The sequence below is a fragment of the Triturus cristatus genome, chromosome 8 (genome assembly GCF_964204655.1).
Source record: "Triturus cristatus chromosome 8, aTriCri1.1, whole genome shotgun sequence".
In the NCBI taxonomy this organism is placed as follows: domain Eukaryota; kingdom Metazoa; phylum Chordata; class Amphibia; order Caudata; family Salamandridae; genus Triturus; species Triturus cristatus.
In genome coordinates, this window is record NC_140591.1 from 709,651,229 (window position 1) to 709,723,317 (window position 72,089).

Sequence of the window (72,089 nt, forward strand, 5' to 3'; positions counted from 1 at the left end):
TTTTTAAAATTAAGATAAACAATTTTCTTTTCAATTCAAACACTTTTTCAATTACACTTAGAATCTCCTTTTTTTCTCTAAAATGCTGATCTCCTTTTATATATTTTACATTTAGTTAGTACATTTTGGAGTACTTACTTTTATAGATTCTTTTTTGAATTTCTGAAAATTGTTTCTTCCTGCTTCCAACATAATTCTTTTTCCGATAATCCAATTTTCCACTTTTTTGTGCGTTTTTCTTTTCCTTTTGTTTCACTGTCCTTGTTGTATCTGTCTGTTCTTTATTTTTAAAATTGGAAACTTTTCTTCTCTTACCAGAACACTTTTTCTTTAAAGATCCATGTTCCTCTTATCCTTTATTTTTAAAATAAACCTCTTTTCTTTGTTCTATTTTTCTTTGCTCTTTTCTTGTCATTTTTACTCTTTCTTAATAATTATGCAAAATATCTGTAAAATAAGAAAAGTTTTGAAAACAATTTAATATAATTAAAATAATTATATATAAATATTCACATGTATATCTATAAAAATACATACAAAGAAACTAGATCAATAATTTCAGCAATGGAACAGTGCTACCTGCATAACTGTAGTAGTGTATGAGTAGTGTGAAAGATACTAGAGCACAGCATTGAAAGTACACATCTAATTGTAGAACTGCATGGTTACAACCTGTATCATTCCATGAATACATGGCTAGTGACTAAAAGATTACAATGCTACAAGGAGAGTGCCTGAGTGCATTTATAAGTGCTTAAATATTGGTGGAGTGATAGGATAAGTAGATAGTGCTGGATGGGTGTTTGGAGAAGTGCATAGGACTGACAGGAGGATTCCTATACTGCATAGGTACTAACTGGATATTTAGAGACATTTGCCAGTACTATGTAGCTGGTTAAAGGTCTGCATGGATAGTGCGCAGAATATTGTAGTTCTACTTGTGTCAGTGGCTAGTCCATTCCATAAGTTCATAACTAGTAACTGGAAGGATTACAGTGCTGCTAACAGAGTGCATGGTGAATTTATAAGTGCTTAGGTATTGGCAGAGTAATAGGGTAAGCTGATCATGCTGGAAGGATGATTGGAGAAGTGCAAGACACTGACAGCAGGATTGCTAAACTACATGGCATGCAGAGGGACACCTGCGGGTCGGCTAGCAGAGGAACAGCTGCGGGCCAAATACTATAGTAAAAAGTACGTGCCGTCACCTTGCAAAGAGATAGCTATGACCGGTAATGTCGGAAGAGGGAACATGAAAGGTATATCGGGCAGAGAGAACTGCAGTATATTTTCAGTGTTGGCTTGCAGAGGTACAACTGCGGGCCTGACAGCTCGCAGACAAAGGGCTGTGAGCCAAATGATGGTTTGCAGAGGGAGAGCTGCAAGCTGGTGGGCTGGCTCATAGAGGAAGACCTGCGATCCGACTGACTGGCTCATAGAGGGAGAGCTGCAGCCTGTGGGCTCGCAGAAGGAGAGCTGCGGGCCGGCTCACACAGGAAGAGCTGCAGGCCAACAGCTATAGGGAAAGTTGCAGGTCGTCGGCTTGCAAATCATTGGTGCGGGACGATGATGTGGGGAGAGGAAGCGTGAAGGGGTATCTCGTAGACAGATATCTCGTAGACTGAGACCTGTGGTATGTTTCCAGTGTTGGCTTGCAGATCTACAACTGTGGGCCCGACGACTCACAGACGAAGAACTGCGAGCCGACTGGTGGTTCTCAGAGGGAGAGTTGGGAGCTAGCGGGCTGGCTCATAGAGGAAGAGCTGCGAGCGGAGTGGCTGGCTCGTACAGGAACAGCTGCGGCCCATCAGCTCGAAGAGGGAGAGCAGCGGGCCGGCTCGCACAGTAGCAGCTCTGGGCCGACTGCAATAGGGAAAGGTGCGGGCCGTCGGCTTGCAAAGGCATAGGTGTGGGACAGTGATGTGGGGAGAGGGACCGTGAAGGGGGTATCTCGTAGAGAAAGAACTGCTTTATATTTCCAGTGTGGCTTGCAGAAGTACAAATGCTAGCTAGCAAGCGGAGGAAGAGCTGCTAGCCAAACGATAGTTTGCAGAAGGAGAGGTGCGGGCCGGCTGGCTGGCTCATAGAGGAAGAGCTGTAAGCCGACTGACTGCCTCGTAGAGGAACAGATCCGGCCTGTGGGCTCATAGAAGGAGAGCTGTGGGCCGGCTCACACTGGAGCAGCAGCGGGCCAACTGCTATAGAAAAAGGTGGGGGCCGTCGGCTTGCCACTCATAGGTGCGGGACAATGATGTGAAAAGAGGGAGCGTGAAGAGGGTATCTCGTACTGAGACAACTGTGATATATTTCCAGTGTTGGTTTGCAGAGATACAACTACAGGCTGCCTCGCAGACAAAGAGCTGCGAGCCCACCAGTGGTTTGCAGAGGGAGAGCTGCGAGCCAGCGGGCTGGCTCGTAGAGGAAGACCTGCGAGCCGACTTGCTGGCTTGTAGAGAGAGAGCTACGGGCTGCCTCACAGAGGAACAGTTACGGGCCAGCGGGCTGGCTCGTAGAGGAAGACCTGCCAGCCGACTGAGCGAGAACTTATTCCTAAAACCATGTAATCTTTCAAACATATGTCACGTCCGTTTTCTACCATTGAAACTGATAACCACCTTCTCTATACACTACAGATCCCACAAACATGCCAATAAAAGTATAAGTGCTATGTTTATACTAGATAAAGCTCTATTTCTTAATTTTTATAAACAGTACTGTAGGGTGCGCAAAATAAAGAATATGAGATGAGGAGAGTAAACTGAGGTGTAATTCCTAAACTTTAATTATACCATTCCTTTAATATACGTATATTCAAGGGTTTCAGTGGGATAAAAAAATGACGGTTGTGTAAAAGCGGTAGCAGTGTTCAGAACCAGTAAGATCCGGCCCACTTAAAGGCCTGCGTATATTCAGCACAGAGACACAACCTAACAATTTTCCTCACTTATAATAACAGTTACTTTACTAGTGTGAAAAAACCGTACAGAAAATTTATTAAAACATTTGTTTTCCTTTTTATCTCTCACTCATTAATAAAATATCTCTTTTAAAGAAACGCACCTCTCCACCTTTATTTCGTAAGAACGAGAAATAAATAATCCCTTTAGCAACATCTAGTCACTCACTACTAACATGGTGCAGTATACCCAATTGTAAAGCGCAAACACTATTTAGATTATATCTTAAAACATCATCAAATGATTCTAACCATGCATACATACAGAAAGCAACATGTACGTTTACTTTGTCTATTTACTCTCCATGTTATCTGTGCACATTTTCAACAGGTTCGCAGTATAACACCTGTCTTCACTTATATTCAAATATACCTCACAGTGTAAAATATAACATCACAACCAATGCATATGTAATATTTCCAACATAACACAGTGCAGTTTTATACCAATGAAACGGATTGCACCATTGTCTATATAGTACATACCCTACCAATATGGAAATAAAATTAGAAGTGCTATTTTTATAATACAAAGAGCTAAATTAGATTATTTTTATAAACAGTACCGCTGGGGGCACAAAATGGTGGTGAGAGCTGGACAGAGTAAATAAAGGTGTAATTCCCAAACGTTTTATGTATCGTCCCTTTACTATACATATATTACCAGGTTTAAGTGGAATGAAAAATTTGGCAACTGTCTTAAACGGGTGGCGGAGCTCAGTACCAACAAGACCCGGACCACTGAAAGGCCTGCGCATATTCAGCAGACAAACACACTCTGACAATTACCTTCACTAATAATCACATTTATTTAGCACTGTGAACAAAATTGTACAGAAAATTTACACACAACAGTTTCATTTATTTTTTATCTCGCACATGTTTATAAAAAATGTCTTCTGAAGAAACGCTCCCCAACAACTTCCATTTGATAACAACACCAAAATCCAAAGCCTCCCAGTAACACACCAGTCTTGACTGATATTGAAATCTACCTCTCACTATAAAAAATACCATAAATTGTCCACATAACATTTCTGGGTATTGTTCCATCTCTGTTAAGTTAGTAACACATGATTTTCTTCTCTTACCCCTTCCCCACAATTTCCACACTAAGCATATTTTAACTTACGTTCGTAGTTGGTATGCAGATTCCAAATGTCACAAACGCATAGAATTCTTTATTTGTCACACAGTACATGTAATGCACCGCTCTCATCAAGAATGGAACCAGTAATGGCACAATTTCCCTGTTGCTTCACACATAAATACATGTAGAGAACACATCAGAATAGTTCCTTGATTTTTTCAAATTGCAAAACTTCTCTCTATTGGTTATTTTTGAACTTAACATATAAACAGTTTTAAAAAAATTTAAGAACACATACAGGTGAGAAGTTCAACGTATTCTATCAACACACTTTCTCTAGAACATTCTACGACACGTGCAGGTTAAAAGTTCATATTTTTTTAAAACCTAACAATGTTTTTTTGCAACATTTTCTCGAACATTAAATGCACCTGCAGGTTAAAAGTTCACCATTGTTTTAAGTTCGAACAGTGCCTTCCAAATGCAAGTAGCAGGTGTGGTTGAACTGAGCAAATTTTATCCTATCATATGCACTCCACGTTTAAACTGATTTTTATTAACCAATGACAAAGATGCTTTTCGACAAACTAATATGCATCCTACTTTTAAGTAAACAATGCTTTTCATCTCCCAATCAGTTATCGTTTTGCATGAGAAAAAAAAGTAGTTACCCATCTTTAAACATATCTCTTATTCTATGAACAGACTGAATGAGATACAGACATCTATCCATATCGTCCAGCTATACCTTCAAAATGCTAGTGTGGATCGTAGGACATAGCTATGTTTTCTGGTGCAAGAGGTATGCAGAACAGAGACGTAATGACTTAGACCTAGGTTTACAAAATATGGACATTAAATGGTTTGGACAGAGAGGATTGAAGTGGCACCAATTGCTCCCTTTGGTTAAAACCTGTTTGCATCTCCAACACCCTGACCTCATGATTGTGCACTGTGGTGGTAACGACCTAGGCACATTGACTGGGGTAGGTTTGGAAATGCTAATGAAGGACGCCTTTAGACAATTGATGTTGCTTTTGCCTTAAACTGTCTTTGTATATGCCGATATTTTCCAAAGACAGAAGTGGAAATGGTCAAACCAATTTTGTCCTCAGATTGAAAAATCTAGGAAAAATGTCAACAAAGCTGTGTCTGCATACCTCAGAGACCATAGAATGGGGTTGATCTACAACAAAAACATACGTTTTGATATGGCTGATATCTAAAGAAGTGATGGAGTACACTTCACAGATCAGGGAAGTCGAGTTATTCTGAATAACCTGAAGCTGTGCATCCGCACTTATATGTAACTCCAACTAATAAACACAAATGCTCTTTTTAGAGCCGCCTTATATTCCCAATAACGGTTCGCAGAGTGACAGCTGCGATCCGGCTAGCACAGGGAGACCTGCAAGCCATCTAGCAGCTTTACAGAGGGAGGGCTGCGGCCCGTGGGCTCGGTTCGCACAGAGAGAGCTACGGGCCGTCGGCTCGCAAATGCAGAGCTGCGAGCCAACGGACTGGTAGAGTTTTATGGTTTAGGGTAGTACAGTGGTGTTTGGGTAGTGTAGGGGGTCATGCTGGGGGTAGCCTTTTACGGTTTAGGGTAGTGTAGTGGTGTTTGGGTAGTGTAGGGGGTCATGCTGGGGTAGTGTTTTAGGGTTTTGGGTAGTGCAGTGGTGTTTGGGTACTGTAGGGAGTCGTGCTGGCGGTATTGTTTTAGGGTATAGATTAGTGCAGTGGTGTTTGGATAGTATAGGGGTCATGCTGGGGGTAGATTTAGGGTTTACAATAGTGTAGTGATATTAGGATAGTGTAGGGAATCATGCTGGGGTAGATTTAGAGTTTAGGGTAGTGCAGTGGTGTTTGTGTTGTGTAGGGGGTCATGCTGGGGGTAGTGTTGTAGGGTTTAGGGTAGTGCAGTGGTGTTTGGGTAGTGTAGGGGGTTGTGCTGGGAAAGTGTTTTAGGGTTTAGGGTAGTGCAGTGGTGTTTAGGTGGTGTAGGGAGTCATGCTGGCGGTAGTGTTTTAGGGTCTAGGGTAGTGCAGTGGTGTTATGATAGTATAGGCGGTCGTGCTGGGGTTAGAGTTAGGGTTTATGATAGTGTAGTGATGTTTGGGTAGTGTAGGGAGTCATGCTGGGGGTAGATTTAGGGTTTAGGGTAGTGCAGTAGTGTTTGTGTACTGTAGGTGGTTGTGCTGGAGGTAGTGTTTTAGGGTTTAGGGTAGCGCAGTGGTGTTTCGGTAGTGAAGGAGGTCGTGCTGGGGGTAGTGTTTTAGGTTTTAGGGTAGTGCAGTTGTGTTTGGGTAGTGTAGGGGGTTGTGCTGGGGGTAGTGCTTTAGGGTTTAGGGCAGTGCAGGGGTGATTGTGTGGTGTAGGGGGTCATGCTCAGGGTAGTATTTTAGGGTTTAAGGTAGTGCAGTGGTGTTTCTGTAGTGTAGGAGGTCGTGCTGGTGTGGAAATATGGATTTTTCTGGTCAGTTATGTCCCCTATCTTGGACCCCAACGGTTCTATGTGCATGTTACAAGTACATGTATCTTCCCTCCAGTTCCAGTTATGAAGACGCAAATACATGTGCGTCCACCGTTAACCTGTCCTCTGTTGATCCGCCATGAATGGGCCGGATATTCCATTCCTAAGTACGAAAGGCCACCGCCTTTATATGGTTCACTTATGCCATTTACAGTCCAGGCAAGTAGGCCCTGATTCTGTCATCAAGCTTTTCTTGCCTTCTGCCTCTGAAAGCTCCAGTCCGAGCCTGCATCTGTGACCATGAACTTTGTCTCATTCTCTGCGCGGCTCACGAAGCCTGACATCAGCTTGCTGCCTGCCAAGAACTGTATTTCACCTTCGAAAATTATCTGCTCCGCTCCCTGCCCAATGCATTCCTGTCTAGTAGCTTAAGTAAACATTCTGCCAGTTACCGAGCAAAAGCCCGGCTTCTCTGTCTTCATGCAAATAACTCATAGCCCTGTTACTATGGAAGATTCCGCCTCCGCATCTAGTGTAGACACTTAGACGCTTGTACACGCACTAATAGTCAGTATAGTCAGTATAGAATAAGATTCTACTCCAAGAAGGTCTCTCTTTTGGATAACATAGTTCTTTAAACATAGGATGTTAGATATGATTTGGGATTAGGTTGACTTGACCCTCCAGACTTCTGTCGCCACATGTAGAGCTAAATGTCAAGTCCCCTTCACCCCCTAGTTGCACGTCAATCACACGTCATGCTGCTGCGCGCGCATTTCTGCCAAGTATTTCTGCTGACATTGCGAAATTCTTTCATGTAACCACCCTCTTATGACATCACATCTGATGACGTTCTGTAAACACACCCAGTTACGCCTATCCTTGCCACGTATGAATGTATTATCTCCACTATCAATTGTTACGCCTCTTGTATTAACTTCACTGTAATGCTTATTGTATAAAAGTAATTGATCATCAATAACGTATGTACTTCACTTCCTGAACCTTCGTGGTGATGGAACCTGGAGCAACCGATTATAATCGACCTCTGGAATAAAGCCCATACCGAACCTCTAATACCACGGATTCTGCCTCTTATTTACTGAGCTATTTCATTATGTTTCTGTACCAAATTAAGTCCCGGTAATTAAATTATTTACCACATGAATGGCGCTGAACAGGGACACATTTTCTCATCTCACGCGCCGGCGGTGCGTTGCAGGCCCGGTCTCCTGCCACAGCTGGACGGACAACAACGCGTACCAGCAGGATTTCCTGTATCTCCCTCCGGTCAAGCGGGGGCGACTGAGGCTGCGATCAACACCCAGACGAGGCGGTGAGAAGTGCGAAGTATCCCGGCCAGAGCCTAGCTGAGAGAGCAAGATCCGAGGTATACAGAGGCCCACCAGTTTCCGAAGTCCCAAGTCGAGTCCAGTCTCCGCAGTGTTCGAGTCGAGTCCAGTCCGGTTCAAGTTCAGTCGAGTTTCTGAGGCCTTCCGTTTCCGAGCTACCCGGTGAGTACCATTGCTGGGGAGGCGTTCTGGCGTGCACATAAGTTGTGCCGGTCCAGACGGGTTTGGGTACACAAATCCGGTCTGCACTGTTTCAGCAGTGTATCTGTACTGTTTAGCAGTATATCTAGTATATCAGGTATAAAAATTCAGAATAATTCAGTTTAAGTCGAGTATCATGTTTAATGATTAAGTTTTTCTTAGATCATCGTCATCATCACTGTTGCTCAGTTAAATGTTAAATGTTAAATGTTTATAGTACGTTCTGCATATTGTGGTATGAATGACTGTTCATTATTGTGATTACTGTATTAAGTTTGTTCAAGATCAAGTATCAGATCAGTTCTCAATATGCCGCTCTTTTCGAAACTAAGACAGATCACAACTAGAAAAGGGGTACTCGAAGAAGCTGTTCCCATTCCTCCTAGGGACACTCCAGGGTACTTCATGTATCATAAACATGGCCTAGACGCCATATTATTTCTCGATCTATGGGTAGACTACACTAAGGAATTACCAGACAGTCAGAGGTGGCCCGCAGCGGGGACCTGGGATGCAGAGTGCATCGTGAAAGTAGAGGAAGAATTATGGAAAAAGAAAGCTAGACAATCGCAGAAAGACGCCATTGAATTATGGCGTAAAGAATCGTATAGACGTACAGAAAAAGCACGTAGACAGGAAGAGAAGAGTAAAGAAAATTCAAATGAAGTCCGAGAAAATCTATTAATTAAAGAAGGTGCACGAGTGAAATCAGAACAAGTAGACAGACAAAGAAATGCCCTTATGAATGGTATGTATCCCCTTCTGGCTGAAGGATTACCTAAGGCTACTCCAGGGATACCAAAAGACTTGCCAACCCCATTATTTCCGATAAAGGTACATCCTAAGGGGCATCCTAGAACCGCAGAAGATGTTTTTCTTTCCTCATATTTAGATGACGCAGCTCCCGAGTATGCTAATCCCGCCCCACATAGATCGCCTGCCAGGGAGGTTCAGCGCCAAGATCCAGTACCCGTATCCTTACAGCAACAGGTTCTGACACAAGTTCCGGCAAGCACATCTGTTTCTGCATCTGTCCCTACAGCTACTTCTATAGCTGTATCCACACCTATAGTTGCTGTATCACGTTCAACGAATCCTTTCGCACCCGATACCCCAGACGGGGCTACCGGAGGTGCTACCAATATCTTTTCTACGCCACCTAGAATAAATAAACTTACTTTTCAAGAGTCAGCACATTCACGTACCCCCAAACTCATAAATGCCCGTACGCTTAAGGAACTTCTTATAGATTGTACATATGACCCAGTGCCCGGAAAAGAGGACGAAATGACCCTAGCATCATTACGTATCAGACGAGCCGCAGTGTATTTAGGGAAATTACCGGGAATGACTGCACATCTAGATAATATATATCATTTTGTCCAAACCGGGCGAGATTCTGAATGTATTAACAGAGCTATGGAATACCAGAAAGTGGAAATACAGGGGGAACTGTTGCGTTTCCTCATAAATTGTGTGATCAGAAATCAAGACCGACCGGGGGTAGACCCGGAAGCAATGCAAACTCTTATCAGATGGAGCCAGAATATATCAGAAGGGAGACATGATAAGCAAAAATGTATAATAGCCATGTGCAGAAAGATCCGTAAAGAAATAGAACGCCTACACGAAGAAAGATTAGCGGTAGACCAGTTCGAACAAAGCGAGGAAGAAGCATCAGGACTGCCCACAGGACAGTCAGAAACTATAGCCTATGTAGGTAGAAGAAAATATTGTAATAGTACTAGATGTCTTACTGATCCGATACGTCCGATGTGTCTAGAAAATAACAGGAAATTTCAAACACCAATAATAAATATAAGGTCTAACGAGCATTCATTCCAAGCAGCAGATAAACTACTCCGAGAACGAAGGGGTTATCATTTTCTCGATTCTATGGATGAACAAGAATTAGCCAGGTCAGCCGTTCATTGGGTTGACAGTCCCGGGAAGTATAGTGATGACACAGTAGCACACACATTTTTGAATCTCACCTCAGATGAACAGCGTTTAGCTGGGATTTATATGATTCAACAACTTCTTATACTATATAAAAGCCAACATTCAGATCCTGGTCCCTTACCTGATATATTGACCGAATTACTCACGAATAGATGGAAAGGTTCAGGTACTAAGTTAATTAAGGAAATACTAGAATCAAGAAAGCAGTACATTCTTTTTATATGCCCAGAACATGTCTCACTGCCCATCAAGGAAGGAACCATGTATTACATGGACAGACAGAATCCCTTACGAGAAGTGCACCCAATAAAGGGCGAGGACAATCAGTTTAAACGGGTATATGTGTATACGCCCATATCAAAAATAGAACTGTTAGAAATGAAGAAAGTGGTACCCAGTCATGACAAAGACCCAGCGGGTTTCCACCGAGAAATTAAAGACATGTTACTCATGGGAGAGTATACCTATCCCGACATTATGACAATATTAAAGGTATTGATGCCTGCTGGCATTTATGAAAAACTCAAAGAAAAAGAGTGGGAGGTGGGAGACCAAAAGATAGATTGGACAGCACTAGAAGCAGAAGAAAAGGCCCGAGGTCCAGGTTCAGGGCTTGGGGACAAAACTAAAGCACTACCAGGTTTACTAGTACAGGTACTGCCACGTTTATTAACCACGAAAAAGGAAGACTGGGGTGCAATTTCAGCCTGTAAACAAAAGCAAGATGAAGACACTAGTGATTTCTATGCACGATTTGAAAAATGTTTTGGTATAAATAGTGGTATAAAAGCAAGTAGCGAATCATACCCCCATCTGTTTGTGACAAAATTAGTTGAAAATTCCTTGCCCCAAGTGAAGAATAGAGTATTAAAATTCGAGAGTACATGGCAAGGTAACACTCCATCGCAAATGTTACAAATGTTACAGTATCATCACAATAGAATTAGAGAGGAACAAGATCATGAACAAAGACGCATGAAAGACACGAAAATGAAAATGCTAATCTCCCAGACAGTTCCAGCTGAAGGACATAAAAAGGGTACGACACATTCTGGCGATTTAGCAGGACCTGTAAAAGGGACATGCAACTATTGTAAACAACTAGGTCATCATGTACACGATTGCCCAGTCCTGAAGCGTAATATCGCCACGGGTATTACAAAAGAAAAATCCATATTTGTTGACCTACCCCTTATCGAGGTCCCTGTAGACCAAGAAGGACCTTATGTACATAGTGAATTATTGGGCCAAGACAGAAAATTTTTACTCGATACAGGGGCAAGTCGAACAACCATAAAACGTAGTGAAGTTCCAGGGGCACCCCTCTCAGGCTCACAGAATATTTCCCTTGGTTTTTCAGGAAAACCTATTGTTAATGAAGTGTCACAACCTCTTCCACTTACGATAGGACCTTTGACCCGAACTACAGATTTATTGCTTACTAAATCATGTCCAGAAAACCTGTTAGGAATAAAGACACTGAAGGCTCTAGGAGCTATAATATGTTGTTCTCCGGAAGGAGTAAGATTGTTTTTACGTGATTTTAAAGGTCATTATGTGTCTAGAGACATGGATCCCCGATTGCAGACTTTACCTACGCATCTATGGGCACAAGGCCCTACTGATGTTGGTTGCATGAATATTACACCATATCGAGTTACACTAAAGGCAGGAGTGGTACTACCACGAATGCGACAATACAAGTTACCACCAGATGCTGTAGTGGCTTTACTACAAATCATTGACGAGCTTATTGCCCAAGGAGTGGTTGTAGAAACAGACTCCAATGTATGTAATTCACCGATAATTCCGATTCTCAAACGAACAGATCCGAAGGCCCCGCCAGTATATCGATTGATTATTGATCTGCGCGAATTAAACAAGTGTATTGTGCCACAATTCCCTGTGGTCCCCGATATCTCATCATTACTGACAGCTATTGATTCCGAAGCAACATTCTTTACTGTAATTGACCTCAAAAATGCCTTTTTCAGCGTCCCAATAGATCCGGAAAGCCAATATTTGTTCGGATTTAGTTTAAATGGACGTAGCTTTAAATTCTCACGCGCACCTCAAGGATTTACAGAAAGCCCCAGCATCTATAGCCAAGCACTGAAACGAGAACTTGACAGTATCCACATGCCAGTTAACACAGCTTTGCTTCAATATGTCGATGATCTGCTGATCACCGCCCGAAGCGAACCTGAATGTGAAAAAGCATCACTGACGGTTTTACAATTTCTAGCCGAAAAGGGGCACAAGGTGTCCCCTTCTAAGCTGCAATTCTGTGTCCAGCGAGTTATTTATCTTGGTCACTCGCTGTCCAAGGAGGGAAGGCAGCTTACACCCGACCGCAGTCAGTTAATAGCTAACATGCCAATACCCAAGACGCAAAAGGAGGTGCGGGCTTTCATAGGCCTCACTTCATATTGTAGACAGTGGATCCCTCAGTATGCATTTCTGGCAAAACCACTCATTCAGTTGACAACACAGGAGGCAGCCACATCGACTGTTCTCCCTTGGACTCAGGAACACACACACGCTTTTGAAAGCTTAAAGAAAGCTTTATGTCAAGCACCTGTTTTAGCAACACCATGTTACAGAAAACAGTTTACACTCTTTATTACAGAACGAGAAGGTACTGCCTTGTCAGTACTCACACAGGAACAAGCAGGAGCACACAAACAATGTGCTTATTTTTCTAGTACATTAGATCCCGTAGCTCAGGCTCTGCCTGCGTGCCTAAAATCAGTGGCAGCGACAGCTTTAGCAATCAGACAAAGCGATGCCATAGTGTTAGGACATCCATTGACAGTACAAGTACCACACGCAGTAGAGGTTCTTGTGAACCGCACACAAACACAACACTTGACTATAGCAAGACTTACAGGGTACGAACTAACACTGTTTCAGCCACATATAGAAATCAGACGTTGTAACACATTGAATCCTGCCACACTTTTACCTGTAAATGGAACAGACCCATTAGCCCACGACTGTATTGATGTTATTACAATCACGACGAAACCCAGACAAGACTTGACAGATGTTCCATTGTCAGATCCAGACCTGACGTTGTATGTAGATGGTTCATGTATGAGAACAAGTACAGGAGAGTTAGTGGCCGCTTACGCAGTCACCACAGACACTGAAATTATTGAAACCAAGTGTATAAATACCTTGTCCGCTCAAGCAGCAGAGCTCGTCGCTCTGACACAAGCCTGTATTCAAGCCACAAATAAAAAAGTCAACATATACACTGATTCACGTTATGCATTCGGAGTCGTACATGACTTCGGCGTGCTGTGGCGAGAGAGAGGTTATTTAACTTCTCACGGTGCCCACATTCAGCACGGACCCCTCATTCATGCCTTATTAGATGCAATACATTTACCCACTGCAATATCGATTATGAAATGCAAAGCACATACGAAAGTTACTGATATCATTTCTCAAGGCAATGATCTAGCTGACAGAACAGCTAAACAGACTGCTCAAACTCAAACATCCGATATGACAAAGACAATAGTCCCGACGCCAACACATTGTATGATGGTTAAAGATCCTACTCTTGACGTAATTGATATACAGACACATGCTACACCAGAAGAAATAAAGAAATGGACGGAATTAGGAGGGATCCAAACGGATCAAGGATGGTTGATGAAGGAAAAGTCTGTGTGGTTCCTTCCTGATTCAATGGTCCAAGTCATTATTAACACTATCCATAGTCCAGCGCATCTAGGAGAGAAAGCAATGCTAGACAGCATTCAACATATTTGGTTCAACAAGCATTTACGAGCTGCAGCCAAACAAAAGGTTCGTACCTGTCTGATCTGTTGCCAGTTCAACCCAGGAAAAAGCGTTCCCGTAGAACAGGGTGGATTTCAGCCTCCTGATCACCCTTTTGAAGTCCTCCAGATGGATTATATCCAGATGGAACGATGCAGAGGATTCAAATATGTTCTCGTAGTTGTGTGTGCTCTTTCCCGTTGGACGGAGGCATACCCGGTTTCAGATTACACTGCCCCGACTACTGCCAAACAGTTGGTTCGAGAATTCTTCCCACGATACGGTTTACCACGTGTTGTTCACTCAGATAACGGCCAGCCGTTCTCATCCGAATTAATGAAACACGTTTCACTTTTGTTAGGCTATCAGTGGAAATTCCACTGTGTCCGACACCCCGAAGCAGCAGGTCTCGTAGAAAGACATAATCAGACCCTGAAAATAAGATTATCCAAAATATGCAGAGAGAAAGGTGTCGACTGGGTAGTAGCATTACCAGTTGCACTCTTTTACACAAGAATGGTAGCACACTCTCGAACAGGGCTATCCCCGTATGAAGTGATCTTCGGGAGACCACCAAATATGTGGGGGACGCCTATACCACGCAAAATAACTGATATTGACTGTAATATGCTGACAGATTACTTGGCTTCCTTGATGTCTGCACTACAATCTTGTCGTTCACAGGTAGCTGCAGCTTTTCCTGACAACACTGAGGTGAAACCCCATGACGTGGTTCCGGGGGACCTGGTCCTCGTGAGGAACTTTGACCGCAAAACTCAGCTGGAACCTAGGTGGAGGTCACCTCAGCTGGTGTTGCTCACCACAAGAACAGCCGTGAAGATCGAAGGCAGAAAGGGATGGATTCATTCAAGTCATATCAAGAAATTTTATGGACTAAAATCAGATGTGAATACCTCACCTTGTGTGTCTTCACCCATTGACTCGAAACTTCCTTTTGTGGAAAAAAGTGACTCTGAACACTATAAACTAAAGCTTAGGCCCAATCAGTCGAGCAATTTGATTGTTTAAGTCCTCTCCAAGGTGAAGCGGTTGAATTGTCTCTGACATGTATCCCTTGGACCTGAATAGAGAAAACACCCGGAAAATGTTGAAACGACAGGCGTACTGTAAATCACTGCGTAGTCACTGCATAGTGACATTATTAATCTTGTTTTTCTTAAGTCTTTTAATAATTACTGCAAGTATATTGTTGCACATATATTATCCTATTTCTAGACATGTTTACAATGTTACTGCTGAACATTCTTTTAGTAAATTACCTCCGCTTGAGTTGTCATACAGATTTGCGCTGCGCAATAACACTTTTATTAATATGTTACATCATTCCCATCAGGTTAGCAATGCTACAAATTGTTGGATATGTGGCCGACTCCCTCCCTATCAGAATTATAAAGGAATTCTACCTCTTTTTCCATATCCGTTCACACACAACGGCTCCTGTGGAGCATGGTTTAGTTTACTTAATTTCCAAGATTCGAAATCTGCAGTTTATCAAGACTATGGGGTATGGGGAAATCTGAACTTAGTTTTACTTAAGGTCTGCCACCCCAACAAGGAGGGACTTCCCAAAGGAACAGGAACTGATCTAGAAAATGAAGTATATGGATTAGGTAACTTTACGCTTAATCTCCTGATCTTGAATGTCGAATCCGAAGCTACTTCAATTTTGCCCGCTATGTCAATACTTCCAGTAAAAGGTGAATTATGTATAAGAAAGAATGGTTCCATACACATGGGCCATAGTAAATGCACCACTGTAGTAGAATTTAGTGATCAAGGCAAGTCTACATTTAGAGCTTCCCGCCATTCCTATTTCATATGTGGTCAGACGGCATATGTACGTTTGCCTCTAGATTGGGATGGTACTTGCTACATTGGATTCCTTTTGCCACCTGTTTTTCTAGCTCCTCCTGATTATCACAGAAATATTCGTTTAGTATATAATAGAGTAAGGAGAGATCTCCCAATAGTCGACTACACTGAAACGGCATGGGAAAAATACACAGATTTCAATAAAGGTCTCTTTCCTTATATAGGTACCGTTACTAATAGTAAGCTGATACGTAGATTAACTAGAACCCTTGAAGCAGTAGTGAACGAAACTATTTCCGCCTTAGGCAATTTAACAGAAGAGCAGTCTGCTATGCGGATTGTTGTGCTTCAAAATCGTCTTGTCCTTGACGTTATCCTGGCTGATAGGGGCGGAGCTTGTAGGGTCATCGGATCAAGCTGTTGCATATTCATACCAGAAAATTCGCCATCTGTATATAAGGCCATAACCCGCCTTCATAAGATTGTAAGCCAGATACACCAGAATCCAGGCACCTGGACTTGGTCCGGTTGGTTTTGGAGCGTGATATCAGCCTGGGGATGGAGAGTTCTATCCTTCCTAGGTATTGGCCTTCTCATACTATTCAGTTGCTGCTTATGCCTGCAATGTGGACCAGCGATTTGTGGTTTGTGTGCCACATCGTGCATTCCACATCAAGATTTTCATTCAAGATCCCGGAAGAAGAAAGAAGAACAAATGATGCTATATGAACAGATCAATGGATTAATGAAGATTGATATCTCTTGAAGGGCAAGTAGGGGACAAGGAGGGAATGTGGAAATATGGATTTTTCTGGTCAGTTATGTCCCCTATCTTGGACCCCAACGGTTCTATGTGCATGTTACAAGTACATGTATGTTCCCTCCAGTTCCAGTTATGAAGACGCAAATACATGTGCGTCCACCGTTAACCTGTCCTCTGTTGATCCGCCATGAATGGGCCGGATATTCCATTCCTAAGTACGAAAGGCCACCGCCTTTATATGGTTCACTTATGCCATTTACAGTCCAGGCAAGTAGGCCCTGATTCTGTCATCAAGCTTTTCTTGCCTTCTGCCTCTGAAAGCTCCAGTCCGAGCCTGCATCTGTGACCATGAACTTTGTCTCATTCTCTGCGCGGCTCACGAAGCCTGACATCAGCTTGCTGCCTGCCAAGAACTGTATTTCACCTTCGAAAATTATCTGCTCCGCTCCCTGCCCAATGCATTCCTGTCTAGTAGCTTAAGTAAACATTCTGCCAGTTACCGAGCAAAAGCCCGGCTTCTCTGTCTTCATGCAAATAACTCATAGCCCTGTTACTATGGAAGATTCCGCCTCCGCATCTAGTATAGACACTTAGACGCTTGTACACGCACTAATAGTCAGTATAGTCAGTATAGAATAAGATTCTACTCCAAGAAGGTCTCTCTTTTGGATAACATAGTTCTTTAAACATAGGATGTTAGATATGATTTGGGATTAGGTTGACTTGACCCTCCAGACTTCTGTCGCCACATGTAGAGCTAAATGTCAAGTCCCCTTCACCCCCTAGTTGCACGTCAATCACACGTCATGCTGCTGCGCGCGCATTTCTGCCAAGTATTTCTGCTGACATTGCGAAATTCTTTCATGTAACCACCCTCTTATGACATCACATCTGATGACGTTCTGTAAACACACCCAGTTACGCCTATCCTTGCCACGTATGAATGTATTATCTCCACTATCAATTGTTACGCCTCTTGTATTAACTTCACTGTAATGCTTATTGTATAAAAGTAATTGATCATCAATAACGTATGTACTTCACTTCCTGAACCTTCGTGGTGATGGAACCTGGAGCAACCGATTATAATCGACCTCTGGAATAAAGCCCATTCCGAACCTCTAATACCACGGATTCTGCCTCTTATTTACTGAGCTATTTCATTATGTTTCTGTACCAAATTAAGTCTCGGTAATTAAATTATTTACCACACTGGCAGTAGTGGTTTAGTGTTTAGTTAGGTAGTGCAGTGGTGTTTGGGTAGTGTAGAGGGTCATGCCGACAGACTGACTCACAGAGCTCCGAGCCAACTGACTGGCTTCTAAAAGCATGCCGCGACCTGGTGATGTCAGTAGAGGCAGCGTGAAATGGGTATCTCACACAGACACAGATGCCAGTGTTGCCTCGCAGAGGTAAAACTACACACCCGATGGCTTCTACATGGAGAGATGCGAGCTGACGGACTAAGTCACAAAATGCCTGCCAATACTTCCTAGTTTCAACCGTTCACAGCCAATGAGCCACGAGCTCGTGCTCGTAACTCCTCAGCCAATCAGATGTCAGAATTCTCAAATATAGATATCTGTAAAATTTGATATTTCTCAAAAACGACTGAATGGATGTACACCATTTCAAAGAAGCGTGCTTTCTGAACCACAACCTTTCTCCCTGCCAAATTTGGCATAATTCCGGTCAGCAGTTTGACCTGTAGCCTTCTCTAAAGTTTCCTATGGAAAATGCATTGAAAAAACACATTTTGGGACTTCCCTTTTTTCTCAGCCCCCCCTTGACCAATCACCCCCAAACTTTCAAGTTAGGAGCTGATTGAAAAACAGAAACTTTTTGGAAAATTTCCTAAGATTCGTCAAACTACGCCAAAGTTATAAGCACATGGAGGGCTCCAGGAGAGGGGCCGCGCAACCCCCCTCCAAACATGAGTGAAGCACCGGGGCTGCGGGGACCCCAGTGGGCCCCCGCATCCCCAGCGAGCACCGCCATTATTTTTTAAGAAATGCCCCCGGGACCTAGCCCATCCGGGGGCCTCATTAAAATAAAACACGGGAACCCGCGGCCCCAAGGCGAATTGCGCAGATTTTTATTTTGTATTTTAAAAAAATGCTTTTTTGGGCCCTGCGGTCCTTCTGGAACCCCCTGAGCAGGCATAGGGGGTCAGGATGTTTCTACCCTGCCCCCTTATCTTGTTTTATACTATTGTTTTTCTGTTTTCTAGTGACTCGCTTCTACTGAGCCACAAGATGGCTGCCAACACTTCCTGGTTTGGAGTGTTGGTAGCCAATCACAGTGAAGATCGTGCACGGGACTTAGGCTCCGCCCAGATATTGAAACTTTCATTTTTCTAATTTCTCAGCAACTACTGAACGGGGTAATTCCGTTCAGTATTTTCGTCTGTAGCCTTGCACAAAGTTTCCTATGGGAAATTGATTTTTTGACTCTTATTTTTTAAATTTCTCAAAAACTACAGAATGGATTTACACCATTTAAAAGAAAGGTCGCTTTCTGAACCAAGTTGTACCTTTCTGCCAAATTTGGGGTAATTCCATTCAGCAGTTCAGGCTGTAGCTCGTCGCAAAGTTTCCTACAGAAAATTAACATGGAGAAAATGCATTTTGGGACCCCCCTTTTTTCTCAGCCCCCGCTGGACGAATCACCCCCAAACTTTCAGGATAGGAGCTGACCTCGATATACTTTGTTTGGGAAGAATTTCACGAAGATTCGTCAAATGACGCCAAAGTTATAAGCAACTCAAAAAATGCTTTTCCTTTGGAAACTAGGTTGTAACTATAACTACCTACTGGCGACTGCCAGTAGGTAATATATATTTAGAAATACACATATCTAAATACATACATACATTTTTTTGGTAAATGTTTACATACAAAGGCTTATAATGTACATTTGTGTTTTGAGTATGGTGGTCATATAGGAAAGAGCCAACTCTCGAGTAGTGTTCTGAAGATAAGATATGTATCCACAGATTTTGTGTTTGCTGTAATAAATTCCACAGTTTTGCTGCTTGAACAAAGAAGAATGTACCACATATATATTTTTTCTTCTATGCTGGAGTTTTGAGGCGAGGGGCCCATATGGAGCAGAGGTTTCTTTGTTCGTTGTATTTGGTGATTATGTTCTTGATGAAAATTGGTCCTGTTCCATTTATTGCTTTGTGGGTAATATAAAGCAGCTTGAAGGCAAATCTTTTGGTAGCCGGTAACCAATGTAGGGCCCACTAGTCAGGGGAGATGTGGGCTTGTGGCTTTACAGGGAAACATCCATTATAACGCAGGCATTACAATGCAATGCCTTTACAATGCAGTCAATACAATGCAAATTCCATTACAACGCATGCCATTACAACGCATATCCCTCACTGACCAGTACCTTCCCTGAGGTAAGCACCCAGAGGCATTAGAATAGTAATTTTGTTGTAATGGAACATGTGTTGAAATGGCTTGCGTTGTAATGGCATGTGTTGTAATGGAAGTTGTGTTGTAAAAACCATGTTGTAAAGGTATGCGTTGTAATAGTTTGCATTGTAACATCATACATCCGGCTTTACATGCAGGAGTAGTCTGGCAGCAGAGTTATGAATTTGTTGTAGTCTTTCCATAGTTGTTAAAGATGATCCATGATAGAGGCCATTGGCTTAAAGAAGTTTAGACAGTACAAGAGAAATAGCAGCTGGAACCATGTATGGAATCCTAGGTGGGGAAAAATCTATCACAGAGGTTTCATAGTAATGAAGCTTGATCTTGCTAACTTATCCACTTGGGAATTTATTGATAGCTTGCATTCCATGGGAATTCCAAGGTTTCTTACTTCCTTGGATACTTTAGGGAGTGGTCCCAGGTCGTCAGACCAGGTGACGAGTGGGTCATAATTTTTCCAATCGCCAATGTAAGTATTTCAGTTTTGGGTGCTTTCAATTAGAGATGGCTCCATTTCATCCACTGATCAATGACTCTGAGACAATTGAAGACTTTTCAGTTTTCATTTTCTTTGAGGCTTTCCAGTTTAAGAAGAATGTGTGTGTCATATGTGTAGTTATAGCATGTGAGCTCAAATTCATTGAGTACCATTGAGTTGGGTAACAATAAACAACTGTTATTCAGTGCCAATATACCCTTGAGTGTTCATGTGCTTTACAAATACTCATTATGTTCTGGTATGTTAAGTTATGTTGTGTTATGTTATGTTAACTTCATTGATCATTGCCAGTAATGACTTCACATAGATGTTGAAAAACATGGGTGAGATGTTAGATCCTTGAAGGACGCCTGAGCTTGTGGAGTACTGTTTGGATGAGAAAGGAGGGAGTATGGATGGCATTTGTTCTGTTTTAAAGGTAGGATGCGATCCAGTCTAGTGCAGTCCCCTCAATGCTGGCTTCATAGTGTCTTTAGATTAGAGTGTCATGATGTACTGTGTCAAAGGAAGCTGAAAAGTCAAAGAAAAATAATGCAGTGACCCCGTTCCAGTCTACTGTGTTTTTAAGGTCATCCCAGATGGCAATGAGGGCAGATTCTGTGTCTCTTACTGGATGCAATCCTGTTTGGAAGTCAGAAAGTATGAAGATATTTTCAATTAATTGTGACATCTGGGTGAATGCTGCTCTTTCTCCCAGTTTGCCCAGAAAAGGTGTGTTGTTGTTTGGGTCAAGTGGGTCCAGGTATGTTTTCTATACGAATTGACATATGTATGCCTTTTTTAAGGCTTCTGTAATTTTTCTGTAGTTAAAGAATTATTGATGATTATTCTGACTGGTGTAGCATTAGAGGGAGTTGTTTGAAGGAATGTAGAGGCTGGGTTAGGGTACCCTTGAAGGGGACTGTTGAAAATTGGTCAGTGAGGGTGGTTTTCCTTTGTTTTAAATAGGAGTCTAACATGTCTCCTTGTTGTGCAATGATTTGCCAGTTTATGAGTAAATTCTTGAGAAATTGAATGAGTTACTTTTGTGCATTTAGGTTTTTTAAATTCAGTGAGAATTTTATAAAAAAAATTATTTGCACATATAGCATATTGAACTGTTTGAATAGTACCTTTTTTAGTTTTTGAGATTGTTGACTTGTATACTTTTTTACACTTGTGCAGGTGGAGTTTGTCTTGATTGTTATCAGACATGTGCGTTGCAGATTAGAAATTTGTTGTTTTATCTTTTTTAGTTCTGTATTCATCCAAGGTGCTTGTTTTCATTTGTCCTGTTTTGTTGTTCATAGTGGTATTAGGATATCAGAAACTTCCTAATGCCACTCACATTGTTTTTTACTGACATTATTGTGTCTAGATCCATGTTGGATGTTAGTTGTGTTTCCAAGTATTCAAAATGGAGTTTATTCCACTGTTGACATTTGGTGGCATGTAAGGTGGCCTTAGGAGTGGTGAGGTGTTTTGTGTTGGAAATATACCAGATGGTGGTATGACCATGTGACTGAAGTAAGCCTTTGAAAGGTAATGAGCTCTGAATTTGTAAAAATGACATCTAGGATGTGCCCAGAGATGTGTGTGGGTCTGTGGATAATCTGATGTAGGTTCAGTTTGTTTAGGGCAGCGATGATAGTTCTTGGATGGGGCATATTGGATTTGTCAAACGATATTTTTATGGCACCAAGGAGACATAGGTTGAAGTGCAATGTCATAAGGTTTGAAACTGCATCTTGAAACTTGTCGTGGTAATGTTGCATTGCTAGGTGGTAGTCTGTAAAGAACGTTGGTGTAGGGTTGCATCTGGTGATAAGGGCCTCACAACTTTGTATGGAAATGTTTTTAACTTTAGTGAGATTTATTGTTTCCTTAAATATAACAGCTAGTTCACCTCCTCTTTTGCCTATGCAATTTTGTGTGTCATTTTGATAGCATGAAGGAATTGCTTCATGCAAAACTGGAGCCATGCATCTGCCAACCAATATTCAGGTATGAAGAGTAAGTAAGGTTGTGTGTCAGTGCTTGTTTTTAGAGAGTGATTGAGAAATTATTATTAGGCAGTCTAGAGATTGTGTTTTGGTCTGACTTTGTTTTCTTAAAGAGTGAGTAGTATTCTTTGAACTTGTATCAGGTGTACTATTATTGTTGGTATAATTGTATCAGGATAGCAATACTGCTGTTTGTCTATAATGTGAGTCTCGTCCAGCAGGCTTAAAAGGCATTTAGTTGGGTTTGTGTTTATAGGTGGTGGGGATGGTGGTTGAGAGTGAGTTGGTGAGCGGTTTTGGTTTAGTAGAGTAGTTTTGTTTTGTAATAGAGAGGGAGATGCAAAGAGTGGCATGGTGTTTATTTTGTTTGCGTCTGTTTATGAAAAAGGTGTATGGGTTACGGGTGATGGAGCATGTGAGTCATGTTTTAAGGCTCTAAATTGTGCAATGGATGAGAGGCGGGTGAAAGTGTTATTGTTTGGGGTAGGTGTTGGTGAAGATAGAAAAACATGTTAGAGTAAAGCTGGTTTAGGGTCTGTATTATATGTGTAGTCATGGTGGGAGTGGGTGCTTGTTTCTGTTTTGTGATGAAATGTAGTATGAAATGGTGTTTGTGTGACATTTTTCTTTGCTGGTGTGTGTGTCATGTTTTGTTTTTGTAGAGTAGTGAGATGAGATATTGATGTAGTGAATCCTTCTTAGATGTAAAGTACTGCTGGTGAGAGGAAGTTGAATGGTAAATGAGGTGGTGATGTGCGCTGGAGGAGAGTGTGTGTGGTGTGTCAGAGCAGAGGGACAAGGGTTATGAGTGTTTGTATTACATTTGATAGTTCAAAGAGGTAATATGTGGGGTGGAGTGGAATATAAGGATTATTTAGTTGTGTTTTTGGTAAAAAGAGGTGAGTGTTTTTGGTGGATGATATGAGAGAAGGTTGAGTATAGGGTTGGTGGTGATGGAAAGGGGTCTATCAGGAGCATGTAGGAGGTAAAGCTAGCGTTTTGTATCAACAGGAAGTGTGTGTATGAAGGGATTAAGGTTTATATGTTGCGCATAGCTTCTGTGTGTTTATATGCAGGCTTGGACTTCTACTGCAGATGATGTCCATGTCCTATGCATGCAAGGGAAGCTTGCATTGTTTCTGACCAAATCAGTATGTGTTCTATGGGTGTGGGAAGCATATACTTCTTCCTGGTCCTATACCTGTTTATTTGTGTGTGGAAATCTTGCTCTGCGTGTGAGTCAAGCTTGCACTCAAACATACCAGTGCTGTTCTTTACACTTGTACCTAATCTGAAATGCTGCCTGTTTGTTGTATCTAAGGAATGTGTTAAATGGTGCTGCCCAGTGCCACACTTGTTTCATGTCTTTGAAGAAAGCTTGCAGTGGCACTGCAATACAACAGTTATTACATGGCTTTGTAGAAAGCTTGCCCTGACTGGCCCTGCAGTACTACCCTTGTTCCATTTCTTTGAAGGATGCTTACGCTGGTCCTGCAGTACCACACTTGTTCCATGTCTTTAAATTAAGCTTGCACGGGCCTGCAGTACCACATCCGTTCCTTGCCTTTGACTGGCAATGCAGTAGCATACTTGCTCCATGTCTTTAACTGAAGCTTGCACTGGCTGACCCTGCATTACCATGCTTGTTCCATGTCTATAAACGAATCTTGCACTGGTCCAGCAGTACCACACTTGATCCATGTTTTTCAGGGAAGGCAGTTATGCTCTTAACTAGTGCTGCATGCCATGCGTGTGAGCACTACTCTGTGTTACTCTGCATCCAGAGAAGTCCAACCTAAGTTGATATTTCTTCTAGTTCATCAACTAGCAGCTCACTTTCAAATGCAGAATGGTACGAATTGAGCAATTAGAGTACCAGCAGCACTGCTGCCATTGCTACTGGACCACAGCATCTTTGTTCAGAGCACCAGGCATAACTGCTGCAAGCATCAAAACCATGCCACCATCTTCAAACTGTATTTTGATTATTTTATTATTTTTCCTGTTCCAAGATGGCAGACCAGTGCAAAGCTTTACTTTTTAATTAAATTTTATTCAAAAACCTGCCCTCAAAATGTAGATGGTATATTTTGTCTTTTTAGGATTTGGTACAGCTTGCCTCAAGAGATTTAGGATTACACTAGTAGATTGATGCACTAGCTACTTAACCTGTCCTACACCACCATCTGTCCAAACTCTGCTCCTTCCTAGTGAGCTGTGTACCTGTGTGTGAGTAGTGTGTTTTTGTGAGAACAAGATGGACAGCATGTTATTTGAGTGCATTGTGAATGCAGGAATAACAATGACCTCCGGTTGAAGGTTGAGGTTGTGTGAGTGCAGAGTGCAGCATATGCCCGTATGAGTGCAGCGCGAGGGTGTGCCTATGTGACGGAAGCAGTGTGAGTGTGAGTGTGGTATCCCTGCATGTTATAATTTTGTGTTCAAACACTTTAAAAGGCCCAAACCTATTGGCTTTGGTTATGCTTTTTATGATTATTTATTTCGCTTTCAGAAATTCAGTGTACAATAATGGTACTGAGTTTTGATATGGCACTTCCAGGCTCTGTTGAAGGAGGTTGAGGAATTTCTGGGGCAGCTGAGAGACTGAGATATCACTCTAGTGAAGGGGCCCACTTACTTTGCTGGCACTAGGGCCCATGGTAATCTAGCTACGCCATTGCCCTTAACTCAGCTCTCTCTGTTAATTATTTGGCTCTCCCACTTGCACTATAGTCCAGTGTGTAACAGTTACTCTACTTCCCCTTCTCTCAGTATCTCGCTCTGGAGAGCACCATCTTGTCTTCCAATATTCCAGACGGTTTTCAAAGGGTTTAGAAGGATAACTATTCATACTTCTGGTTTTAGTAAGGAAGAATTGTGCATTAGACACCCCCAAGAAGTTGTTTAAAGTTACCTGTGTATTTTATTTTATCAAAAAATAGAACAAACAATGCACAAATCATTCATTCTCCCAATTCCAGCACTCTGTCCTAGGTATCTCTATGTTCTTTTGCTAACTGTCATCATCTGCCCTCCAGCCGTTAGGCTGAATGCAGTGTTTACTGTGACTGTCTGGTCTTCAGAAGTCACCCAGCAGCATGGCATAATTTCTTTGTTGACTTCTGCTGGTGTCAGGCTGCCAGGACCGAATGGCGTACTCTGCATTTACAAAAGTGAGCATGGGCACTGCTTGGCCCTTCAGTGCATGTGCAATGAGACCTTCACAGTGCCCCCAGACATGCTTTAGTAGATTCTGATGCTTGGAGTGCAACTCTTGCAGCTGAGGGAATCGGATGGCGCTAACAAGAAGCTCCCAATACTGTAAGAGCTTCTGTGGTCCCAATAGGCAGTGGTGCTGGAATAATTTTCAGACAGGAGGTGCTGCTATCAATGTTATTCACTGATGTCTTAGGGATTCTGAAATATCCTAGTATCACACAAGAAAAAGTGTCGCAAAATGGACCATAAACATTCGGCAAGTAAGCAGTTGGGGTGTAGAATGTAGAATGTAGCTGGTGTTGCATTTAGGAGCACACTGTCACACATGTGTCATGAAAGCATTGTGTGGTAGCCACTGCCATTTACAGAAAGCACATTTTCCATTGAAATGACCACTATGTTTGCACAGTCATACATTTTTACTGAGAAAACTATATAGCACATAAACCATATTGTGTGGTCATTGGGTTTCATTGTATATTTGCCATTTGTCATTTGTGCATCAGTAAGTCAAGTGTCTTGATTTATTTTGACCCTATTAAAATCGTTGTTTCCAGCGCAAAAAAAGAAAAGAATGCCTTATTTATTTTGTGTTTAATTGTTTTGCTTTCGTGCTCTGCAAATTTGATGTAAATTTGAAAGTGTTTTGTATTTTTTGTTGCAGTGCACTTGAATGACTATTGTCTAAACATGTTGTTTGGTTGATACCCCTGGTTTTACAAAATATCAAATAGGTTCAGTTAACCAGGAAGGGTTTGTGGCTGGAGTTGTGTGTGGGTTATAAGTGTATGCAAATGGGGATTGTGAGATGTATGAAGGAGATGATAAGGAGAGATTGTGGTGAGTTTGTATTGAAAATGGATTGAGTCGTAAGATTTGGTATATAGAGTGTGTTTTATTGTCATTTTTTTCTATAAAATTTTGATGTGAATATAAAAAGAAGCTTCTCTTAGCTAAAAAGAAAAAAGAATTTTGAAATAAATTTAAAAATTCCACTGTGAATTAAGGTTTTCATAGACTTCATTTCTATGCGCCATTGAAAGTGATGTTTAATGGAATATCAGTATTGGCATTTCTCGTTGTTCTGTATATTAGAGGCTCAGCCTTACTGATTCGAGCCAAGACCCGTTGTTGTTCTTTGTTATTTATTTTGAAACATTTGTACAGTTCATTTATAGGTATTTAAAGTTTGTAGTATGTTAAAAGAAAGCAATATTCTACAGCTTTTTCTTTCATATCAGCAAGATTGTATGAGGGTTCACATACAAATTCCACACACTTGCAGCAAGTGAAGGAAAAGTAAACACCAGTATCCCTGCTAAAAGAAAACACAGCAATTTTTCAGAAGATTAGACTTTCAGCACACAGTAAATGTGCTAAGATAAAAGCAAAATTTAAAGTCATCTTTAATGCTCATTATTCGAAACTCCAGCATTGATATTTAGGTGCCCTCTAAGGGCTCAAGGAGCTGTTATAGTTGTGCCCCCTCCCACCTTTGGGTCTCGGTGCATTGCACCCACTGAACCACTGGTAGCTATACCCCTCCATTGCAGCTTGGTCGAGGTGCTCTCCCTCTCACCTCTATCCTTATTTGCCAACTGTGACGCCTCCATGGGGAAGAGTAGCAGAAAGTAGCGACTTGCCCTGCCTTGCTTTGCTCCAGATTTACTTGCGAGGTATGGTAAATCTCATCTAAGTTTTAGTGATGCCCTTGCTTGGTGGAAGGGCAACACAAAATATTGATGAATCTGCCCCTCAATGTCTAATTCACAGAGGGGTGGGCAATTTAACCCCATTAAGCCATTAGGGTAAAAATATCACTAAACACACAGGCTTGAGATTCCTAAATAGTTTTAAGAGAAAGTGTTGCGCGTGGGTGAGAATTAAATAAAAAGCAATGTGTTTGAAGAATATAGAGGTCTTTCAAATGGATTGTTATTAATGGTTGCTTTTGGAATTTTTCATATAAATAAGTACTTTGAACAAATACACGCATTCAATAAGTAATTTCCATGACACAATAAAAAGCATATGAACAAGAAATACAAATAAAGTTTATTTTAATTGTAATTGCCTGAACAATGCTCCCCACATCATTATTTCGACAATGCATTGCAGAAGTACCATTGTCACATCATCATTACCTGAATAATACATCCTAAACATAATTTCAACAATGTTTACTAGAGTCCCACCTAAATTGGGAGTTTTGGCGTGTAAGAGTCAAATCAAACTGAGAACCAGAAAAGGTAATAAAACAGAGAAGGGGTGTAATCAAATTCTGAAAATAGGGACTAAAGTGGTGTAATGGAAACATATGAAGTTGCACACAAAATACCAAATTAAAGCATACTACTAACTTACATACGCTGAACTAATCCTCTACTAAAAATGAAATGAGATAAGGTACAATTATCAAACAAACATAGGGACACATGTTCATAATTCAAAACACAAACAAACCTCAGAAGAGCAGCTGTGGAGCTTTACATGCAGCAGGATTTCCACATAGTACTGTACATTGGGAGCAGAATTGAACAAGCATTGGCAATACCAATAGGCCTGGCTTTAAATGAATCTTGTATGGTAACGTGACATATTACAAGTAAATAGCATGGGAATAGATATGTATTTATATGGAAGCAAGGAGCTGTAGAATTTTATTGGTGTAGGGGAAAGGGTCAGGTGACAGTTGCATAGCCAAACCAGACCTAAAAATTAATGTAGGCTAATGGCTGCCCTCACACCATATGTGCTGCAGACAAAGAAAAACACTGTACATTATCTAGTTACCTACAACACTTTCGTAGCATTCCAGTGCCATGTGTGTTCCTGAATGTCCAAGCTTATACAGCTTGATAATTAAACAAAATGATCACAGCTGCATGGAGGGCAAGCACATTTTTAGTGCACGCATACAACTTCTGCCCAACCAAAACATGTACTCCTGGTGCCCATCATGTGTACAGAGCCAAAGCCCCTCTCTTGTGATTCCCACATAATTATCAGGTGACAGTCGTGCTGTCTAGCCAGACCATAGAAAGACTAGGCCAGTGCTTAATTTGTAAAATAATAAGTGCAGGGGCCCTGACACAGCTTGAACCGGCCATTGCCCCTGCCATTGATGCCAAAACAACTACTAACCATATCTCTCGCCTGCAAGTGCGACAGCTTAGATTATTCCAAGTCCCCAAAGCTAAAGGAATTGGTGGGGATACAAGCATTAGTTATTTCGAATGCATGTTGTATTCACAAACAACAGTTGTTCTGATCCTCTTTAAATTACATGAGCAATCCCACCTTCTGGCAGACTGTAATAAGTGTGGTGTTGGCAATTGAGGGCTGGTGCTTAGCACAGGAAAGTAATTAAGTGCCGGTGCCAAGCACCGCAAAACACAGGCTCAAATTAAGCACCAGACTAGGCTATCTCAGAGTCCAGCTCAGATATACATTTCAATTAAAAAAAATCTTTTATGGCACAGTACTTTTTAGCTCAGGTTAAGCCTTGAAAAAAGGAGGTTTTCTGCTGATTAACTTTTTGCTGCCTATCTAAATTTGGAAAGTAATCACAGATCCATAACCGTGTACGACACACAGTTTGTAAACAAAATACCTGCCATCCCACCCTGTAAAGCCTTGCTTCAGACACTGCCATTTTGTTCTTAAACACCACCAATTGGCCCTCAGATAACCTGAGCAGATTATCAGAGACCATCATCTTAACCTCAAATACAGCTCTTACTTAAACACCCCTGGTGTGCTTTCAGAGGATTTGCTGCCCCCAAACAAATCTCACGCATGCCATCAGAGATCCCCAGAATATCAACAGAGACCATCAACCTGTCCTCAGTCATCCTAAGTAGGTCCCTACACTACCACAGTTTCCGTACACCACAACAGCTGCAAATTAGAGATCTTTAGCTAGCCTGCTAACACCTTCAGCAATCCCTGAAATAACCCCCAGCTAACTATCAGACACAGTCAGCTCCTTATCAGATGTAAGCACAAAGTCCCTAGAGGCCATTATATTGTCTACAGACACCTATAGCTGATCTTTAGACATCCCAGTCTGCCCTAAAATTGGCTCAGAAACAGACACATTTTAGATAGTCAAAAACTGTCATCTCTCCCACTGCGAGCCACAGCTGTTTGTTAGACACCCCAGCTGGTCCTTCACACCCGTAGGCAGTCTTAAAGCTCTTTTGCATGCCTTCAGGCATTCCAGGGGGCCCTCCAAAGATCCTCAGTCAGGCCCTAGAAATCTCCTGTCTACCATTAGACATGCCCTGCCCATTCTTAAACATCTCCAATTCACTTTCAGTCTTGCTTATCAAGCTTTCAAAGTTCCTCAGCATCTCTTCATCGAATTTAAGGCTCATTTAGCCTTCTAGCACCCATGTTTGGTCATTAGCTAGTTTATCTAGCTCTTGACTACTCTTCAAATACCCACAACTGATCATTAGATCCCACTATACATCCCCTAGAGACACTTAGCCTGTCCTCAGCCAGACGCATCAAGCGCTCATAGATACTTAGCTAGCCACTAAACACCCTTATTCTTGCTTCAGACACCTTAGCACACATTCATAACCCTCACACCCCCACTGGCACTTAAAGAATTGCAGCAGCTCCCTAGACTCATCCATAAACACCTCTAGTTTCTTTTCAACACACTCGACTAGCTGGTATTATAGAGACCCATGTATCCTCTCATAGACTTTTGATGTAAAGTCAGACATCCCCAGCATGCCCTCTGAATCCATGAGCATGACCTCAGAAACTCTCAGACTTTTCCACCTCTAGGTGGTCCTTAAATGTTACAGATCAGCACTGACATCCCCTAAAATACATCCAGCGTGCCCTCAAGATACCATCGGCCTGTCTACAGTCATCACCAGTTGGTTCTTATATATCCCCATGTGACCCTTGGAGCCATCAATCTGACCGCAGATAGACAAACCAAGCCCAGATTCCACAAGCAGGCCTCCAGAAAGCATCAGTCAGCCTTTATAACCCCCAATTGACCCCCAGAAAATAATTCCTCAACTGCTCAAATATGTCCTTATCTTCAGTGGCTAGCGAAGCAGGCAGTTCACCGAACCCCATTCTAGCTACTTCAGTGATCAAAATGACATTCAAAATTACTATAGTGGTACATACAGTGTGTGGTGCATTAAAACGTTCCAGGAGAGAATGGCCAACAGTCACTAGTGGTAGCGAGCTTGCCCTTTTGGCCCTTGCTGTTTGACAAGCAAGAATGAGGAGAGGCATTTAATATGAATACTGGAGGAGTTTAGTGAATGCATGCACATGTATAAACTGATTCTATGGAAGACATAATATTACAGTTCTGAAATCTTTTAATGTATTTTCATGTAAGGCTAGTACAATGGGCACTACATGGTTACCATATTCAGTAACCTACTGCGATTTTGAAAGGCAGTATACTATTATCAGGAACATACTATCCTCCGAATGTGCATGTAAATGTTTGCTGTGTTCTTATTTGTCAGAAATGAAGTTATTAAATTGGGAGGGGTGACCCCATAAGAACCATGTTTTTGCCTAATAAACACAGGGCCCGAGTCACAAAAGTAAACTTGCACTTTTGTGTAAGTTTACTACTTTTTGGTATTCACATAGGTAAACTTAGACCGAAAGTCTAACTTTACTACTTATCAGTATTCACAAAGATATGTTACTACTAGTAAAGTTAGACTTTTGATCTAAGTTTACGTTTGTGAATACCGAAAAGTTTTAAAGTTAGACTTTTGGTCTAAGTTTACCTTTGTAAATACCAAAAAGATGTAAACTTACTCAAAAGTGTAAGTTTACCTTTGTGTATCATGACCACAATCTCTTATGCTAAATTATGGTTCTTAGAGAATCTCTGCTCAACCCCTGGTAGCAATGGCACACACAAGCAGGCAGTTCCCCAAAGAATTAAGTGTTAAGTTCAAGTAGTACCAATAATTTTAAAGTCAAGAAAATAACACAATAAAACAATGAACACAAATATATTAAGATCATCGAAATAACATTAGGGGAATTGGAGATATGAATAAAGTTTTAAGGCAAAAAGTACCTGGAAAATAAAAAGCTTCATTGAACAAACAGCAGTTTATGCTTGACAGAAACTTAGATGTGATTTGAGGATGACCATGATGGAGGAAAATTCCGGTATTCCAAGCAGGTTGTCCTGGTCAAGAGTTTTTCCTTCAGAAGTGGAAAAAATGACTACATCCCACATATTTCCAGCTGAAGTCAGGACTCTTCTTTCTACCAGCAAGGCCTTCTTTGTGTGTAGTCTTTTGCCATAAGGCAAGTCTCGCTTCAGCTTCTTTGCTACTCCTGTATTTATATGACCTCTCGTTCTTCCTAACAAAGCCCAAAATGGTGCTCTCCTACACCGTAACTTGAGCCAGGCTGGCTAGGAGTGTTCTGGGGATAAAAAAGATATACCCTGCATGCCATCTACAACTGAAAGGAAGAAGCGTTAAGGCTGCCCTTTGTTCTGCTTGTTGCCCTCCACCCTTCCTAAACCATCATTTAACACCATTCTGTCCTTCCTGGGCTCAAATGCAGGCTATTGTCTTCTGAGCTGAGGTTTTTAACTCTGTAAGCCAAAGATGTGTATCCCAGCATTGGAGGCATAATGAGTGGCAGAACTGGTTTTAGACAGTTCTGGCTCAAGCAGACCAAGTACAGTTTTCTAAAGTCGTTTTTCCCAAAAGATATCGAAAATCTGATTTTGTCATCAATTTAGATTTTGAAAATTAAGTAGAACATATATTTGAATGATTTTTCCAGCATTTTCTACGACAAAGCGGAAAAAAAATATTTTCATTATATCTAGATCTATCATAAAAAATGTAGCTCAACGTAACGGAATTAGTTAGCTTTTAGGCTTTCAGTCACTGTAAGGACACACATTTTTAAGGTACAGTGTGCCACTTTTTTATATTAAAGGCACCCTGCCTAGTGGACTGATAATGCAGTACAAATGAGGTATCAAATCTGCCTGGTAATTTGGGTGTAAGTAAAGTAATCAATGAAGGAGGCTCCCTCATGGTTATTTGGACACTATTACTACAGCATTGAGACTAATCAATTTACCTAAGATGACCTTTAATTGTTCAAAGTATAGATAACAATTTCCTTGCTGATTCACAGCTAATAAGCAACTATTACGCTAATTCAAGCAACATGGCCAGAAAACCTATCAGGGGTTGAAAACAAAACAATGATGTATTAAGTACAGCAAGGTAAAAAGGTCTCATCAGAATCTAGGGTATAACAAAAAGTGTATGGTGAAATGGAAGCACTTGAGTAAATAAAACTGTGCAGAGGAGGTAATATAATTAATTTAAGGTAAAAAGATGGATGCCACATCTGTTCTTGCTTGATGTAAATTCTTATGGTATAGAGCATGGATACTGGCAAACATTCGCCCAGGGGTCACAAAGTACAGTCTCTGTGACCGAGGGCTGCACTGATTCCATCTGGGTGGCGGTAGGGGTTCTCGGTGGGTCAGGGATTGTGTAAGGAGGTCTCAAAAAATGTTAAATAAATGGGCAAGCATTAATTTGCAGGTTAATAAATGCTTGCCTGTTTATATGCCATTTTTTTGTAATATTAGTGTTCAGCAAACTAACAAGCTGCTTGTGCTGCTGTTCACCATGGGGGGCCGCACGTAAAGGTTAAGAGGGCCACAAGCGGCCCCAGGACCGACTTTGAATATCACTGATATAGAGAAAAGAGGGTAAGTAGACTAACTCCCTGGAATAGCCTCAGAACGGCTGTACGAACTATTAGAAATATGGGCATTTTGACCTCAGCAAGAGAAGAATTATCATCAGAACATCATCAGTTATAATTAAAGTTCACTGTTTTCCGTTTTTACTGATTTTTACAGATAAATACAGACAGAAAACCATTTATTTTCCTGTCTGTGTTTATTTTTAAATGCGGATAAAAACGGAAATTGGGTTGTTTTTGAGTGATTCTAAATGCAGTCAGACATGACTGCCAGGCCAATAGCTGTGCGGACTGACAACCAAGGGGATTAAAAAAATAAAGAAAATGTTATAAAGAGCCTTAAACTGCAGTAGATTTCCACAGCCTGGTTACAAAAATGTGGATGTTTTCTTATAAGTGCATATTTTATCATCTGAGTTTGTATGTATCATTGAACCTGACAGGCATTCAGGCACGAGTGTATGTATGTTAACCAGTTAAATGAATGCAGAAATATACACATTTCAGCTTAATTTTTTCACAAAACCTAAGATAAATATGGATAAATACAGGTAAAATGTGCAAAAAATAAATATGTATAAATGCAGACGGAAATAACAAAAATATAAATACCATAAAACCGGGAGCCCTAGTTATAATGTAGAAGTACTCTTTTGGAGGAGAGGTAACTAGCTCATTGGCTGTGTGAGCAGGTAGCCAGTAGATGAAGGAGCAGCCCACAAAAGTAGATGGGGCTCTATGAGAGGTTCAAATGTTCACAAGGACATAGTAATGTCATCTTTCTTACTGGCCTGTACTTAAAAATATAGGCCAACCTGGTAAAAAAAGCTTCATAGACTACTAAGAAAAATATTCCTGTGTTTGAGGCACAGGATGCGGAAGGAGTAGTACTGGTAACAACAGGGAAATGGGTCACCAACAGTTTGGAACAAGTCTCAAACAGATCGGCACTGGCCTGCATCAGTTGACTTCACTGAAAGAAATCCGGAGAGGCAGAGTAATCATAGCTGTTCTCAGATTGGACTAATCAAGATAGGTGCCCTGGGTCATATATCTACGAGAAATCTACAAATCTAGATTGTTTTTTTATACCATGAAATCCTTGGTTATTACTAAAATCTACTCTCTTATTTTTTAATCGTGTATTAACTATATATGCTGGGTTTGTAGGTTATAATTATACAGTTAAAGGGGTAGACAATACCAATGCTTTCAAAAGGGTGTTCCTGTTAATAGATAGAAGTTTTAATATCTCATCTTTTCAGCACATCCTTCCCAGTGCTTTAAGCAATGGTGTAGACCCAATGGTATAGACATGTAGGAATATCCTGGAATTTCCATTCTATAGAATATTTTAACAATGTAGAATTCATTATATCATGATCCAGTATAAATACACTCTACTGATTTTTGAGAAAACATATTGGTCAACTTTCAACTGACATAGTATTACACTCTCTTCCTATACATTTAAAGATGGTCACCCTCTCAGTTATGCCTTGGTGTCATGGTCCTTTTTATATAATGCATCAAAGAAATGCAGATTTACTTATAAAATGAGTCAATATTTAGAGACCCTGTGGAAATACTGTGGAGACCATAGAATTTGTGTATGTCTGTATGTATATTATATATGCAGCACACTTTGATATATTTCAAGATTTCTGATCAATAGTCAAAACATTAGTACTTTCTAGTTTCTCATGTCACGAAGTTCATGTTAAATGTGACCTGCTCACGAAACAGGTTTAGTACTGGACTGATTAATCAGAAATGTATAAGACCAAAGCTTGAGGTATCCACCGCTGGGGTAAAATATACAAAGTAATGCTCAATTGATAACATTTGTAAGAAGTTGTTATATTTATAGCATACTATTTCCAAACTTTCTGATGAAATTGCTCGACACACTTCTTCATAGCCATATTAAGCATTGAGGGGGTAAATAATGTCCTTTCAGAATCCTTCAATAACATATATCCAATATGTTTTAACCTAAGCATTAAATATTTATTGGTATATTTATCTTTTTCAGTGCTGTCAATATAATATAAAGTGAAATCTATTGATCATTAGATGTGAAACTAATACAGGCATACCACAAGAGTCTTTCAAGTACAATTAAGCGGGACGCCCAACATTGGACGTTGGAAAATATAATCTTTGTTTTGAAAGGACAGTGGTTGTTTTCCACACAGGAACGGTATTAATATTGTTGCTCTTTACAATTGAACATTATCATGAAGTCTGAGTGAATGTATATATCTTCTGTTCTTCTAGACATACCCAAAAGCTAAGTGAACGATGACCCGAGATCCCAGCAAACTGAATGGTAACTGTCTGATAATGGTGGTATGAAAATTATGTAAAACCCAATGGAATGCTCTGTTGGAGTATTTTGTTTTTGCCTACTGCATGTACATAGAATGTATAAACAAAGATATTGTAGCACTCAATTAGAAGTCCAAAACTCAAAAATAAATCCATAAAATTGAAGTTCTTGTAGATGTTTCAAATCTTTAGTTTAATGTAGAAAGAAATCAGGTATCTGTGATCTTCTGTGCATGCGTATTGACACGTGTTTCATCACATAGTGACTTCTTCAAGGCTGTAAATTATGTGAAATATTTCTTAAAAACATTCAGAAACAAGATTGCATTTCATCTAGGTGCCCAAGAAAGGAAGAAGCTATAAACCCCATGGTCAGAGATAGTGATAATGATCTTGAAACAGAATGAGAATAATATTGTTTAATGGCATTATATTGTTGTATAGTATAGTATCTATATTATGAAGTCATGTCAAGTCAATAATACTTTTATTTGATTTCATAAAAAATCATAAAAGAGTGGGAAAACCACCATTATACATAATACATTGGAAAGCCATTTATAAAAGCTAAAGATAAAAACACAACGAGGTCCTATCCTCGGACAATCATTTACTAATTAGACTGAGAGACAATCTTTAAAAATATTATCAGTGCAATTGAAAAATGTGCAAACCATTAATTAGAAAACATTTAAAAAATGTAGACTGTGCAATTAGCAAGTGTGCAAACATTTCAATTCAAGGATACTCATAAAAGATTGCTTTTTTTGACCAGTTCTTTTATCCGCAATTTTCCAGAACTTTATAGCTCTGCAGGACAATTGGATCGACGAACCTCACAGGCATTTTATGACCACCGCTCTCCATGTCCTTATTTGTTCTTTCCTTAATGACTCTCTAAAGACAATTTTTCGAATTTCCAGTAATGAGGGGCAAGAGCATAGGTTATGTAATAGTGTCTCTTCACCCTGACCGCAGAGGCGACATTCTTTTGCTGGCCAGGTATGCTTCCATTTCGGGGTCAAATCCTTCTAGGGAAATGACTCCAGCTGCCGCAGCATTAAATAATGCTTTTTTTGATATGAGAGGTGTTCAGACAAGTACGGGTGAGGTTTCAGCGTCTCGTAAGATTGTAGCACTGTCCATTGCATGATGTTTCTTAGAAAAGACTGTTTTATCCATCAAGAACGAGATCTGTTTGATTGCTTTATTGACTATAGTTTTAAATCTGAAGTATGTGGTTATGGTGAGCCAGGCCTCCTCTAGCTGTAATGCCGTTAGAGATTTTTTAATACTGTAAAGATAGAATTGTTTAGCCTGACTTGATTTTCAATCTCTTCCCAACAACAATGTGCTAAGGTATTATCCTCTGCTGCCCTCATCCTCCAGTAGTATTTGGCCATTGCCCCTTGTCTCACTGGTTTCTGTTTTTTTACCCCATATTCTAAACGAATTTGAGCCTGCGAAATATGTCGTGGAATTGAAAACAAGCTCTTAATAAAACTAGATTGCGCTGAGTTTAGGGATGTGGCATCTTTTGTTTTCAGCATTTCTGACCCGTATGATATGTAAAGTAGGAATTTTGCTACGATTACCTTAAGCAAGTGACCTGTTGAGCAGTCGTTGAGCTTCTTCTGTAAGATTTTAAATGCGAAGAGCAGTTGTTTTGCTTTCATTTTCCCTTGGTCCAAATGATGCTTAAAGTTGAGGTTGCTGTCAAGTAGAAACCCTAAATATTTATACAAATCCACCTGGGATAGTGGTTTCTCGTCTAATTTCCAGGTGAATTTGCATTTTTTCCTTCTTTTGTGATGTTGGGAAAAACACATCACCTTGGTATTTTGGTGATTAATTGTTAGTTGGGCAGAGATGGTGTAAGCACCTAGTTGGGTGATCAATCGCTGCAGGCCGATAGGTGTTTGGGTTAGGAGGACACTGGTATCCGCATATTGGAGGCTGGGTATTGGTGCTTTGCCCAGTTTTGGGGGGTCAGCTTGAATTAAACGAAGATGCTTCTCGTGGTCTGTGGTGTAGATGTTAAATAGGCAGGGGGCCAACAGCCACCCTGTTTTATCCTGTTGATTGTTGATATCTTGTTTGTTATGCTACGCCCATCTCCTTTCCTTATTTGAACCCATGTGTGTGAGTAAAGGTTGATTATAGCCTCCAAAAGATTAATTGGTGCTCCCCAGCCTTGCATTTTGGCCCATAGCTTTCTCTCGGTACTTTGTCAAAGGCCGCTTTAAGGTCAATGAAGCACACGTACAGAGTGCTGGATTTTTTGTAGGCTTGATTAGCTGAAATTGGAGTTCTAGTAGATATTTCAAATCTATAGTTTAATGTAGAAAGTAATCAGGTATCTGTGAACTTCTGTACATGCGTATTGACACGTGTTTCATCACATAGTGACTTCTTCAAGGCTGTAAATTATGTGAGATATTTCTTAAAAACATTCAGAAACAAGATTGTATTCCATCTACGTGCCCAAGTAAGAAAGACGTTATAAACCCCATGTTCAGAGAACGTGATAATGATTTTGAAACAGAATGAGAATAATATTGTTTAATGGAGTTACATCATTGTATTGTATAGTATCTATATGATGAAGTCATAAAGTCTGATAACCAAATGGGATATTGTGACACTGGGTAGAGCCCTTCTTTATTTCAGTGTAGCTCTGGTATGTCCTTCTTCATAAACTGCTTTAAAGTGTACAAGCTTTGTAGAGACTTTCAACAAGTGAATTTCTTATGATTGCTTCATTTGAGAGGCGAAACAAGATCATTCAAACTTCCCTCATGTAACCATTTCCAATAAAGAATAGCAAATGTATGATGATAGTTTGTCACATTTATATATGCTTTTACTCCTAACGCTTTTTTGTATCCAAGATTTAATCACAGTCAAGGAAAGGAAAAGGGGGAAGTTGGATGGTTACATTAGATATGTCAACTGCAAAATTGTCATTGTAGGAATTCCCCACACTACACCTTTTTAGGGATGGTCCAACCAAATATTTTGCTTTGTACACAAACAACATTGTGGACCTGGGTGATCCCCTTTCAGTTCTTGGTTGCTTTAGCTCAGTGCCTTTCATACAGTGTCAATCACTTTCATGCAATTGATTACTGGATCTATTACTCTATCGCAATGGAAAGGCTTTCATTGCAGTGCATGAGGCATATTGCTTTTAGGGGCAGCTGCAGATGGCAGTGACTATTTGTTGAATGGAAAAACCATCATGAAAAGAAGGCGTCGCCAAGTAAAAGGATCACAATTTTCATGGTAAACAAAGACTTATTTGAAGTGTGATCGGTGTTTTTTTTTTTAATACAACATTATCAAGCTTTATTTTTCTAAAAAAAGATTGCTTTTGGTCCAAAAGAACAATACAACTAAAGTAAATTATTTTTTATTGAAAATATGACTTGCTAATTATTAACATGCATTTACATTCAAATCAAGCTCATACTTCAAGCAAACATTTTTTATAGATACTACTCATTTTGGGGCTTATTTAAAAGCCCCTTGTGCCACCTGTGCGTCACTTTTTATATGGAAAAGGTGACGTACCGGCAGTGCAAGGTGCTTGTAAATAAGCCCCTATGGTTTTTTTGTGGGTGCTCCTCATTGTATAATTAAAGTAACACAATATTTTCTACATGAAGGTCCAGCCTCCTCAATCTTAAATTGCTAATAAAAGGGTCAGTTCCATGCAAGCCACATGATGTAGTCACACCCACTAATATAAATACCACAAGTATTTTTAATTTAAGGCCATGCTTTTAAATGCAAGAAAGAAGGAAGTGAGGATTGACACTTGATGCACAATGACTTGAGTGTTCATTACCACAGCAAGAGCAGAGCTTCTTCTTCCACATCCTCCTTCCTAAGTTGACTGTTATATGACTGTCTGTCACTGTCTGTCTGGTCTGAGAGTAAACCATGCACTTGAGAGAGAAATGAAAGGGAGATGAAGATGCACAATTGTCCTTAAGGGCCCTGAGCATACACTCTGTCTCATTGTTGCTGCCACCACACCACCTTGTGATGCCTGATTCTTCAACTTGCTGGATGCAGTTGCTCTGGAAAGCAAGGATAGATTTCTGGTGGTGGTATAAAACATGGGCACATTCCCTAATGGTGTAATTCCAAGGACTGGGGGCATAAGAAGTGGTTTCTTTATCACTGCAGCACCTAACGACTCAAAGGAGTGAGACCTGGGTGGAGTTTGTGGCTGCTGATGTCTCACCTGATTGCCTGGGCTTTGTTTCTTAGCCCAAAAATGCATGGGTGCTCTTCAGCTGATACCCTGCCCCGCTTCGGTTTGGAAGCTCTTTTTTGGGTTGTGCTTTCAGTTTGGTCCTGGTTTCCAAGTACAAACTCATCTCAAAAGAACAACCAATGTGACAATATTGGTTTCACCAACTGCACACAACGCAACAAACTCAAAGAAGAAGGGCAATATGTTACACCTCGATACTCACATAGGTATGACATCCCTGTTGATAGCCCTACACCATGAAAGTTGATATTTTGCACTTTAAAGAGATGCCCCCTATAAACCTAAAGTAAAGGTGTACCATAAATACTCATTATACCACTTGTTGGCAACTGCATTATTCCAACATCATTTGATTACCAGGAAATCTCCTTTGCCTTGTTTTTCCATTTGGTCCCCTTCCTGGCACATTCCCCAGCTTACGGTGTATATTTCCTTGCTGTGAAGTCTAGGTAACTGTAAATCTCATACTTGTAATCAGGTATTGTATTGTAATTGTAATTGCATTTATATAGCGCTTACTACCCCTGACGAGGTGTCAAAACGTTTTTTCGGCGAGTAGCACGGTACTCTGGAACCCTTAAAGAATTAGTGGTGAATTAGTGTCATCAATATGAAAGTAATTTAAGAGGGAAAAAGTTTTACAATTATACAGCGCTTGCTACCCCTGATGAGGTGCTGAAGTGCTTTTTTAGTAAGTAGCACGCTACTCCGGAACTCAAACAGGACTTGTGGGAATTAGTATAGATAAATATGCAGTTTATTTGAGCAGTGGACATGTTAGTCCAATATTTGGATTGAAAAGGAATAGTGGAGGGCTAAAAGAGGGAAGGGCCTAGATTTTCTTTTTTTTGTGTGGAGTTAATAGTCTTAGGAAGGGGTTTGGGGTGAGTAAAGTGGAGGTGGAGGGGAGCTAGTATAGGTAAATATGAAATTGCTTTGAGTGGTGGACGTGCTATTCTGTTTTTTGGATTGAAAGTAAATAGTGGAAAAATAGAAGAGGGAAGGGTCTAGAAAATATATATATATAGGAGGGGCAGAGGAAGGAAGATTTTAGAAAGGGTAATCCTGGGGATCATAGTTGTGGCATGGGGCCTGGGATGAATGAGAGGGTGGAGGTAGAGTATATATTGCTATGGGTATAGGGTGAGAAATAGGGTAGTGCATTGGAAAGAGTAGTGGAATGAGGTTTGAGATGAGTCAGAGAGTTGGGGTAGAGGGTATATTGAGTGCTTTGTAGGATGAGAAATATGGTAGTGCACTGGATATGCTGAACTAGAATAAAAGTAATAAATATATAGATACATAAGTACATGAAAGGTATATATATGCATAAGGAAGGTAGTATATGTAGATTAAAGATGCATTTAATAAACTCCGGCTTTAAAGTGCTGTTGTACTTTAAATTAATTTATCTGTTTTTTTATTTTTTGTAATTCAATAGTGAAGCAATTGTAAATAAATAGTTTAGATAAAAGATTTACTTATTTCTCCAATCACTTATATACATTTTAAAACATAGGATAATGTAACTATAAGTAATATGTACATTTGTTAAGCAGGACTATGAATATCTATATTTTTTAAAACAGAATTATTATACATGTTTATACAAAGCAATACACATATATAGGTACATATCTATAGTCCAAATGAATGCTTATTATACATAGGGATTTACTGAATATTTCTGTGTGCGTATGGGGGTTATGTGGGGAAGAGACAATTCTTGAGTAGTTTTCTGAATATAAGTTGGTTATCCATGAATCTTATGTTGGCGGTAAAGAGTTCTATAGTTTGGCTGCTTGAACAGAGAAGGATGTACCACCCATGTTTTTTTTCTTGTGTGTTGGGATTTTGAGGCGAGGGAGGAGCCATTGTTGAATATGTTTGGTGATTTTATTTCTAATGAAGAGCGTTCCTGGTCCATGTAACGCTTTGTGGGTGATACAAAGCACCTTGAACATGGATCTTCTGGCAATCCGTAGCCAATGCAGGGTTTCAAGGCAGGGGCGATATGGTCGTGTGGCTTTATATGTAAGAGTAGTCTAGCAGCTGAGTTCTGAATCTGTTGGATTCTTTACATAGTCTTTAAAGGTGATCCGTTCTAGAGGCTATTGGCGTAATCGAGTTTGGACAGAACAAGATAGACGGTAGTCTGGACCTTGTGTGGAAATCCCAGATGGGGTAAGATTTGTCGTAGGATTTTTATGGTAACAAAGCTTGATTTTGCTAGTTTTTCCACTTAGGCATTCATTGATAGCTTGGAGTCCATAGCCATTTTGAAGTTTCTTACTTCCTTAGATACTTTAGGAAGTGTTCCCAGATGTTCAGGCCAGGTGGCCAGCGGATCATAATTTTTCCAGTCGCCACACATGAGTGATTCCATTTTGGAAGTATTCAATTTGAGATGGCACCATGTCATCCATTGATGCACAGCACTGAGACAACTGAAAATTGGTGAGTTACCAATGTATTTGGGGCATTCCAGTTAAAGAGTATTTGCGTGTCATCTGCATATTCATAGCACGTGAGGCGAAATTGATTGATCAGTGCTGGTAATGACTTCATATAGATGTTAAAAAACCTGGGAGAGATGATAGAGCCTTGTGGGACCCTGCTTTTGTGAAGTATGGTTTGGATGAGAAAGGGTGGGTATGGATGACATTAGTTCTGCTGTGAAGGTAAGATGTGATCCAGTCTAGATCAGTCGCCTCTATGCAGGTTTCGTAGAGTCTTTATATCAGAGTGTCATGGTCAACCGTGTCAAAGGCAGCTGAGAGGTCCAAGAGAAGTAGCGCAGCAACCCTGTTGCTTTCAACTTTGTTCTCCAGGTAATCCCAGATGGCAACAAGGGCAGATTCTGTGTCTCTTCCTGGATGGAATCCCGTTTGGAAGCCTGAAAGTATGGCACTATCATCAATGAATTGTGACATCTGGGCAAATGCTTCTCTTTCTATCAGTTTGCCCAGGAAAAGTCCATTTGTAATTGGTCTGTAGTTGTCAGGGTTTAGCGGGTCCAAGTTTGTTTTCTTCAGTAATGGGCATATGTATGACTTTTTGAGTTCTTCTGAAAATATTCTGGTACTTAAGGAATTGACAGAAGGAGTGAAGGAGGAGCACAATAGACAATTGAAAGTGTGGCACGGGCTCTGATTGCCTTTCTGTCCAAGGCTCCCCTCACAGTGATGGTGCAGAGGCAGTAGGAATCAATGAACCACACTGTTGGGACTGAAAGTCTTCCAAACTGCAGACAATAATCAGAAGTGAATTGTGAATACAAGGAAATAATTGAGGGTGAAAACGCAGGGTAACTATGACACACCACTGGAAGAAGATACAAAAAGTGAAAAGGTGCATGGGCTGATACATTTGTAAACTTTTTTTCTACTACCATTATGAGAACCCAAAGGTAGGTTTGGTTTAGAAACTCAGTGGATAAACATGAGCTGGCCAAAGGTAACAGGCTGTTAATGCAGCTCAGCAATTTACCTCATTCCAGTCTTGATGCCAAGACTGGAGAGATCACACCAGTAATGAAATGTAGGAATAAATATGGAGGGCCTCACTGGTGGTGCCAGTGAAACAGAGTGGAGTGGAAAGAAAGAACACTTTGGAAATGCAAGCCTTTATAGGAGAAATGGTGGGTTCCAGATTGCGCAGTTCCCTCCATGGTCAACATGGAAGGCAACTGGAGACCTTCAAAAATGTGTACAGAGTATTGCAGTTTTGCATATTGGGTTAGACCCAGAGAATGAAATGGGGAGCATTTGGGATCTAGTGGCTTCTTTTCTTGAGGGATACAGAATCTGGAGCATCATTGATAGACAGAGCCTGGGCGTTGCTTGGGAACGCCCTCAGCAACACCCATGGAATGCCTCTTTAACACAGAGTAGTGCGTGAAAGGGGTCCATATTTATAAGGCCACAAAAAGCCATGCAGGGTGGCTTGTGCGTGTCCTTGTAAATAAGGTTAAGCATTGTGTGTAACCAGAACCTCAAAAAATTGACGCTCTGGTGGCACAGGGGCCTTGTAAATATGCCCCTAAGCTTCTGCTTGATTACTGATTTCAATGTTCAACTTGAGATTGTGATGCTGCTTGGGAGTTTCAGAGACTAAGGGGGATTTTAACTAAGAAATGGCACAGCGTTGCAAGCAATTTAGCAGTGATGTGCCATTTAAAAAAGGCAGGGATGTGCCGTATTTGCAAGAATACGGCACACCCCTATGTTTTCCCTTGCGCTAAAAAAAAGCTGCCTAGCACCAACACAGATACCCTCGCGCCTTAGTGCAAGGGTGCCTGCGTTGCAGGGAGGATTCACTGCAATGCAGGCACCCTTACACCAAGGTCGCAGGGATGGTTGTTATGTGCAGGAAGAGACACCTCCCTGCACATAAGCAATCTTTAAAGGTGAGTTCCTCTTTCTATGTGTACTGCAGAATGCTGCCCACATAGAAAGAGCAAAAACAAAAAAAAAAGTATTTCTCCTTGTTGTGCCAATCTAACTCCTGCTATTCAGTTTTTGGCGCTGCCTCAGATTTACAGATCCTTGTAAATCTTGGTTAGCGTAAAAAAGCAGTGGGTGTTGTGGTGAAATGACCACAGCAACACCCATTGCACGCCCCTTTCACGCAGATACCTGTCTGAAAGGGGATGAAATTTACAAAGAGCCGTTAAGCCACGCAAAGTGGCTTAACGCCACTTTGCAAATATGGAACAGGGCACTTCACCACCAGAATGTCAGAAAAAATGACTGTTAGACATGGTACCATTGGCGTGAGTCTCCCTTCCATTTATTATGATTGCCTCCTCTGTTTTTGATATGTTTTGATGGTTTAGATGCTTTGGGCACTGTGCCAATGCTATTCAGTGCACAGTGCAAGTGCCCCCCATGTTTAAATTGATGTACTGATTAGGGACTTCATGATTGGGTTATTTTATTTACTTGTCAGACCCTAGTACAGTGCACCATGTGTGCCCAGGGCTTTTAAATCAAATGCTGCTGGTGGGCTTGCAGCACTGGTTGTGCCACCCACAGAAGCAGCTTGTAAAGTGTGTCTCAGGTCTGCCATTGCAGAGCCTATGTGCAGTCTGGTTTTGCCATGCTGACTGACCAAGTGCACCCACTTGCCAGTCCCTAAACCTTCCCTTATCTTCATATCAGACACCCCTATGGTAGGCCCAAGGGCAGGGTGCATTATAAGTATAAGGTAGGACATGCCCTGGTGTGTGTGGCATGTCCTAATAGTGAATTACAGCCATTTTCGTTTTTCACTATTGCAAGGCTATCTTTCCCCATAGGCCAGAATGGGCAGTTTGATTATTACATCTTATAATCCTAACTGACTCAGGGAACATGGTAGAAATTCGAATTTAGTATGCCTGAACACAGAATGATAAAATACATCTTTTAGTAAAGTTGGTTTTAACATTCCGTGTTTGGAAATACCACTTTTAGAAAGTAGATATTTTCTTGCTTAACTGTCCAAGCCTGCCTCTGCTAGGTTGTGTATTGTGTGTCTGGTTCTGTGAGTGACAGGGGCTGGGGATTCCAGGGGAGAGGGTGAGTCAGCACAGGGCTGAATAGGAAGATCTGCATGTAGATAGGTGGGAGGAGTTGCACCTGGGACCTGAATAGGGCTGTGCTTTTCCTCCACAATGCTGGCTCCACCTTCTCCGGTGTGTCTGATGTCTCTGCCCTGCACTCTGAAAGGAAAGAAGGAGTCAGGTAAACAAAGTGCTCCAGGACTGACCAGAACTGGTTTGGACTAGGCAAAGGCCTCTCTGCCTTCAGAGAACAAAGAGAAAAGTAGTATAAATATGGGGAACCAAACCCCAATACTTTAGATCACTTCTGGAACAACAAGAAGAAATCTCGGCCAAGGAGAAGAACCAAAGGAAGCTGTAGGAGTTGGACTGACCCCCTGCCAGTGTGCTGTGTTGTTGGGTTGGCCTGCAGTGGTGTCTTCATCGCCAAGGAGAGGAGAAGGAACTTTTACAGAACTTTCATCATCTTGCAGAATATTTCTCCAAGGGCTTGAACTTGTGCTTGCCTCCTGCTGAAGTCTCTGGGACAACAGACTTCACCACCAGCTCCCCTCTGAATTTCCTTGCTGGGAATTCTATCCACAGAAGCCTGCATGTCGCTGGTAGCTGGAAGCGCGACGCACCGAGAAGAAGCATGTCGCCGCTGCAGCTGTAGTCATCACATCGCCAGAGAAGCATGCCTCCGCCATATCTCCCAGAAGTGTGTCTTCGTTGCAGCTGTCTGCTGTCGCATCGCCGGAGAAGCACGTTGCAACCGTGAGGGTCGCGTCGCATCACCGAAGAAGCGTGTTGCAGGGCCTGTCGCGGCTCCAAAGTACAGAGTCACCACAAGGCTGCCAGGGCGTGCCCGCATTGTCTCAACGTCGTCGCATCAAGGGCGCCATCTTATTGCATCGCACCGGATTGTTGCATCACATCGAGGCGCCATCTTGCCGCATTGCAACCGGGCTGCAGCACGAGAACCTATGCATCACCTCCTCTCCGGTAAGGATCAAGACGCATCCCCTACTCTGTATTGAGGTGCGACGCATCGTCTCCCCCGAAGCAAGGAACCAACGCATCTCCAACGCTGCAAGCCTTTTGTTTATTTGGCGTTACGCATCCAGGTACTTTCGTGAGAACTGTGTCGCATTTACTATCAACTTGAACTAAGCTAATTCTACCATCTTTAAGTCATTTTTGAGTACAGTATTGTGAATTTTTGTCGTTTGTGGTCTTGTGTTAAGTCTATATACAGAATACTTATTTTTATAAAACCTGTGTGGTGTCCATCTGTAGTGTTTTCACTGTATTACTGTATGTGTTCACAAATGCTTAACACACTGCCTCTGAGAGAAGCCTGTCTGCTCGTGCCAAGCTACCAAGGGGGTGAGCAGGGGTTATCCAGTAGTGTAATCCCCTTTCCCTGACTTAGAAGCAAGGGTCCCTATTTGGTCAAAGGTACCTACCTCTGTCAACTAGAGACCCCCAGTTCTAACAGTGACATTCTGATGGCACAATGCTTTCTTTATAGATGGCATACATTCGGGGTGTACTATTCACAGATAACATTTTCTACATCACTATATCACCATACTTCTCTTTTTGCCTCTTCCCATAAATACCAATATTCCAGCAGAAGTTTATAATGTAATATCATTACTTGGTTATGTCATCTGTTGAAATTATTCTGAGCATTTCTGGCAATGCTTGTCTGCAAGGGAAATTCCTCATGTCCCTGTCTTTAAGAGGTGTCCGTTTTTTCTGCACCGTGTGTGGTCTAACTCTTAATACAAAATATTCAAAATAAAAACAATAACCGCTAATCAAATAGATTGTTGTGCCTTTAAAAGTATACTATTGCGCATATACACAATATCCCAAAGTGATTTGGTTTAGTTGTGAAATGGTCATCAACTGCAAGAAAAAAACATTTCATTTACTGCATGAGCAATAAGTAACAGCTCCTCACGCCTTGCAGAGACTTGGGTAAAAGAGCCATGCGGTACATGTTTTTTAGGGCTTGTAAAATGCAAGTTTACATCCCTTCTGTGCCTGGCTCACACCCAAGGCTTTCAGTAGAGCATTAGGGTGTTTGAAGATGTTAATCTGTTTACCACTTGGATAACTTTTCTGTTTTTAAATGTGTTTACTTTGGGTAGTAAATTGTCTGACACATAACATCTGGTAAGTATTTTTATTTAGAACAGTATAGAGAAGGCAGTTTTAGAAAAAGACAGTTGGAATATCTTAGAACTACCACCTTGAGCATATTGAGGTGGAAACCTCACATTCATATTGTGATTGTATAAACAGAAGTAGGGGGGAATTACATAATTTGCTTTTGTGGGAAGCATGGGGATAGTAGTCCCTCATGTAGATACAGCACTACTGTCCAGCAAGTAGGGAAGCTGTCAGCCTTATGATGCTGAGTTGTTAAACTTGCATCACAATATTGTGAAGCCAGATGTGAGTGACACAACCATCTGAAAGCAAATTGCTGATGATGTCAAGAGGAAACTGATCTGGCGGTTAGTTGATCTCACTTTTTAGACATCTATGGTGAGGATTGTAATTAGTGCAGCACGATATGCAGTAATCTACCGAACACCAATATGTGATTGCTTGATCACGTGGTAGATAGTGGTAGATATCGCTTGCTAAGACTAGAGATAGCAGTAATCAAAACTGAAAACACCGCCCTACATCCAAGGCAACCTTCAAGGAAGAGCACTGTGTGTAATGTGTGTGTGTGTGGGTGTGTCTGTGTATGTGTGTGTAATGTGTGTAATGTGTATCATGTGTACAATGGTGTGCGGTAATGCCATTCCTCATGCCATGAACCAGGTAAAACGGTCTGTGGCTGTTGGTGAAGGGGGCAGTTGTTGTTCAACCAATCCTTAAAGCTTTCAACAATTTTTGTCGGAAGCCTATTCCCTCATCTATGTGACACTACAATCAAAGACAAAACACGCATTGATTGAGGTGTTCAGGTTGGTGCAGCTAAAAAAGCTTACATCAAATGTATTGGTGCAATTGATTAGGTTTGGGGTAACATAACCATGATGGTAGCCAGAATGAATATTGCACAGTTTTGGTGATGAGTTGAGCTGTGCTTACCATGGAGGCATGGGGCAGAAATTTGGGTTGGTGTAGGGTTGCAGAAAGGGTGGTGTACATAGCCAGTAGATATCCTAAGGAATTTGAAAACATCTGAGGACCATGGAAGGAGTGCTGTGGACTTTACATTATGATATTCAGGCAATGAAGCCAGCATGGGGGGTGACCCAGAAGGTCAAAGGCCCTGCGAGGTACCTCAGTTAAAAAGGGGCTCAAGGTCAAGGGTGATCCACAATGACATATTTGTTCACGTGGTATATGTAGACTTGGAAAACTGATCCAGCTGTGATTTTGTTTCTTGATATGTCACCCCAAATGTATACTGATAATGAACAAAATCAATAAAAATATATTTTTTTAATCTGCTGCACTGTGCAACAAAAGAAGCATTTGTGTGTATGCATAAAGTGCTTGTGATCCTTGACTTGGAAACTCAATCTTTCACACATAAAGCTAATTTTTTCAAGGATACACGTAAAAGCAAATGCAAGACATGCGTTCTATTGAAATGCTCACAGTAAGTGTATGGTAACATTAATTTGACACCGAGGCCACGCACAGCAACTAGTAACCATTGGACCTTTGACACAAGTTAACGTGTATCTACTCCCTGTAAGTAAAGTTACAGAGTGGAGCACTGCTAACGTGAGTACATATTGTTGTATTTCACTGATAAGCTAATGCACCTGTTGCTTAATAGGGCTGCTCATATTTATATTCTCTAAGATTTATAGACAGATACGACCTTATTAAGATTTTGGGGGTGCGAGAGCATGACCGCCCCGCTCCCACACTGCCAATCCCATGTAGGAACCGCCCGCCATGTCAGGAGTTTACTACTGTCTGGCTGACGGTTCTTTGACATTCCCAGGGCGGTGCCTATGAAATAGGTCCATGATCTGCAGGTACTGGTGTACATGCATACAGGGGGCACATGTTGCGCCCTCCCTGTGAGCATCCACATGGCGAGAGGCACAAGGGGGCCCTGTAGGGCCCCTTTGTTTCCTCACCTCGAAACTTAACCGCCATGAAAAGTGTGGCAGTGAAGAAACTCATATTATGATTGGTGGGGCCACAGCGGCCCTGCCAAGCATATTGCTGCCTCAGGACTGCCGCGCAACCGCCAGGTAATGGCAATCCAGTGTCGGTTGCAGCGGATACGGTAGTCCCAGGGCGGCTCAACAGCCCTAGTCATAATAGGGCAGTGGGGAGACTGCAAGTTTGAGTCTGGCGGTCCATGAACCGCCAAACTCATCATAGGTCCCTCGCAGATTCCTAAAATTATGGTCGGGATTTTAATGAAATCATTTGAATATCATTCATTATTCCGAAAGGATTTTCATCTGCAATGGTAATACAATCCATTGGTTTTGTTTTTATATCTGTTTTAATTGTATATATTTTTGCATTGAAGATCACTCACCATCTGCACTATTACTCACTTGAGGGCATGTTTACTAAGATTTCACACAGCACAGCAAGAGAAGTTGCTGTGCGTTGTTGCTTTAAAGAGAGAGAGAGAGCAGAACTGCTACATATTCACAAAGATAAGGCCCAGTTTCTGCTCTCTTCCATTGCTGGCGCACTTGTGGCTGCCTAGCCCCAACGCAGGCACCCTTGCACTACGATGCAACATCTATGTTGTGGTCAGAATAGCTTTCATTCAGAAAGGGGTATTCCTCTTTGTATATGTCCTGCAGAATGCAAAGAGGAAGTAACATGGAGAAATTAAGATATTTCTCCTCAATACCCCTGGCATTTTGGTGCAAATACTTGTTTACTGACTTTTGTAACTAAGGGTTTACATCAAAATACATCGGTGGATACATGAGAACTCCCATGCTCTACCCATGTAATGCTTCCCCTACGCAATGTAATGCAAGGCTTTGTTTGGCTGTGTAATTCCCAAAATAGATTTTGTGTTGGATCTGCGCCAAATAAATGACACAAACCTGTTGCAAAATCGTAGTAAATTTGGGCCATAAGTCTTCCGCTGCATAATTATTATGATCAATACATTTGTGATGCTTACACTTTAGTAGCGGCTCCCTGTTGTATGGATTTTTCTTCCATGATTTCCACCAACCTATTTCCAAATATAGGATCCCTTTGCATAGCTTTGTGAATATGGTTCAGCATTGTGTGCCACTGGAGCATCAAAAGAAGTGATGCTCTGGTGGGGCAGTGGCCTCGTAAATATGCCCCAAAGTGTTGATATTGTTACAGTCATCAATTGCATAATTGGTGCTACTACCTGCAAACTATGCATGTCTTTCTCTTTGAATTTCATTATAAGACTGGCGCATGGCAGGTTTCTGATATAAATACCCTTCTACTCTCAGGTCTCCTCATATGAATGATTGCTTTTCTATGCTTAAGTGTTCCTTTACATGAAAAGTGTAGGAGAATGATGGTTCCTTGTTATATGCCTTGTCCTCTTGATCCTCCTAACATGACTTTTCCAACACTCTTTCTGATAAATCATTGCTCCCCCTACAACTTTTCTTTATTGAGTACCCTTGTCTCCTGTGTGCTCTCTATTTACTACCCCACCATCCCCCACTCAATTGCTCTCTGGTCCCAATTTCTGATCCTGCTTCTCAGTTCCACTCTTCGTCTTTTATTTTTCAGTTTCTTTTTGTGACGGTCCGGCAACATCAAAGTGATATCGAGCCACTCACTTCCTTTTTGAATTCTCATTCTCTTTCTATTTTACTTTTAATTTACCATTCTGAATCAACTAATGGCTAGAGGAAAGGTAAATCAGAAATACCAAAATGCACACTGTTGCGTCACAATGCATGAACACTCATAAGTAAACAGCTTGGAGTGGCTTTTCTTTAGTAGACAAACCAGAGTCAGATGGCAGTGCAGGCTTATGAATGCATCGTGATGCCTGTGTGTGCATAGGATATATTGTAATGACAGCCATTTTGCCATTAAATAATGACACTGCAACCTATTGGTTTGTAAATTCTTGATTTATAGAATGCTCTCACAAACTCCCTCTATTATCATTACTACAAGTGTGGGTGCAGCAGGCAATGAAAGTCCATTAGACTTAATATAGAATCAAAAAAATCCTTTATTTCAAACTGCTTTTTCAAAAGGTCAATAGCAAACAGTGCTCAGCCAACTCGTTTTTCATTCCCTCTAGGTGAACTTCATCAGGGCTGAAAATGATACATAAAGAGACAAAAATCAAAATAGGAAAATAGATATTTGGGACCAAAATATGTTACAAAAACGGCACAAGACTCAAACGTAAATAAGGCTCAGTGGAAAGCAAAGAAAAAAGGAACCAAAAAAACAAGAAGAGGCAGGCGCAGGTCAAAAGGGAGGTACAGAGGAGGGTGACGAGGACAGCCTGAGGATGTCGACACGAACCAAAAAGAAACAGAGGTAGTGTCTAGCGTAGAAGGGAGCACGGTACAGGCAGGGATTGTAGAAAGTAATGATTTGAAAATTATAAATCTGTCCAAAAGATTACTTGACTGTGATGAAAAGAGCTTACTCTGTAAGGGTCTTAACTTCTGTCCGACCTAGGATGGTGAATTGGTTAATGTTCATGTGGACCCCATTAAATTTATTAGATCTTTAAAACTAAAGGATTTCTTCAATGATAAAGTGCCGCCAGTGACTATGTCCAGCAACACAGCTAGGCCATCCACGCATACCATAGCGGATGTAAGAAATGTACATTGTCTCCTCTTCCTTGGGGAGGATGATGGGGTAGACATGCAATCCCTCTTAGAGGAAAGGAACATAACTGAAAATCTGACAGTTGACAGTGGCCTACGACCGAAATCGAAATTTACCCCCTCTTCTTACCATCGCAACATTAAGCTCTTCTCTGAGAGAGTCAGTGAGGGTCTGTACAGAATGGAAACATCTACCAAATTTAAACACAAGCCACAACATAATCTCAAACCAGGGGAAAGGAAGATATTGACAAGACTGTGGGAGGATAAGGAAATTGTGATCAGGGAGGCGGACAAGGGTGGCAACGTCATTGTCATGAATAGGTCTGAATATGTCGTGGAAATAAACCGGCAATTGCGTGATGACCACTGCTATGAGAGGATCGGTGTCAATCCCATTTGGGAGTTGACTTCGGTCATTAACCTTAAACTGTCTCAATGGAAGGACATTTTCTTGCTGAATGACCAGGAGTACAGGTATCTTAGGGTTGACAATCCAAGATTCCTGTGCATCTACATACTCCCAAAGGTACACAAGAAAGGGGATTTCCCATCAGGAAGACCAATTATATCAGGGGTGGGATCTGAGTTTATAGACCTTAAACTACAAAAACATGCACCGAACCTGCCATCATGCATCCGGGACAGCAAGGACATACTTTTTAATTTCAAGTACCTGGCTTGGTCTAAGGAATTACTCTTTGTGACATTAGATGCGGTAAGCCTTTATACATGTATTCAACACAAGTTTGGGCTTTTGGTGGCTAGGACATACTTGGACAGAGAGGGGTCAGATTGTTACGAACACAACAACATGGTCCTGCACATGATGGAGCTGGTTCACACTAAGAATTACTTCCTCCACAATGGCACTTGGTACCACCAAAAGAGGGGGACTGCTATGGGTTCCAGGTTTGCTCCCTCTTATGCATACATCTTTATGGGGTGATATGGGGTGATATGAAAGGAAGCATGCCTAGAACAGATGTGCCTCCCCCTGGACTGAACACATAGTCTTTTGGGGGGTACGTTGATGACATCATTTGCCTGTGGTCCAGCACAGAGGACTCCCATACGGAATATTTTCAGTACCTCAATGCCAACCCCTACAATGTCTGTCTTACCATGGAATACCACAGAGAAAAAATGAATTAACTTCTACATATGGGATGGTACAGTTCAGAGCACACTTTACCGTAAGGAAACGGCCTGCAATTTGGTGCTGCATGCCAGCAGCGCACGTGCAAGTTCTGCTATTAAGAATATCCCATTCGGGCAGTTGGCCCGGATCCGACGTAATTGCAGTGAGGAAGAAACATTTGCGAGTAATATCCGGAATGTCAAGGAAAGATTTGGTGCTAGAGGATATAATAGGAGGGTCCTGGACTCAGCAGAGAGAAGGGTGCAGTCACTTATGAGGTAAACAACGCTGGCAGATAACAGAAATAAAAACAGCAAGGAAGGCAACACTGAGCTTTGATTCATCACGCAGTTCACGACATTCAGTGATGAGATTTTTAGGTTATTTAAAAAGAATTGGCACCTATTGGACGAGATCCCAAGCCTTCGGGACTCACTTAAAAAGAACCCCTCGATAACATACAGAAGGGGTACCACTCTTAGAAATTAGTTTTGTCCTAGCTACGTCACCACTGTCAAGAAAGGGGCTTTTTGGTTACCTGATAAACCTAAAGGGTTCCACGTTTGCAGCACCTGCAGCATTTGCAAGTTTGGGGTTAATAAGATCAAGAACTTCAGTTACAATGGGTCGGCAGGCCACATGATCACATGGTCCATTAACTGCAACACAACCTTTGTAGTGTATGTGATTTGCTGCCTGTGTAAGATCTATGTGGCAGTACCAAGAAAAGCCTCAAACTACGCATCAAGGAGCACGACAAAGAGATCATTAATGGGGACATGAGATACCCAATGGCGATCATTATGGCAAAAACCAGCATGGGACACCAGCCTCTGGTTCCGTGGGATAGATCAGGTTGAGGCAGGGCCTAGGGGTGGCAACAGGGAATTGCGCTTGAGGCAATGTGAATCCAAATGGATATGCAAGCTAAGAGCTATTGATCAGGGCCTCAACACTGATAATGAGATGTATTTCTTCCTAGGTGAAGGCCAGTAAACAGATGTTACACTTAATATTTTACATCTCTGGGACCAGCAACGAGAGTACTTTGTACTAAGGGCTGTATAGGATTGGATCTCAACCATAGGGGATGTACCCTGCGTGAATGTGCACAGTACTGTTGTCCATGATGTAGGTTTTTCATGCTTCTGTACTCAATACAATGAACAATTTATCCCTGACTATGAATTTGAACTCTATTGCGTCTATGGTTTCAAGGTTGCGTCTATGGTTGCCAGCGTTCCTTGTTTGATTATTTTGCTTGTACATCGCCCCACACTAACCCCCCCGTCTGCCTATGTTTGTTGGCTCTTGACATCTATTTACTTTATTTTTGTCCTTGGTTCAAGATAGGGTTGCATACTATGTGTGTGTTCTTTGTACCTCAGCTCCACTCTACTCTGCACTTTATTGGAACTGGATGCGTGCCCTCTGTTTGTTATCTTGGTTATCTCTCTCCAAGATGGGCAGCACTATTAGCATTAAGATATGATGTGGCCCTGTTGAAATGTATTACCTCCTTCAACATGGGCATTTGCAGGGTCCAGGTACTTGACCCCCTGTTTGAATTCACCACGTGGGGTCCTTGTATAAAATGACTGTGAAATTGTTGCATGTCTGACCTTAATATTATTATCTAAAATACACTGCAAAAATAAGTGGTACAACTGTGGTTTTACTACTAATATGGTATTATCTAGAATGTACCTTGTCAAATAGAATAATGTTTGCCTACTTACTCTTAGCCTGTGCGGATACAATGGGGCATTTGGACAAAACACTGTGTGTCGTGGGTGGAGTTTTTTAACTTTATTGACACCCATTTGACCTTTCAAGATGGCGGTTAAGGATGCAATATTGCCACCGCAATCTCTGTGAAGTGATGGGCGGGGACTCCAGGCTAATAGTCCCTCAACGTGGGTGCAACCTGATAGGGTCACACAGCTGTCAGGGAAGTGGCCCAGGGTTTTTAATGAGGAAAGTGGCACATACTTTCTTTTTGGAGTTTGGCCGGATGCATGGATTAACGGTAAGGAGAGGGCTGTTGGCTAGTATTTTCGGATAATTGACATCGCGGACTGTTAGCTACATATCGCTAGAGACAACACTCTAATAGTATCGGTAGGGTTCAAGGAATTAAATGTGCTGGACACATCAGGCTCGCTGATTTATGCTTGTTACTGCTAGTTTGACTTATCAGGCTGCAGACATAGGAGATAATTCAGCTAATGGACTTGTGTATTATGGACCGGAGGCTTACTTGAGCTTGAGGGCGGTGGAATTATATGCACATATGGGAGCTATCACATTGACAGGCACCTGGTTCTCCCTGTTTTCTCTCTTCCTCATGTTGTCCGCTTTGTTGGAATCTGGTACGCTGACTGTTGTTGGCTTTACGTTGTTGCCTAGACTGATGGCATTTTATAAAGGGGGCTGAATTTCACGAATTTGCGCCTCTACGAATAACCGTGTATTACAAGCAATGACTGTCCGGCACAGAGAACTGTGCCCACTGGGATACGGGACTGTGTCAACTGAGATACGGGATTAAGTGGTACATCAATCTGGTGCTTTAATATCCATCAAAGGGACGTGTCGCAAGGAGGGATGCTTGTGCAGGTTTAGTTATTGCTATGTATGCATTCAAAACCCATGTTCCCTCATACCCTGACTCCCGTTATTGTGAAAGGGGGACAGTGGAGAGTGACCATCAGTCCTGTCAACTGCCGTAAGTCTTGTATGCATAGGGATGAGCACCCACCTTATGGATTATTGCTCATTACGAATGGGCTTGTTGGACTTAAGGGAGCATTATTAATATATTTTTTAATGGGATGGGACCATTACCATTATGCCCACCTGGTGCTGGAGATACATTTATATGTGGCCAAAAGATTTGATTTGCCGTTTGAATTCCTTATTATGACAAAGGCTCTCTGTATGTAATAGGTTTCCAACATGCAGGCATTATTATACCTGTGAAAACTCCAATGGTTTCCAGCGCAATACACTCGAGAGAATTACTAATGAGCCACCATATTTCATGATTTACATTGATGACTTTATAAGGTATACTTTTGTTGCGATTCACTTATCCCTTTTATTATAACATCTTTTATATAGAACCCTGGTTATATAACCCTTACGCATATGTCAGTTGGGGCTTACTCTGTCCTCGCTTTGATCTCTGTAATATGGTCTCTCTTGCTTCTGCCACTGTGTATATATATGTTTTTAATGTGATGGTCTCGTGGAAATGTACATGAATTTGTGTCTGGTAGGGGATGTCAAGTGCCAAACTACTTCAATTATTTAATGGGTCATGGTTGCGGTTCTGATTTGGATTAATATATGTCTTTTGGTTGTTTTTAACTTGTACAATCTAATGTGATTTTAAGCTCAATGTGTCATGTCAATCACTATGAAATATAAATGTGTGTACTCGTCTAGTGTGTAACCTCTCCAAGGGGATATTTTTTTTTTTTTTTTGGTTCTTGTCCCTGTTTATGTTTGAGTCTTGTGCTGTTTTGTAACATATTTTGGTCCCAAATATATCTATGTTTCTATTTTGATTTTTATCTCTTTATGTATCATTTTCGGCCCTGATGAAGTTCCCCTAGAGGGAATGAAACGCTTTGGCTGAGCGTTGTTTGCTATTGACCTTTTGAAAAAGCAGTTTGAAATAAAGGATTTTGTTTGATACTACATTAAGGCAATGTGAATCCAAATGGATATGCAAGCTAAGAGCTATTGATCAGGGCCTCAACACTGATAATGAGATGTATTTCTTCCTAGGTGAAGGCCAGTAAACAGATGTTACACTTAATATTTTACATCTCTGGGACCAGCAACGAGAGTACTTTGTACTAAGGGCTGTATAGGATTGGATCTCAACCATAGAGGATGTACCCTGCGTGAATGTGCACAGTACTGTTGTCCATGATGTAGGTTGTTCATGCTTCTGTACTCAATACAATGAACAATTTATCCCCGACTATGAATTTGAACTCTATTGCGTCTATGGTTTCAAGGTTGCGTCTATGGTTGCCAGCGTTCCTTGTTTGATTATTTTGCTTGCACATCGCCCCACACTAACCCCCCCCCCCCGTCTGCCTATGTTTGTTGGCTCTTGACATCTATTTACTTTATTTTTGTTCTTGGTTCAAGATAGGGTTGCATACTATGTGTGTGTTCTTTGTACCTCATCTCCACTCTACTCTGCACTTTATTGGAACTGGATGCGTGCCCTCTGTTTGTTATCTGGGTTATCTCTCTCCAAGATGGGCAGCACTATTAGCATTAAGATATGATGTGGCCCTGTTGAAATGTATTACCTCCTTCAACATGGGCATTTGCAGGGTCCAGGTACTTGACCCCCTGTTTGAATTCACCACGTGGGGTCCTTGTATAAAATGACTGTGAAATTGTTGCATGTCTGACCTTAATATTATTATCTAAAATACACTGCAAAAATAAGTGGTACAACTGTGGTTTTACTACTAATATGGTATTATCTAGAATATACCTTGTCAAATAGAATAATGTTTGCTTACTTACCCTTAGCCTGTGCGGATACAATGGGGCATTTGGACAAAACACTGTGTGTCGTGGGTGGAGTTTTTTAACTTTATTGACACCCATTTGACCTTTCAAGATGGCGGTTAAGGATGCAATATTGCCACCGCAATGTCCGTGAAGTGATGGGCGGGGACTCCAGGCTATTAGTCCCTCTACGTGGGTGCAACCTGATAGGGTCACCCAGCTGTCAGGGAGGTGGCCCAAGGTTTTTAATGAGGAAAGTGGCACATACTTTCTTTTGGAGTTTGGCCGGATGTATGGATTAACGGTAAGGAGAGGGCTGTTGGCTAGTGTTTTCGGATAATTGGCATCGCGGACTGTTAGCTACATATCGCTAGAGACAACACTCTAATAGTATCGGTAAGGTTCAAGGAATTAAACGTGCTGGACACATCAGACTCGCTGATTTATGCTTGTTACTGCTAGTTTGACTTATCAGGCTGCAGACATAGGAGATAATTCAGCTAATGGACTTGTGCATTATGGACCGGATGCTTACTTGAGCTTGAGGGTGGTGGAATTATATGCACATATGGGAGCTATCACATTGACAGGCACCTGGTTCTCCCTGTTTTCTCTCTTCCTCATGTTGTCCGCTTTGTTGTAATCTGGTACGCTGACTGTTGTTGGCTTTACGTTGTTGCCTAGACTGATGGCATTTTATAAAGGGGGCTGAATTTCACGAATTTGCGCCTCTACGAATAACCGCGTATTACAAGCAATGATTGTCCGGCACAGAGAACTGTGCCCACTGGGATACGGGACTGTGTCAACTGAGATACGGGATTAAGTGGTACATCAATCTGGTGCTTTAATATCCATCAAAGGGACGTGTCGCAAGGAGGGATGCTTGTGCAGGTTTAGTTATTGCTATGTATGCATTCAAAACCCATGTTCCCTCATACCCTGACTCCCGTTATTGTGAAAGGGGGACAGTGGAGAGTGACCATCAGTCCTGTCAACTGCCGTAAGTCTTGTATGCATAGGGATGAGCACCCACCTTATGGATTATTGCTCATTACTAATGGGCTTGTTGGACTTAAGGGGGCATTATTAATATATTTTTTAATGGGATGGGACCATTACCATTATGCCCACCTGGTGCTGGAGATACATTTATATGTGGCCAAAAGATTTGATTTGCCGTTTGAATTCCTTATTATGACAAAGGCTCTCTGTATGTAATAGGTTTCCAACATGCAGGCATTATTATACCTGTGAAAACTCCGATGGTTTCCAGCGCAATACACTCGAGAGAATGACTAATGAGCCACCATATTTCATGATTTACATTGATGACTTTATAAGGTATACTTTTGATGCGATTCACTTATCCCTTTTATTATAACATCTTTTATATAGAACCCTGGTTATATACCCCTTATGCATATGTCAGTTGGGGCTTACTCTGTCCTCGCTTTGATCTCTGTAATATGGTCTCTCTTGCTTCTGCCACTGTGTGTATATATTTTTTAATGTGATGGTCTTGTGGAAATGTACATGAATTTGTGTCTGGTAGGGGATTTCAAGTGCCAAACTACTTCAATTATTTAATGGGTCATGGTTGCGGTCCTGATTTGGATTAATATATGTGTTTTGGTTGTTTTTAACTTGTACATACTAATGTGATTCTAAGCTCAATGTGTCATGTCAATCACTATGAAATATAAATGTGTGTACTCGTCTAGTGTGTAACCTCTCCAAGGGGATATATATATTTTTTTTTTGGTTCTTGTCCCTGTTTATGTTTGAGTCTTGTGCTGTTTTGTAACATATTTTGGTCCCAAATATATCTATGTTTCTATTTTGATTTTTATCTCTTTATGTATCATTTTCAGCCCTGATGAAGTTCCCCTAGAGGGAATGAAACGCTTTGGCTGAGCGTTGTTTGCTATTGACCTTTTGAAAAGCAGTTTGAAATAAAGGATTTTGTTTGATACTACATTAAGTCTACTGGACTTTCATTGCCTGACACCCCCCCATTTGTATTAATCTATCTGGATCTGGAGCACAGAGGCGTCATGCAACGGCTGGCACTGGGGAGTATTGGGCAGGACCAGGATCTGTCGGAACTAGCGTGAGGTGCAGAGCTAGGAGTCCGCCTTTGGGATTGTGGATGTATTACCTCCATTATCATATAGCTCTTCAAATATCGCCTCTTTTCTTTCAATCAATTTTGTATTGTCATCTATGTACCTGGGGGCATATCATCAAGGCCCCGCGATAAAATTATCACAGCTTTAGCGTCTTTTTTTGGGCGAAAAGCGGCGATAGTTTTATTGCTGACGCGTATCCCCATGCCTCAGCGCCGGTTTCCCTAACGCCCATCTTTGCATTTCCAATGAGATGCAAAGTGGGCGTACCCTGCCAAACTAACATGGAGAATGTCGCTAACCGACATTTCTCCAATTATCAAGGAAATCGATAACCTGCTTAGCGATTATAAAAGTAGCGCTAACCGCGCTTAACACAGGTTTCTTTACTCCTGTTTACAATCTGACTTAGCCATTCTATCCAATGGGAGGTGGATTATATGGCTAAGTCCACCCTGCCCTATCAGCAACGTATCGCCTGTCGCTGTGCGATTATCGCTGGATTTCCAGCGATAATCGCACATTTTGCAGCTATCGCTTGGATTTTTATCGCTTTGGAGATAAGCGTTGCTGATAGCGCGCTATCTCCGCAATAAAATCCAGCGATAGCCGGCGATGATTATCCTCGTGCTAAGTGCGCTTAGCGATAATTATCGCCGGCTGTTCCTGATATGTCCCCTGATTTCTGATTACCTTTGTAAATTGAGTAGTTCATGCTGCATTCAACACTTGCATATTTTGTTAAACAATCCACTGAGAGTTTGATGATAGTTTTTCTTTTAGATTCTTTATTCAGGTTATCATCACTCTGAGTGTTCCAACCAGATTTTTGAAAGTCTAATGTATTTCTGGTTGCCTATTCTTTTATTATTCTTATTTAAAAATACTTTTAGAATTTTATTCAAACTTGGGAGTACAATTTTCTTGAAAATGTCTCCCCTACTAGTTCTAGCTGGACATTCTTGTCAGACTATTTAAACTTCTAATGTCTATCTTGTTTTAGGATAGTCCTTTTTTTTTACTTAGACTAACCACCAACATAGATGTTAAAATCCCCCCTCACACATTCTTATTCGTACTTCAACATTAGCATTTTTTTAGGAGTCAAGCAGTTTGGATTTCTGTGGCATATGTTGGTAACAACATCATCACCTTTCATTGAATTTTAAGCATAGAACCCTATTATGGGTTCACTGTCACATTGGCATCTGCTCTCTGTTGTAGTTCTGCACGCCATACTTAGAGGTCCTAGCGAGGAAGGTGGAGATCTTTCCCTCTTCAGAGGAGATGCCACTATGGAGGCTTCCTTGATTTGCCAAGCGGGCACCAAGTTTTCATCCACCAAACCTTTTGCCTTCCTCCTCCCTTTTTTCTGACCTTGTTTTTGTTAGTTTTAGGACTCTAGGCACTTTACCACTGCTAACACGTGCTAAAGCGTATATGCTGTGTACTCTAAACATGGTAACATTGGCTTATCCACATTTGGCATTATTCATTTACTTATAAGTCCCTAGTAAAGGGTACTATGTGTGCTCAGAACCTGTAAATTAAAAGCTACTGGTGGGCATGCTGCACTGATTAAGCCACTCACTCAGTAGCCCTTTAAACATGGCTCAGGTCTACCATTGCAGAGCCTGTGTGTGAAGTTGTAAACTGCCATTGAGACCTGGCAAGTTAAACTACTTGTCAAGCCCAAACCGTCCCTTTTATTACATATAAGTTACCCCTAAAGTAGGCTCTAGGTAGCCCCATGGGCAGGGTGCAGTGTATTTAAAAGGTAGGACATCTACCTTTGAGTTTTACATGTCCTGGATGTGAAAAACTGCTAAATTCCTTTTTCACTACTGCAAGGCCTATCTCTTCCATAGATTAACATTGGGACTGCCTTAGAACACCCTTTAAGTGTTAATTTCCCATTTGGGAACAGATAGAAAATTGGAATTTGGTGCCTCTGAACTCACAATTTAAAAGCACATCTTTCAGTAAAGTTGTTCTTTAAATATCAGGTCGGAAAATGCCACTATTAGAACGTTTCTATACAAACAAATGATGGACAGAATAATGGACAAATCAAAAATTCACTCCCAGTCAAGAGATCTGGGGTAAATCCATTGTTCTTTTTCTCACCATGCCACACTAGTTTGGACCCAGCCATATGCAAATCAGTCTTGACCCTGCGCCTCATGGGAATAGTCAAGACCGAACTGCCAAGCCATTACTCCCTGACCGGAATCAAGCATCCTGGTACAGATTTTGGGGTATCAACCCTCATCAGCCAGGCTAGCTTGAATCCAGTGGTACAGCGAGCGAGGGACCCACATCTGAGCATACCCATCCCACTTAGGGTGAAAAATCCTATGCAAACAAATGATGGCCGGAACGCTGAACAAATCAAAAACTCTCCCCCAGTCAAGAGATCTGGGTTAAATCCATCATTCTTTTGCTCACCATGCCACCCCAATTTGGACCCAACCATATGCAAATCAGTCTTGACCCTGCTATTCATGTGAATAGTCCAGCCTGAACTATCGCCCCTCAACAGCCAGGCTAGCTTGAATCCAGTAGCACAGTGAGAAAGGGACCCACATCTGGGCATACCCATCCCACTTAGGGTGAAAAATCCTATGCAAACAAATGATGGATGGGACGCTGAACATTTGTTTGTGCTGCACTATTAGAAAGTTGGCATTTTCTTACTTTAACCATTCTGTGTCTCTGCCTGTCTATGAATACACATCTGGGTTAGGGTGACAGCTGGGTTTTGTGCATTCCCTCTAGACAGTAACACAAAGGCAGCTGGGGTGTGAATTTTGCCTCCCAATGGCCCTTCACCATGCTGATGGGCTTACCTGAGGTAGATTTGGAGGGAGGAGTTGACATGTGCACATGAATAGGGTTGTGCCTGTCTCCGCATAAATAGCTGCATACCTCCCAGTAGTTGTGTCTGGAGCTAGGACAGGAAAGGCTGGGACCTTGTGATCTTCAAAGAACTCTTTGATGTCTTCCTACTTCAAATGCACATTTTGGTATAAGTACTACCCCCTGACACCCCCAATTCAGTTTACTTTTGGGTTATGAGGAGACTCTGCAATGAAGAGGATCTGTGCTGCCAGGTAGAACTGCCTCTATGCAACTTGCTATGTTGCGTTGGCCTGCTACCTGTTGGCTCCTGCAGTGAGGGAGGATTGAGCCTGCCATCTACAAAACCATCTTTAAAACTAAAAACTCCAAAGGCTTGTTGGTTTTCCCTCTGTTTTTCGAAGTCTCAGAGCCATCAAAGACTTCACCGGCATCTACTCAGCAGTGGATGTCTCTTAAGAATAGAGCTTACAACTTTTCTGACCTGCACATTGTGGTGTCCTTGTGAATACAAATAAGCAGAAGGCAGGACAAAAGAATAGGCAAGTAGGTTTATTGGCACCTCATCCATCAACCGCTCTTCTCCAACTACCCACTTCCAGAACCCCACGATAGCCCTTCTGATTCCACATTGGAATCCATGCCACATTCTGACCTTAGGCCAGTTAGCTCCACTGTACATTGCCACACATCTTCCCCCTCAACAATAATAATAACAGAATTGCAAATAATCATAAAACAAGAAAATCATCATACAGCATCAGGACAAAGAAACATAAGCTGCCCTGTAACATACTACTAAAATGAACAGAAAGGCATCACAGTAAAATAAACATGTGACATGGCGAAGCACAAATGAACCCCACACACTCTAGCATGACCAACCTATAACCTAACATAGTCCTTCATGTAAACAGGAAGTCTGCGCACCCTTTGACTTCTTTCCCGGATGCCCCTCAAGACCCCAGACTGATTAGAACCAGAGGACAAGAGACCAGAGGACCCAGAACCAGAGACTAACCTGTTGCTATCCGCCTGACCAACAGAAGCAACAGGATTGACCACTACAACGCGACTCTTGTTCCAAATCCTCCCATCACTTGTTTTTACAGCGTTATTAAACACTTTAATCACAGATCTTACATTGGTAAATTTTGACCAAGGTTGACATCCCACAGGAGCTCTTATCTTAACCATATCTCCAACCTTCACCACCTGAAATTGGGCACCTTTCTTACCATCAACATAAAGTTTCCTCAAAGCCTGCTTCTCTATCTCTCTATCCCTCCACCTCCCTACCTGATTATCAACAAAACCCTTGTTTAACTTCATCCAACCAGGACACAACAAAGTATTAGGTATCCTTCCTTTAAATAATTCAAAAGGAGCCCTCCCGGTAGTTGAATGAGGAGACACTCGGTAAGCCAAAATTCTGTCTTGAAGTGATTCCTTCCAATTCAACCCACTGGCTCTTGCCAACTGAATACTCTCCTTAAGAGTCTTGTTGACCCTTTCTATTGCACCATTAGCTTCAGGATGATATATGGCACACCTTTTATGTTGAATACCACACCTCACCATAAAATCCTTGAACTCACTAGAGGTAAATTGTGGTCCATTGTCCGAAAGAATGCTGTTAGGAAAACCCTCTCTCTTGAAAATTTCCTGCAAGAACCTGATGACACACATCGTAGACACATCCCTAACAGCACCTACCTCTATCCACCTTGAGTATAAATCCAGAACCACTATTAAATATGGAGTATCACATACCCCATGCAAAGGACCAACAATGTCAATCGAAACCTCATCCCAAGGATGATCAGGTAACTTCCTGCACACCATTGGAGTTTGTTTAGTCTTCAAAATCTTGTCACTAGCACAGCATTCAGGACACTCTCGAACCAACCTCTCTATCTCCATATCCATGCCAGGCCACCAAAACTGCAACCTCAGCAGTTCCTTGGTCTTGACAATCCCAAGATGACCAATATGAGCAAAATTGAGCAACTTCTCTCTAATACCCACCGGAGGAACCAACCTCGTGCCCCTTGAAAGTATGCCGTCCACCACAGAAAGCTCATCAGAAACTAATCTCCAGGGTTTCTCCAACTGTTTACCTTCCCCCAACATCACCATCACTCTTGTAATTTCATCATCCTTATTGATTTCTGAAATCCAATCCTCTTGGGTAACAGTACCATCTGTGATTTCACACACATTAACCACCTCATTATCATCCTCACCATCCTCCTCATTGCTTTCTTTGAGATCAACCAACCTAGAAAGACAGTCCGCAGATCTATTTACCACACCCGGAATGTAATCAACCTCAAAATTAAATTCCTGTAAAGAAATGATCCATTTCCTTATTCTAGAAGAAATGGAGTCAAGACCTTTCTTAGAAAACACCTCCTTCAAGGGCTTATGGTCCGACAAAACACTAACCTTCACACCCCACACCAGATTTTTAAACTTCCTTAAAGCCCAAAATATGGCTAAAGACTCCTTCTCTATAACCGAATAACCCCTTTCAGACCCTCTTAGACACCTTGAAGCACAAGCGATCAAACAATCCACTCCATTCTTCTTCTGAAGCAGCACCGCCCCAATCCTTTTTCACTAGCATCTGTCATGATAACCGTCGGATCGCTAGGCACAAACGCATGAAGGGTTGGCGCTTTACTCAACTCCTTTTTGATCAAGACAAACTCCTCCTCACACTCACTTGACCACAAAAACACCGCATTTTTTACAGTCAATTTCCTCAAACAATGAGTTTTACTTGCATAGCCAGGGATAAATTTACTGTAAAACTCTACCATACCAAGAAAAGAAAGCAATTCTTCCTTGTTGACCGGTACCGAAACATTCATGATGGATTCCACCAATTCCTTCTTGGGAAAAACCCCATGTCCAGTTATACAATGTCCAAGATAATTTACCTCCTGCAACCCAAATTTACACTTATCCTTCCTAAGAGTAAGACCCGCTTCCCTTAAACGTTGCAGGACGGCAAAAACCCGACTATCATGCTCTTGTAAGGTGTTCCCAAAAATCAAAAGATCATCTTGATAGCATTTAACTCCAACAAGACCCCTGAGAATGTGCGACATTATTCGTTGAAACACAGAAGCCGCCGAGACAAGCCCGAACGGCATTCTACAAAATTTAAAAGTACCCATGGGGGTAACAAAAGCAGTGAGATCCTGGGAGAAGTCATCTAACTCAACTTGATGATAAGCTGAGGCCAAATCAAGAGTTGAAAAGTATTTCGCACCACCCAACGTACCAACCATCTCATCGATGTTCGGTAAGGGAAACTTATCTACTATGACCTCTTTGTTCAAAGCCCTCAAGTCAATGCAAAGGCGAATTTCGCCAGTAGCCTTCTTGGCCACGACTATCGGAGCCAACCATTCTGTAGCTTCAACTGGTACAATTATGCCTGCCTTCATCAATTTATCTATCTCTTTCTGAACGCCAGCTTGTTCATTCAACGGAATTCTCCTTACTCTAGCCACAACAGGTACCGCTCCTACTCTTACTTTAATGTGATGTTTATATCCCTTAAGACACCCCAAGGTATCCTTAAATATGTCAGCAAACTGTTCTACAAACCTGAGGGACATGTCCCCAACCGCTTGTACTTGAACCTGTGGAGAGGCATTGGGATTTAACCACACCCCCAATAAACGTTGATGAGGCCAACCCATAAGGGAATCACCCTGCTTAGCAACATATATCTTCCCCGCAATCATCTTCCCACAAAGTTCAATGGTGGCCACAAAATATCCAGACATTTTTATAGGTAAGCCTCCATAACCCATGGGAGAAAGATCACTCTTAAAATATTTCACTCTGTTGACAAAATGTTGCATAAAAACATCCTCTCCAATTATTGTCAGGTGAGAACAGGAATCAAACTTAAAATTAAGGGGTACCCCTTCTATATCCACCACATGAGATGGATGATCACTTTTGCTTGCATCAACTTGAAATGTGACCACCTTTACTTCAGGCTGGTGCTTGGCAGTCATACTGTTATCTTTATTGCCTTTACCCTTGCAACATTTAGCGAAATGTCCTTTCCGACCACACATGTTGCAGATAGCTCTCAGTCCAGGACAATATGGTGAATTAGCAAAATGCCCAAAACGTCCACACCTAAAACACACAGGTTTTCCTCCAACAGGAAAACTGGTTACATTGCTAGGCATAGACATACTAGCATCTTTTCCCTTAATCTCCCTCTTTTGTACCTGGCATACCACTTCTTCTACTTTATTTTCAACCACTGTACTTTTACTCTTTTCTTCAATTTTAGCCTTTTCTTCATTCAACTCATCAACACACTTCCTCATATGCTCTACTTGCTTGGCAATAGTAATCACTTCTTCGAGCGGAGGTTCATCTTTCAACCAGAGTTCTTTCCTGATATCATCATGCGCACACCTCAACACAAACTGATCTCTAATCCTCTCCTCCACAGCAGGACCAAATTTGCATGAGGAAGCAAGCTTCCTCAGAGCCGAAACATACTCTTCCACCAACTCCTCTTTTTTCTGTCCCCTTAGACCAAAGTGGTACCTTTCCATTATCGTGCTCAGCCTTGGTAGGTAATGACGGTCCAATTGTTCAATACATATTTCATATTCATTGAGGTTCCTTTGTTCAGAAGCACTTAACTCAGGTAAATGTTCTAACACCTCTTGACCTTCACCCCCAAGACAATGCAACAATAAGGAATGTTTACGTTCGGCACTGAGATTCGTGCCACACACCCTCGCATAATTCGTAAAAATTTTCTTCCACTTTTGCCATTTAACATTCGGCTCACCTGGACTAGTTAGAAAAAACGGAGGTTGCGTTACATTCTGCATGACGATAGACTTTTTTTTTTAAGTCTTAAACATTACCAAGCTATCAATATCAACATGAAATCAGAATAAATAAAAATAACAAACAAATTAACATATGACCAACTCCACCTTTAGTAGCACAAAACACCTCTAAAATTTCGATCAATTGTTAAAGTACTTGTGACCAGCTGGCTCACATACGGGAAGAAAGAGTTATAAACACACTTCCAATGAAGTATGATTTCTGTGCACGTTCCCTCTGATTCCAAAAAGAAAAAAACAAACTTCAGTATTTTCCTTTTTTTTTTTTGAACACCGTATTTCCTTACAAATGAATGAAGATCTTCCCAACAACCAAAAATGGCCCCCAACAAGGTTCTCATTGGCTGTCTCCAAGCCTCCTTTTGACGATTCAAGCCTCCACCTGGGAATTGCTGGGACACGCGCTGAAGCCTTTGTTTTCTTTATGACTTCACCGCACACGCGCAGAAGCCTCGCGCCTCCCTTTGGCACACACGCTGAAGCCTTCGTTCTCCTTTATGACTTCACCTGCACATGCGCAGAAGCCTCGCGCCTCCCTTCATGACTCCTCGGTGAACGCGCTGAAGTCTCGCGCTCCGCGTTGAAGTCTCGCGCTCACAGCAACCAGTTTTACAGAGACGTCTCGCGCTCCCGATGCCACCAGCTGTTCTCCTCCTCCAGAAACTCTCACCATACGAAGATCCGCAGCGCCACACCCGGAGCGTCACCAGTCTCGAAGGCCTCCAACAACGCCTCCTCATTCGCAGAGATCACGAATATCAGCTCCAGGATCCACACCGAACCCTCCAGGTTAGTGCCAAACCGATGTTGAGGTGCCTTTACTCCTGCCTTTACTCCCGCTCGTCGCCAAATAAATGTGGTGTCCTTGTGAATACAAATAAGCAGAAGGCAGGACAAAAGAATAGGCAAGTAGGTTTATTGGCACCTCATCCATCAACCGCTCTTCTCCAACTACCCACTTCCAGAACCCCACGATAGCCCTTCTGATTCCACATTGGAATCCATGCCACATTCTGACCTTAGGCCAGTTAGCTCCACTGTACATTGCCACACACATGTCCCAAGCTGCAGGTGGGACCTTCTCTCCCTTCTCTCTGTACTTGGTTGCACCCAAGGCACGCACATCTATTCTGGGCTGCTTTACCACCTGTATGCATGAGTTGACTTTCCGGTGCGCCACCTGCAGCTGCTGATTGCGAGTGTTGAGGCAGGTGGCATCGAGGGAAGGCCTTTTGCAGAGTGTCTCCTTCGCCCTTGTGTAGCCGGAGCAACCAGATTGTCTTCCGAGGCCGAAGAGTCAGCTGAGCGAATGCTGCTCGCTGACGTGGACTACACGCCTGTAGTCTCCAACGGGAATACTGCCGACATGTGCCATTTGGTCATCGGACCACCGAGGATGGTCCTGTGAGGCAGACTCTACAGCTCCTTCCCTCTTGAGGACACCTGTGGTGACACCTGCCCAAACTGTGGAGCCGTCACCTCTGCACGCCCAAAAGGAAGGTACTGTTGACTCTTGTAGCCACGTTGCAGTTTCAAGGGCAGCTGAAATTCCAAGTTTGCGGTCATGAGAGAGAGTGAGGTCTCTCATGTGCATGCTGAGTTTGTGCCTTTTTTTACAACTAGAAACATTCCATGGACTTGTGGAGCACTGTTTTTTTACTGCTCCAACGTTTAAGGAATCCATCCGTAAATAACCGGCGGCGATCGCTGTAATTCCGAGAAACTTACCGTAAATACTTGTATAGAAGCACACAGGCACTTCCATGTGTACTGATTTGCATACATATTTCAAATGCGTGTATCTTGACAAGTACCAGTTGGACTTTTGCTCTTTTGGTCTTATTTAAATCAGATGAATATTCTTCATTTTTCTAACCTGGTGTGGAGTCTTTTCATGGTGTTTTCACTGTTGTACTGTATTCATTGTGTTGCGCAAATACTGTACACATTGTCTCTTTAGATAAGCCCGATTACTCTGTGCCAAGCTACCAGAGGGTGAGCTCAGGTTATCTTTATTGTGTATGTAGCTCTCCCTGATTAGAGTGGTGGGTTTTGCCTAGTTCGAGTTAACCAAACCAGGCACCCAATTTATCACAGTTTTTCAATAAAAAATTCTCAAAGAGCAAGTTTATTCTTGAAAAATAAAGAATCAATGACTCTGACATGCAGGGAGTTTTCTCTCTGCGCGTGGGGGCCATTGAGTGATTGCATGCCTGGGTCAACAATGTATTTTCTGTTGTCCAAGAAGGAAAATCTAGTGATGGTCTGCTACATATGGTAGGGCAACTGTTACTAGGACCTAACAGTACTGTAGTGGACACGCCATCAGGTCAGAGATTTTTTATGGCAATGCCTGTTGTTTTTCTGCCATTGGAAACCCAGCACCTGTCTAATTCTAAATTGAGTGGGGATCCTGCAAGTTTTGTAGGACTAGGGTCATTGATGATTTTACAGTGGTGCGCCGGCTTTACCAAACTCTAAATCAATCCTAGTCCTTGGAGGCGGCCCAGGCATATTACTTGTATATTCAACTGATATTCATACTCTGAGGTTCATGCCCCATGGAAACTATTGATAATGGGGCCCGCGTTTCCAGAAGAATTATGGTAGGTTATGAATTCAAGTATTATATAAGTTCCTCTTACTTTTGCCTCCTTCGAGATTCTGCCTTAAGTTTTCCAGCATACACTGTGGTATTATTCCCCCTAGTTGCTAACTTTATTTTCTATATTATTAGGGGATAATTTTTTTAACACTTTCTGGATGATCCAGCTGACAAAGGTGATTTAATATCTTATTTGTAAGGAGTGTGATACTGTTGTTGTCCAGTGTCTGTCTGCATTTTACATTCTCCTTAGGTCCTTCTATTCCATATGTTCCCCTCCATGTATTATTCTGGAGACTAATGTGTTATGCCCTTTGTGCAAGCCAAGTACTATTTTCCAGTTTAACTTTTTCTGTTTTTGTTACAATTTTGGTGCTCATTTCAGCAGTGACTTGCTTTGTCCCTGCTTTTAATACCCCATCTGTGTTCCCTTGGGCTATTATTAATTCTGTCACTTTCATTTTCATTATTTTCTTGAATTTAAAGTTGAGTTAACAATTGATTTCAATCTTTATTTCTGCTTTTTAAGTTCATACTTTTCCTTGTTATCTGCAATAAGTTTCATGGGCCACAACTTACATTTAAGAGAAACAGTTGGAACACCGCCACCACAGCCACCGGTGGTCCGACATCGCAAGCATAACTACTATTGCCTTAACCACGCATGTTCCTTATCGACTCATTTGAGTGGCTAAGCATATGCGTGGTCTAGTTGCTGGCTGCAGCTCGGCGGAAGAGCAGGAAGCAGGAAGAAGAAAGATCGGGACAAGGCAGTGATGTAAGTGGGATTTTGGGGGGTGGGGTAGTTTGTAGGGGTTGAAGTAGTTTTCAGGGCTTGGAGGCAGTCGGGGGTTTTAGGGCTCAGGCAGTAGACAGGTGTAGGGGTTTTTTTTGGGTTGGGGGATTGTTTTGGGGGATGGGGGTCAGGTAGTTTTCAGGACAGGGTGTGTGAGTTTTAGGGCTCAGGGCAGGGGACAGGAAAGGGGCAGTTTACAGGCAAAGGGGGCAGTTGGGCTGGAGCAGGGGGTAGGTGGGGTAGATTTTAGGGGGTAGTCACTGGTTGTAGGGCTCAGGGAGGATGCTGGGGTCGGAGTAGTTTTTAGGGGGCTGAGTTTTAGGGCTCAGGGCAGGTGACAGGAAAGGGGCAGTTTTCAAGTGGAAGGGGCAGTTGGGCTAGGGCAGGGGGGGTGTGGGGTTAGTTTTTAGGAGGTCAGGCCCAGATGTAGTGCACAGGGAGGGGGGATGTAGTTGGAGTCATTTTTAGGGGCTGGGGGGTCGAGTAACAAGTTTCAGGATAGGGGGTAGGGGACTTTTATAGGGCTGGGGCTGGTAGATAAGACCCTTGGAGTGCCCGCATTTTCGGGACAAGGGCAGAGGGGCAGGAATGTGATCTTTATCACACATGTCCCTTTACCAATCATGTCTTTACCACTTAATTGCATGGTAAAGGCATGAGTGGTAAAGGCATGCGTGGTAAAGATGTGGTCGTGGTTAACACCACGTGGTCCAGCCATTCATTGTTGAGGCATGCATTGTTCCATCAGAAAACCTACATTTAGGCATCTGTCCTTGCTAATCCCCAAAAGAGAGAACACTCTCACAGTTATACTAAATAGTGTCTA